This window comes from Peromyscus maniculatus, chromosome 10 (assembly GCF_049852395.1).
Source record: "Peromyscus maniculatus bairdii isolate BWxNUB_F1_BW_parent chromosome 10, HU_Pman_BW_mat_3.1, whole genome shotgun sequence".
In the NCBI taxonomy this organism is placed as follows: domain Eukaryota; kingdom Metazoa; phylum Chordata; class Mammalia; order Rodentia; family Cricetidae; genus Peromyscus; species Peromyscus maniculatus.
This window is the reverse complement of record NC_134861.1, coordinates 10,679,518-10,751,606: the sequence shown is the minus strand read 5'-3', so window position 1 is coordinate 10,751,606 and position 72,089 is coordinate 10,679,518. Positions and strand designations below refer to the sequence as shown.

At 41.9% G+C, this 72,089-nt stretch overlaps 2 long non-coding RNA genes across 2 annotated transcripts; one reads left to right on the top strand and one right to left on the bottom strand.

Moving 5' to 3' along the window:
• Positions 1-24,392: 24,392 nt before the first annotated feature.
• Positions 24,393-28,721, bottom strand: LOC143267564 (uncharacterized). Its single transcript, XR_013042759.1, has 2 exons — positions 28,045-28,721; positions 24,393-27,450 (listed from the first exon to the last, which is right to left on the bottom strand). It is a non-coding gene; the product is annotated as an uncharacterized LOC143267564 (long non-coding RNA).
• Positions 28,722-40,932: 12,211 nt separating this feature from the next.
• LOC143267563 (uncharacterized) lies at positions 40,933-58,635 on the top strand. The gene is made up of 3 exons (XR_013042758.1): positions 40,933-40,976; positions 49,143-57,244; positions 57,369-58,635. It is a non-coding gene; the product is annotated as an uncharacterized LOC143267563 (long non-coding RNA).
• Positions 58,636-72,089: the final 13,454 nt, after the last annotated feature.

Sequence of the window (72,089 nt, the reverse complement as noted above, 5' to 3'; positions counted from 1 at the left end):
TATTTTCCTTTTTTGTCAAAATTTTATGTTTTGTTTTATTTTGCTTTCACTTTATATGTTTCTCAGTTTTATTTTCTTCAAGAAAATTTAGTGCACATTGTTCCTCGTAAGATTTATTTTGTTTTCCTTTATTGTTCCATTAGTTTCATATACTTCCACCTAAGTTTTTCTGTATTAATAACAATTAAATAACACTGACTAGAAGGTTAGAAATGTAAGTAAATAGGGATGTATGTATTATTAAGAATGTACATAAAACATTGCGCATTTTAAGAATGTTTTCTGAGCTAGGTAAAGTAATTAATGCCTTTAATTCCTTAACTTAGGAGGCAGAAACAGGTGGGTCTCTGTGAGTTCCAGGACAGTCTGGTCTACCTAGAGTTACTGCCCAGAGGGAGCTGCACAGTGAGACCCTTTCACAAAAAGAATATAGTCTTCTAGCCATCAGTCACAGTGATAAGCTGAGAAATTATACACACACACACACACACACACACACACACACACACACAAATCCACAACATAGAGACCACCTAGTAAGAAATATTAACTCATTTTGGCTACAATATCTAAATCTGAAGAAAGCAAGTAAAATTCCCTACATTATATGAACATAAAGTGATGAAAACTGGATCCATGTTTATTTATTTATAGAGCCCATGGTTTTACATATTTACAAAGTCCAAGACTTTTAAAAAGTGTGCCCTGTTTTATCTATCTATCCATCTATCCATCTATCTATCTATCTATCTATCTATATCTGTGTGTGTGAGACAGAAAGACCAAGAGATAGATAGATAGATAGATAGATAGATAGATAGATAGATAGATAGATAGATAGATAGATGATAGATAGATAATAGATGAATGGATGGATAGATAGATGATAGATAGATAGATAGATAGATAGATAGATAGATAGATAGATAGATAGATAGATAATAGATGTATGGATGGATAGATAGATAGATAGATAGGCAGGCATTACTAGATGCACTGTAATACTAAGGAAGTCTCAATAAGAGGTGGAAAGTAAGGCTTCAAAGAAAGTAAATGGAATAGCATTGCCCTGTGAGAATTCCTTCCAGCATTTCTTGGGAAATTATGTTGTTCAAAATCCTGAGCACTAAAAATAAAAAGAAACAAAAAAGAAAAAAAAATGGGGAAAATCTGGTCATCCTGAGCAAATTAAAGCACATTCATCAGTGTCAGTGTAGAGGTTTTCAGTGAACAGAAGAGCTTCCCAAGCCCCTAGTCAGAAGCACAGGTAGGAAATGTAGACACAGAGAAACCCTGGGATCCGATCAGCCTACCTTGCAGTCAGCTGTTGCCATGACATCCGCATACCCAACACCCTGTCTGATAATAATAGTGGCTGAAATACACATTGATGATTTTTAGGCAGAGTCTTTGTGTATGAAATCTGTGATAGTCCAAAAAATAATAGGTTTTAAAAAAACAAAATGATTCTTAAGTTGGCCATTTTGCACACACTTTTGCATATGTATCGGACATATTTAGTGGGTGTTAACTTTTTTAGTAGATACAGATGTAAAATGACCAATAATGTTTGTTGGCACTAGCCGGTGCTTGACTAGTCAAGACTGGATGTGTCCCATGAAGTGATATGAGATGAAAGGTATTGTTTATTACATAATTTTGAGTGTTAAGAATGTTAGCTATATAAGACAGAGCAGTAACTCATCTCATCACCAGGTGCTTCATATCTCAGCAAAACCAAGCATCCTTGCACAGTGGTCTCTTCTACCAGAGCCTTGGACAGTGAAGTGTTCTCTACTCGTCCGTTGGACATTGCCACTGCACTAGTGCCATGAAAATGGCCAAGTAAATAACACGACCTTCATGGGCAGACGCCAGCTATTTTTAAGAAATAACATACGGGGCCAGAGATGACTCAATGGTTAAGAGTGCTTGCTGCTCTTGTAGCGGACCCCATTTCCGTTCCCAGCACCCACCGTTGACAACCAATTGACAGCCACCTCTAACTCCAGCTCCACAGGATCCAACACCCTCTCTGGCCTCTCCATAAGTACACACACACACACACACACACACACACACACACACACACACACACACAAATAAATAAATAATAAATAAATACCTTTTTAAAAAGAAACAATATGTGACTTTATAAGTAGATCAATATTTAACAACCAGCTCTCCATGGAGACAAAGGCCTTGACATGTAGCATCTGCCAGACTGCGTGGCGTAAACCTCACTGATGTGGCCAAATTTAGGCAACAAACATGATGTCATCAGATGCAGTGTAGCAGAGAGGAGAGCCACCTGCTCTCAGAAGCCACAGTAAGCCTGCTCAAGCTGGTTCCAGCACACCACTGGAAAGAAAACACTTCAAAAACGAGTGAGTTCATTAGGGCAGGATTATAAAGCAAATGGCTTTAATGATCGAACTGTCTACTATTGATTATGGCATTAACATGCAATTGCTATAGCAAAAAAAAAAAAAAAAAAACACTTGTGCATCCATTGAGTGCTTTCTGGTGTAAAAATGGGGTGCGGGGGGACCCATTCAGGAGATGAGTGGACCAGTTGTCAGAATCAAAAACTTATGAAAAATTTGTGTAGGCTACACCAAGACGCCCTTGATCTTGGTTTAATAAGAATGCGTGGGGAGCAGACAAGGCTGTGTGCTAGGCAATGCAAACACAGCCTCGGTGGGCTGCTCCTGTCAGTAGGGGGAAGCAATCTATGCACAAGTGTCCAACATGATGGGTGCTTGCTGCTACCAGCAAGAAATTACAAAGGGGCCTGAGGCTCCTGACTGGGCAGTCTCTCTTGCTCTTTCTCGATCTCTGACTGTAAGAGGAGCCAAGTCGTCATGGGGGAAGCTTGTGAGAAGGCGATTTAAGGGTGAAGTTAGATGGGTGTTTTCCGAAGCTGCTGGGGGCACAGGAGGAACTACAGGAAGGCCTCCTCTCCCAATCTCACCTGTGCACCACCATGCCCTTTTCTGCCTCCTTTGTTAATTTTTAAAAACATTTTTTTTTTTTTATTTCAGGGCTGAGGACCAAACCCGGGGCCTTGCGCTTGCTAGGCAAGCACTCTACCACTGAGCTAAATCCCCAACCCCTAAAGAATTTTTTTTTTTTTTTTTTGGTTTTTCGAGACAGGGTTTCTCTGTGTAGCTTTGCGCCTTTCCTGGAACTCACTCTGTAGCCCAGGCTGACCTCGAACTCACAGAGATCCGCCTGGCTCTGCCTCCCGAGTGCTGGGATTCAAGGCGTGCGCCACCACCGCCCAGCAATTTTTAAAAACATTTTATTTAATATCCATACATAGAATGTGTTTTGATCAAACCCACCCTCCTTCCCACCCCTATGACTACTCCCCTATCCCTGCCACATTTTCCTCCAAACTTCATAATCTATCCATCTCCATGTATTTCTCTGTCTCTCCCTCTCTCTCTCTCTCTCTCTCTCTCTCTCTCTCTCTCTCTCTCTCTCTCTCTCTCTCTCTCTCTCTGTGTGTGTGTGTGTGTGTGTGTGTGTGTGTGTGTGGCTGGCTGGCTGGCTGGCTGGCTGGCTGGCTCTGGCTCTCTTCCCACTGAGTCACTTTAATACCACCCATATGTGCGTGAGTGTAGGACCATCTGAAGCATGGGTAACCTCTGGACAGACTTGAGGCAGAACCATTCACAGTCATCCAGATTCCTACAGTCAGACACTGTAAGATAATAACGTCCTTTCCTCTACAATACCTGCTTGGGGCTCGTTTGGAACCCAACCATGGATTTCTAACATTGGTCACAGCAAATGTTGGTGCAGCCTATGTGGACAAATGGGGACGACTGTCAGGAGCGACTCAGGAGTCATCCTACCATCAGGCATCTGGTCTTGTAACAAAAGTGCCGCCCATTGCTATGCTGATGGACAAACCATCAAAACCAGCCAGCAACATGAGCACAGGATGAACTTGGAAGACCGGAATGATGACAGCAATATGGAGCCGAATGTAACCAGTCTCATCAGAAAAAAAAAAAAAAAAAGTCATCTTTCTTCTTCCAGAATTTTAGAACAAGCAAAACAGGAAAGATCTCCAGCATGACATTTTTTTTGCATGAGAAAATACTTGGGAAAAAATAAATCCTGTAAGGCATTTTGTACTATAAAGCAGATTAGAGTATATTAAAAGGACAATCAATGAAGCTGTAAATGTTTTCCCCGTGAAGACAATTGTTTCAAGACAGCCAGAGAGTGCCTATTTCCATAAAACCGAGCATGGAGTCAGGAGTGATTGATTCTGCTACTATACACAACGTAGAAAAGGACAGTTCTGCTGACGTCAAAAAAATAAATCTCTATTTCAGCAAAATTATTAACAAATACAGTTTAAGAAACAAATGCGCTTCAGCAAGAGAAGTTTGTGGCAAAATGGAAGCAGTCCTGATATCAGAGGCAAAGGCCCAATCAAGGACCGAGGAAATGGGCAAAGGGGAGAAGCGGAGGAAGTGATCAGAAAGAAGTGCAGGCTGCCCTCCCTCCATGACGCCACACTGTGCTCCTGCACGAAGCAGTCACACTGTCTTCTAAATGTGTGCAGCACATGAAAATAATACCAAACAAGCGGCATGCAGCAAAGACGAGGCTTTGTTTGTCTGTTTGTTTTGTTTTCAAGACAGGGTTTCTCTGCGTAGTTTTGGTGCCTGTCCTGGAGCTCGCTCTGTAGACCAGGCTGGCCTTAAACTCACAGAGATCCGCCTGGCTCTGCCTCCCGAAGGCTGGGATCAAAGGCACACGCCACCGCCACCCAACCTAAGACTAGGCTTTAAAATACTTTATGGGCAATTCACACAGGGTCACTGAAAGCTGAAAGGAGCATTTCCATTTCTGAAAGATTTGGACAGATTTTGGAAAATTTGGACAGACTCTCAAAGGTTTTGGACAGTGCATCTTTCCTTACATTATAAGTCAGGATGGCATGTTCATGGAATGATGCTGTCCACATTTGTGGTGGTTCCTCCCACCTCAATAAACCTAATCCTCAGAGACATTCTCAGAGATTTGCCACAAGCTGATTCTGGATCCTATCAAGTAGACGATCAATATTAACCATCACAGGTAGTAAATGTTATCATTGTTTTTATGGTATGATCATTCAAACTTTGACTGGTTTTGTTTTTGTGTATTTTCTTTTATCAACTGTCTATATTCTTGTAGAGGTTGTTTTCCTAAGCCATGAAATGTATGAGCATATCATGTTAGTTTGCAATATGAATAAACCACGCACGGCAGCTTTTATTGGGGGCTTTATTTTCCAGGCAACCTCCAGAACTCTTCATACAAGTTTACTACAAAAATTAATTTGCTGTTTATTATTTAGCCACTTAATATATAAAAGCATGTAAACAAAGTGCTATGAAAGACAGCTGTGTTGTCTATTTGTGTACTAGCTACTTCTATTATCCATGGCTACTGGGTATGTCTACAGTAGTGTATGCCATCATGTGATACAGAAAAAAAAAACTTTAACTATATTGTCTATATCCTTATTTTAAAAGTTAATGGCCTCCAGAAAAAAAATATATCACATAGTTGTTGTAACAAGGCAATATGGAAAGAAATTGTGTAATGAACTTTCATGTCTGGCAAACAGTAAGTTATAAATGTTAATAATTAGCACAGCTACTTTGTTAAAATAATAGTATTAAATTAACTACATAAAATTCTGCATCTTTTTGAACAACAAAGAAAAAAAGAACCAGTATGTTCCAACATAAAGTAATATATTCCCCTCATTCCCCTTTCTAGTTCTTGTTAAGAACTAATAGAGACAGGTCGGGCACCAGGGAACCAGCAGGTGAGTCACCAGGCAAAGGAACCAGTAGACGACTGTTCCAGCTCCCAGTCCCTCCGGCTGCAAATAACACCTGGGGAGCTTTGATTGGTTGCCTCCAACCCCCATGTCTAGTCCCTGCTCCAGGAAGCCAGAGCATCCTTCCCAAATCCTATAGAATCAGAACACTGTTTGCCCACCAGTACCCAGCGTGCCCCCAGCATGTCAGGACAAAATTGAGAGGTCTCGGCGTGACCACAGGACCCTGAACATGCGGCACCTGTTTGCTTCTCCCACTACCCACTCTCTTTCTCTGTGGCCAGATGCAGGTCAAAATCAGAGAATACAGTATGCACAGTCCAGCTTCGAAGGGGGTTTGGTACATCTCATCCTTCCGCTGAGAGCTTCCTGCCCTTGTTCCCACCAGGTCCTTTCCAACCCATGACTACACATGAGTAGTGTAATAAAATGAGTCTTCTCACCTCAGGGCTGGTGTATCCTTCTCATGAAGCCAGATCTGCAAGAGTTGGGTTATAGGGATGGAAGATGGAGTGACTAACTGCTGTCCTCAGGAAAAAAAAAATGGTCCAGCCATAGGATTAGGCCAGGTTTTGTTGTCATTAATAATGTTGCTTTGCCATAGGTTGATAAATGTCCCCCAAGCCTGTGCTAAAGGTTGGTTCCCTACTGGGAGAGGCTTGGTAGAACACCTTCTAGTTTACTGGGGAAGGTGATGCTGGGACAAGGCCCCAAGCACATCCTCTTTGCATCCCTGACTTAAAATGTAAGTGATTTTGTTTCAGTCATAATGTGCTCAAATCTGTGCTCTCTCAAATCTTTGTAGTAGAACATTCGATATGAATTGTCATCACAAAAGACAGACTGCAGAAACCAAGGTAAAAACCTGTCTCTCGGTAAGCCAAACAGTGAGGTCTCCAAAAAAATATAAAGAGTGTCATGTGCCGATAAATTTTAGATACTATATTTCTATAAATAACCTATGTGTGTATCCTAGAAAAAAATGAACTGTTTCCATCGACTGTATAAACAACATTGGACCCTTGGGGTATTTTGCCCACCCCAAACAATTCCAAGACACTGGCTTTTATAATTTAATTCATTTCTGATACTAATGAGAGATCCAGACTGTACAGGTTAGGAAGACAATCCTACAAGATTGCCTCCTGGTCATGGGCCAATCACAGATCCAGAATGTAAGAATTTCTAGCTAACCCACCAACTCAAACCCTGGGGTCCCATAGCCCCTTGTCAGGCTTGGTTATAAAGATGGTTCATAGAACTCATGGTGACATTTCTATTTTCTGGTTTATTGTAAGGGCATGATAAAGATCAAGGGCAGAAGAGGGGATTCATGGGAAAGAGTCTAAAGGGTCCTAAGCATAGCAACTTCTGGTTTTTTGTTTGTTTGTTTGGTTGGTTGGTTGGTTTTATAGAACTGGATGAAGTTTGGCAAGCTCATGAGTCGATTTTTTTTTTTAAATCATTATGTATGTGATTGTGGGGTGGATGGGTATGAGGTGTATGTGCATGTGGGTGTGTTTGTGTTTACATGTGTGCTCATGGGTGTGTGCCTATCATAGCCATGCATGTCAAGTTCAAACAACAATCTAGGTTTCAATTCTTTCTTTCCACCTTTGCTTGTGACGAGGTCTTTTGTTGATTGTGATTGGGTATTCCAGGCTAGCTGACACATGAGCATCTGGAGTTCTCTTGACCCCACCCCCTATCTTGTCAAAGGAACATGGGCATGTTGGAATTTTAGTTACTATGGCTTAGAGCAGTGGTTCTCAACCTTCCTAGTGCTGTGACCCTTCAATATAGTTCCTCAAGTTATGGTGACCCCGACCATACAATTATTTTTGTTGCTACTTTATAACTCTGATTGTGTTATTGTTATAAAACATAATGTAAACATCTGTGTTTTCTAGGAGACCTCTGTGAAAGGGTCATTCGACACACACCCCCAGAAGGAGTCGGCACCCACAGGTTTAGAAACACTGGCTTAAAGCTTTACGTGAGAGGTAAGGATCCAGATTAAGCCCTCATGCTTACTTGGCAAGTGTTTTACCTTTTAAGCCATCTCCTGAGCCAAGGGCTAGGAATTTTATGGGAGCTTCCTCACAAAGTCATGGTTGGATTTTTAACTCACTCTCTCCCCACTCCGCCCTTCCCAGAGGATGGGGTGGATTGAAAGTTTCAAGTTACAAGTTTGTCAAATAAAGAAACACCATACAGGACAACACCAAACAACACCTTGCTGGAAGAGGCAATGCTCCTAACACCAGGAAATAGCAGAGGTTTCCAAACTCTGTGCCAGGAATGGAGAAGAGTTTGCCAAATCTCTTTCTATTATTTCAGGCCAGTGAGCTCATAGATGAAATCTATGTTCTGTTAAAAAATCTCAGTTTTGATTTCTGTGGTAGCAAATATCAACAGATATAATTCATAGAAACAAAATCCCTTGAGGTCCTCAATGATGCTTAAGATACTGTGAATCTGAAGTCAGAGCTAAGAGTTGCTGTAAGAGCAGATGGCCCTCTCCAGTGGGAGGAGAAAACCCTCCAGCACCTGAGGCACCACCACTGGTCTGGAGCTGCTGAAACTTTGGAGCCCCAAGTTAGATGTGTTCTGTCATTGAGTGTGTTGACTAGTGACCCTTGAGTAACATTAGTACTCTCTAATTGGAAAATTCTCTCCATGACCAAATAAATCTGGCCAAACCAGAGTTAACTGATTCCTTCTTTCTGTGTTTATTTTCAATATATAAAAAGAGACTTACATATAATATTAAGATACAGACTGATAGACACATTTGCATTTGAGTGAAGACTTCAATGAACTGCGTTTTATAAAATAGCCAAATAAATAAATATGAGCTTCAGAATGCTTGAAATTCAGCAAGTTTCAGATCAAAATAAAACCCAAGCAGTCAAGAGCGACTTCACAGACAGTAGGCTCTGTGACATTTTCTCTTGGGATGATGTCCATTCCTCCCTGTTTCTAGAGAAGCTGCACAGACAGAGGATATGTTGAACTCCTTTGAAGCTTCAGGAAAAATACCTCCCTGATCACAGTCTTTGGTTTGAATTTGTATGTTCCTATAGAGTCTGTTTTAGGTACAGCAGCCACCAGATTTGACCTGGAGCTCTATTTCTGACATGCCAAATAGTGAAAGCTAAGCCTGAGGTCTGCAGACTTGCATCAGGGCCCCTCAGCAAAGGGTGGAAGACATATAGAAAGGTATCAAGGAACTCTACCCAGTCCTTGACTGACGAAGCTATTTTTTTTTTAAGGAGATAATTTTTTAAAATATATATAGTTAAGAATTCAGTAGGTCCATTCTACAAAAAAAAAAAAAATACAGGATTCATAGAATCAAGAAAGTCAGTAAGCAATAACAACAGAACAAAGAAAAGAAGTCTAGAAAAAATGCCATGAGTCATCAGGTGTTGAGCTCCTTTATTGTCTAAAATTCTCAACCTTCCAAGAAAATGAGCAGAAAGTGTTCTGCATATATTATAAAGCACCCAACAGAAAATGTCTATGAGGGTGTAACATTTCAGACTTAGTAGTGAAAGGATTTAAATAAGCTTTTTAAATATTCAAAGATTAAAAAAAAAGAAACCATACTTCAAGAATTAAAGGAAGCCAGAAAAGAGTGGAAAACATCTGTAGTTCCAACAACTTGGAAGACTAAGCCAGAGGGACATGAATTTGAGGGTTGTCTAGGCAACATAGCAGGGCTCTGTCCAAATGAATAAATAAATAAAATATACTTTTTGGCAACAATGCCTTACCATATAAAGACTATAACTAAAAATGTAGAAATTATAAAAATGGAAACCAGTATAAATTCTGGTGCTAAAAAATATAATACCAAGCCGGGCTCTGGAGATGCACAGCTTTCTTCCCAGAACTTGGGAACCAGAGGCAGGCAGATCCCTGAGTTTGTGGCCAGCCTGGTCTACAGAGAGAGTTCTAGGACAGTGGAGCTACTCAGAGAAACCCTGTCTTGAAAAACCAAAAAAGAAAAGAAAGAATACAATAACCAAAATCAAGAAGGGTTCAACAGAAAAACAAGTAGGCAGAAGAAGCCATCAGAACACTTGAGGGTATTCGGATGCAGTTGTGAAGAATGGATAACAGAATTGTAAATGAATGAAGAAAAATGAACCAAACCTGAGATTCTATTAAGTGCCCCAATACATGTATAATAGGAATTTCCAGAAAAAGGTAAATATTTGAAAAATGTGAAGTAAAGTTTCCAGATATTTCAAAAAACTATGTGTAGTTTTTGTTTTTACTCTTTACTCTGTTCTTTGCTCTTAGGGGGTCCAACACCCACCTCCCAAATAAATACACAGAGTCTTATTCTTTCTTATGAATGACCAGCCTTGGCTTAGCTTATTTCTAGCCTGGCTTTTATCTTTATCTATTCTATATACCTTTCTTTGTTTCTTACTCCGTGGCTTGCTGTGTAGCTGGATGGCTGGCCCCTGGAGTTCTCCTCTCCTCCTTTTCTTGCTCTTCCATCATCTCTTGCCAGATTTCTCCTCCTATTTATTCTTTCTGCCTGCCAGCCCTGCCTATTTTTCTCTCCTGCCTAGCTATTTGCTGGTCAGCTATTTATTAGACCAATCAGGTGTTTTAGACAGGCAAAGTAACATAGCTTCGCAGAGTTAAACAAATGCAACATAAAAGAATGCAACACATCTTTGCATCATTAAACAAATATTCCACAGCATAAATGAATATAACATGTCTTAAAATAATATTCCACAATAATTACAAGCAGAAAAAGTCAAATAAATCCATGCTTAATTATATCATAGTAATATAGCACATATAATGAAGTTCAAAGCACCAAGATAAGAATAGCCATGAGCAGGGCTCTGCAAAAGGATTGACAGCTAATTTCTTAACAGAAATTATGAAGGCCAAAGACAAGCAAATGAAAACCTCAAATCATTGTGTTTTAAAAATAAGTAAATAACTGTCAACTGAGAATTCCATATTCAGATGAACTGTCTTTTTAAAATTGATGCATTTTGTGCCTAGGGACCCATAAGTCACTCTGGCTAGAGAGACAGGTAGGCTAACTGTAGATCTTCACCTGTCCTTCCTCTCCTCCTAATCCAATTCCCAAGCCACATCCCTAGCTCTGAGCTCTGCAGCAGACTACTTGCTGAGATATTCCCTTCCTCTGGGTCCCCATATCCAGTGGATCACACAAATCTACCCCTCAAAATTCCTTTCCCCCGCCCCAACTCATTGCTTTATCCCAGCTCCCAAATCTTAACAGGCATTCTCACAGGCCACTCTGGCCATTGAAGTAGATAGGTTGATTGCAGATCATCACCTCACCCTTGATTCCTCCAAGCTCAGTCCCTCAGTCCTATTCCCAGTTCTGTAGCAGACAGCCTTTCATGGCCTCTCTACCAGCATCCACATGAGACTAAGCAGATCCTTGTGGAATACCCTGCTTCCTCCATTCCATCAAGGATTGACATAATCTCAGGATAAAAAGATGGAAAAAAATATTCCAAACAAATGGACCTAATCAATAAGCAAGTGTAGCCATTTTAATGTCTGACAAAATAGACTTCATACCAAAACTAATAGGAAAAGATAGGGAAAGACACTACTTACTCATCAAAGAAAACACCAAGAAGATAGTGCAGTTCCTAACATCTATTCACCAAAGACAAGGGCAACCAAGTCTATATACTAGAGCTTAAATCACTTATTGACCCTCACACACTGATAGTGGTAGACTTCAGTATTTGACTCTCACCAATAGACAGGTCATCCAGACAAAAACTAAACAGAGAAGTGCTGGGGCTAACTGACACCAAAATCCAAATCCGACTAACAAATATTTACAGAACTTTTACATAAACACGAATGAATATACCCTCTTCTCAGCACTTCATGCAACTTTCTTCAAAACTGATCACATACTCAGACACAAAGAAAGTCTCAATAGATACAAGAAAATTGAAATAGCACCCTGCCTCTTGCTTGACTACCACAGAATAAAACTGGTTATCAACAAAAACAGAAACAACAGAAAGGTTATAAACTCATGGAAAGTGAACAACTCACTACTGAAAGCTGGGTCAAGAAAGAAAGTAAAGACTTTCTAGAACTGAATGAATGAAGATTAAATATACAACATACTCCAATTTATGGGAGCCAATGAAGGTGATTCTAAGAGGTAAGTTCATAGCACTCAGTGCCCCCAAAATAATTGGAGAAATCTCATATTAGTAACTTAACAGCACACCTAAAAGCTCTAGCAAAAAAAAAAAAAAAGAAAGAAAGAAAGAAATCAAACCCAAAAGGAGTAGACAGTAAGAAATAATCAAACTCAGGGCTAAAATCAATAAAATAGAAACACACATACACACACACACACACACACACACACACACACCAAAGAAGTAATGAAACAAAGAGTTGGTTCTTTGATAAAATCAACAAGATTTACAAACCCTTACCCAAATTATCTAAAAGGTGGAGAGGAGATATCAAAATTAATAAAATTAGAAATAAAAAGGGATACATAACAATAGACACAGAGCAAATCCAGAAAATCATAAGGACATACTTTTAAAAGCCTGTACTCCACAGAATTGGAAAACCTAAAAGAAATGGATACTTTTCTTGATATATACCACCTGCCAAAGTTAAATCAAGAACACATAAGCAATTTAAACAGACCTATAGCCCATATTGAAATAAAAGCAGTCATTGAAACTCTCCCAGCCAGTAAAAATTCAGAGCCAGATGGCTTTAGCATAGAATTCTACCAGATTTTCACAGAAGATTTAACATCAATATTTGTAGCTGGAGTTTTCCTGTCCTGCCAGCAACTCCCAAATTAATAATAAACCCTCGGCCAATAGCTCAGGCTTATTACTAGCTAACTCTTACATTTAAATTAATCCATATTTCTTATCTATGCTTTGCCATGTGGCTTGGTACCTTCTCTCAGTACAGCATGGCCATCTTGCTTCTCTCTGCTCTGCTTGCAACTCCTCTGAGTCTGCCCTTCTTCATCCCAGCATCCTTAGTTTGGTTGTCCCACCTATACTTCCTGCCTGGCTACCAGCCAGTCAGTTCTTTATTAACCAATAAGAGTAATACATATTCACACTGTACAGAAGAATTATTCCATAGCAAATATTCCTTAAACTATTCCACAAAACCCAAACAGAAGAAACACTGCTTGTCAGAACACAGTCCAAGAATGGATTGAATGGATTCATGAGAGAGCAATTCTAAGGGCTTGTGAGAAAACAGGAAACAAGACAAGAATCTTGTGACCTCCGTTTCGTCAAAAAGAGAATTTTTCTTAGAATATGCTTTCTTGCTCCTCCCAGGTGTAGCAAATAGTACTAAGTTTGTATCAGATTGTTCATTACTAATAGCTATTGTTATTTGTTCACATGTCTCTATGGAAAAACATGTTTTTGCCACATGCCACTTGCCTTTGTGATTGTACACTTTACTCATGTGATTCTTCTTAACTCTCAGGGTGTAAATTGTCTAAAGCTCTGAATAAAGTTAGCTGCTGCATGAGACTTTAGTCTGCCTCATTTATAGGCTCCACTTTACCAGTTCCTTCTGACATCCTAGATCGATAAACAATTACCCAATTCATTTTACAAAGTCAAAGTTACCCTGAGACATAAGACTCAACAACAAAAAAAGAGAATTATAGAACAATTTTCATTATGAACATAAGTGCAAACATCTTCAACACTTGCAAACCAAATCTAAAAAAAAAAGTCAGAAGGATCATCCACCATAGTAAAGTGGGGTTCATCTCAGAGATGCAAGGATGGTTCAATATACACAAATCAATAAATGCAATCCAGCATATAAATAGACTGAAAGACAAAAACTGTTGCTAGAGTTTTCCGGCCTTGCCCACAGTCAGGACAAATCTTTGCCACCCGCCAGTCCCACAGCCGCTCAGACCCAACCAAGTAAACACAGAGACTTATATTGCATACAAACTGTATGGCCGTGGCAAGCTTCTTGCTAACTATTCTTATAGCTTAAATTAATCCATTTCCATAAGTCTATACCTTGCCACGTGGATGGTGGCTTACTGGCGTCTTCACATGCTGCTGGTCATGGCGGCGGCGGCTGCAGTGTCTCTCTGCCTCAGCCTTCCGCTTCCCATCATTCTCCTCTCTCCTTCTCCCACCTACTTCCTGCCTGGCCACTGGCCAATCAGTGTTTTATTTATTGACCAATCAGAGCAATTTGACATACAGACCATCCCACAGCAAAAAACTACATGATCATCTCATGTATTATCACCTCCTATACACAAATGACAAATTGGACTGAGAAAGAAATCAGGGAAACAATAACTTTCACAATAGCCTCAAATAATATAAAATATCTTGGGGTAAATATAACCAAGACAGTGAAAGACTTATATGATGAAAACTTCAAGTCTTTGAAGAAATAAATTGAAGAAGATATCAGAAAATGGAAAGATTTCCCAGGTTTATAAATTGTTTGGATTAATATAGTAAAAATAGCCATCTTACCAAAAAACAATCTACAGATTCGATGCAACCCCCACTAAAATGCCAACACAATTCTTCACAAATCTTGAAAGGACAATTTCAGCTTCATATAGAAACACTGAAAAACCCAGGATAGTTAAAACAATTCTGGATAATAAAAAAAAAAAAAAAGAACTACTGAGGTAGCACCATCCCCAACCTCAAATTGTACTACAGAGCTATAGTAATAAAAACAGTATGGAATTTGCCTTGCCAAAATCCTTTGGACCATGTGGTCACATTCTTGAGACCTCAGACCTGTTCCAGCACTGGGATTTTCAATTTGAAGTGTGTTTAAACTTCATGAAGTTTGCTTTAGTAAGTCATCCTGTAGATGACTTACTCGTGGTAAAGTGGAATTCTATGTATTCGGTGACTTTTCTCTGTTGGTTGACTCCATGGTTTGGAGTTCCTTGTATAATAGTAAGTTAGGGGTGCTGGCCCTCTGTCCTCTCTCTTTACCCCTCTTTGACAGGTCTTCTACTATAGGGGATCTATAAACTGTCACCCTCCACCTTCTCACCCTACTAACATGAGGAAGTGTTAGGAAAACTGCTGAGTCATTTCCCTTGTGCCTACATAGAGGCCCAGGTGGCTGATGGGAGGTGGTGTCTGTCTGGTCTCACTCATGTGCTCAGGGCTCTATCCTGCTAACATTAACTAGTTCCCAGCAGCCTGTAGGAGCTTTAGTTTGTGAGTCTTCTGCACCTTCTAACAGCACATAAGGCCTGCACATCTGCTTGATTCATCTTCCTCCATCCTACAAAACTACAGCTGTGCAGCAGACATGGTGACACATGCCTGTAACCCCAGCACTCTGAAGAGGGGAGCAATCATGAATTTAAGGCCAGCCTGATCTACATAGCCAGGTCCTATCTGAAAAATCCCAGGGCTGGAGTGTGGATCATTGGTGGAACATTGGCATTACATTAGAAAGTACCTGCAATCTGCAGGAAGGAGGGAAGGAAGGAAAGACAGAAAAGGAAGAAAACAAGGAGAAAGAGCGAGAGGGAGAGGAGAAAAAGATCAGGAGAAAACTACAATTCCAAAAACAAACACTTCACCCTAGTCCAGGGCCTGCACAGCCTGGCAGACATCTTTGTTTCTCCCTCTAGAGGTACATGGTCACCATGGAGCAGGCAAAACAGCTGCACACCTCATTATTTTTCTCACCTTCCCCTTCTTGCCTATACAAGAGGGTCCCGTTGGACCTGGAATGACATAGAAAAGGGACTCCAATGATTTTCTCTTACTTTTTGGCTCCCTCTGTCTGAACTCACTATAGGCTTGTGAGTAATGTCCTTGAGATCAACTCCCCCCGCCACCGCCCATGGCCTCCCAGGGCACCCACAGCCCCTCGAGGGTCATGGGATTATTTCTGGCCTGCCATAGAACCAAGCTCCATACAAATGACTATTTGGGTCTCACTGCATATTTTCCAGTCTTGAAAGCCCAGAGCTGGCTCATCTGCAGTTGCAGCTCTGATTAAACTTTCCAAAGACTGAATAAGGATCCATATATAATTGCTGTTGAACATTACTCGAAAGAGAATTCCAAGAAAGCTAGCTCATGCAAAGGGAAGCCAAGTTTTATGCTCCATATGTGGGCTCAAATTAAAGGGCACATTTCATTTCCAAATCAATGCAAATAATATTCTGATTTTAGTACAAAAATCAGTGTATCACATACTTGCTCAGTTGGACCACTTCAGACAGTTGTGAGAAAAGAAGGGAATCTGTAATCTGAAACTCAAGTTATAGCTGTGGGTGATGGCTGACCTAGTTAAGGTTACTATAGCTGGGATGAGACACCATGAACCAAGGTAAACTGGGAAAGAAAAGGGTTATTAGGCTTACACTTCCAAATCCCTGTTCATCTTTGAAGGAAGTCAGGACAAGAACTCAAACAGGGCAGGAATCTGGAGACAGGAGCTGATGCAGAGGCCATGGAGGAGTCCCGTTTACTGGCTTGCAATTCATAGCTTGCTCAGCCTGCTTTCTTCTAGAACCCAGGGCCACTAACCCAGGGATGGTGTCACCCACAATGGGCTGGGCCCTCACCTATCAATCACTAATTAAGAAAAATGCCCTACAAGCTTGCCTCACAGCCTGATCTGATGGAGGCATTTTTCTCAATTGAGTTTCCCTCCTTTCAGATGTCTCTAGCCTGTGTCCCATTGACATAAAAGTAGACAGTACAATGGCATTATATTGACATAGGATAAAAAAGATGGAGAGATTATATAGATGGGGAAGGGATAAGAGCCCCCATCATCCCAAAAGCTGAATAAAGCCTCTTACCCACTGAGGAGCCAGAACTCCTGTTTGAAGGCTGCAGATGTAACTGGAAGTTTTCCTGTATCCTGCCCGGTCCCACAGCCGCTCAGACCCAAATAACACACAGAGGCTTATATTAATTACAAACTGTATGGCCATGGCCCATGGCTCAAGCTTCTTGCTAGCTAGCTCTTATATCTTAAATTAATCCACTTCTATAAATCTATACTTTGCCTCGTGGCTTGTGGCTTACCAGTACTTTTACATCTTGCCTCTCCTGGCGGCAGCTGGCAGCACCTGCTCTGCTTCTCCTTTCCTCTTTCTGTCCCCTCTTCAATTTCCCACCTTGCTATAACCTGACTTGCCATAGACCAAATGGCTTTATTTATCAACCAATCAGAGCAACACATATTCACAGCATACAGAAAGACATCCCACAGCATGCAGATATAGAGTCACTATTCCTTTGGGGGTTGTTAGTTTTCATCCACTTCACATGAACCAGAATCCCCTGGGCAGAGGGAACTTCAAGGGAAGGACTGGCCAATGGGCAAGCTTGCAGGGCATTTTCTGGATTAAAATGGTTGATGTGGGAGGGCTCAAACCAGTGCCAATGGTGGCACTCCCAGGGAGGTGGGTCTAGACTGCATAACAAAGGTAGCTCAGAAAGCCATACGCAGCTTTCCTCCATGGTCTCTGTGTCATTTCCTACTTCCAGGTCCCTGCCTTGAGCTTCTGCCTTAGCGTCCCTCGATGCTGGTGTAACCTGCAAGCCAAGTAAATCCTTTCCCTTCCCGAAGTTGTTCTTGGTTAGTGTTTCATGACAGCAGCACGTGCACACACACACACCATACTAGGATATACTTTATGTTAACATAGCAATGACCTAGGCCTAAGAACTGAGTGCAAATGACCTTGAGTGAGGCCTCATTCCTTTCTCTGACATTACCAAAAAATCCCAAGCAACACTGTATAAAGAAGTCCCATTCTCCCTGTCCCCAAGAGCTAGACTTGTCCCTTAGCAATTACAATTCTATCAAGTACTGATGAGAACTGGAGTGTGGTGGTTTGAATAAGTATGGCCCCCATAGACTCACGGGTTTGAATGCTTGGCCCATAGAGAGTGGCACTATTAGGAGGTGTGGCCTTGTTGGAGGAGGTGTGTCACTGTGGAGGGGTGTCTCTTCATAGCAACAGAAACTCTAAGACAGGGAGTTACAAATTAGGTAGGCAGTTTAATGTAAAAGGCCCCCCAAAAGAGTGATGTCTTTTTTTCTCATCTAAAAGCTAGAAATGTCCCTGGGTCTGTGGGTAGACTTTGTCCTTTGTTAGAGGTAAGAAGTGTCTGAGCCACAAATATCTCTTGGTGTGCCATGGCCAGAGGCTGTACATCCAGAAAGGAGGTATGGCTTTTCCTTAACTATTTTCTCCTAAAGGAATATTCCTTTCTGCGAAAACCATATGGCTGATGGGAGGTACCTCAACATTTGGGAAGGAAAAAGGACTGACATATCAGCTCCTTTCTTCCACCCAGGGGAGCCTTATGAACTCCAAGGCTTTGAGGCTCAATGGTACCCCACTCCTTGAGAACCTCTTGCTACACTGGAACTCTGTTTTCCTTCAAGCTCCATAAAATGAAATACTTTTTTTTTTAAACCACCCTCTGTGCACCATAAATTTTATTCTTGGAATTTTCAAGAAAAAGAGCCCTAAAGCCACAAAGGCTCCGGCACTTTGGTGAACATGGAGTTTCCAGGGCCTTAGCTCCCTGAGCCAAGCTCAACAGGACCAGGAAAAGCTTCACTGATGTCAAAGCCTTTCTGATATTCTCATAGTGGTGACCCCAAGGATCACCCAATGATGAGACAGCAACTTCAGAACCCACCAAAATCCAACACATGACTATTGTAAAAATAATGATGTTGTACCTCTCCCTCGAGGAGTCCTTGCCCACACTTAGGTGTGTTTTACTTTCTTTAGGTGTGCTTTACTTTCTTTAGGTGTATCTTACTTTCTTCCTTAAAGGATCCCTTTTCTCCTAATACTCCTACTTAAGCCCATATTAAAATACCCTCAATAATCTCTCTAACCCTGCTTCATAAACTAGCTAGCCTGAAGCTCTTTTCAATATCAAAGCCACAAATGTTAGCATGGCTTGAGCTTAGGTCCTTAAAACTCTAATTGGGCCTGCTGAGCCTCCTTGAAGCCTTATCAATAATCGGTTTGACCCTGAGTCTTTAAAATCAAGGTTCTGATATTTTATATGTATTGAAATCCATATGTTAAACACATCCTAATGAATGCTGGTGTGGATTTGTGGAGAGGAAACACTTATGAGTTGCTGATGGGAGTGGAAACTGGTACAGACCCCATAGTCAGTGTGGAGGTTCCTCAAAAAAATTGTATATCTAGACCATGGTCCAACTGTACAGCTCCTAGGTAAATATGGTACTTTGACATACTGGAATATTATTTGGGTATTAAGAAAAACAAAATTATGAAATTCACAGGTAAATTGACTTAGCCAGAAACAGTCATTCTGAGAGAGTGGGCCAGACTCAGAAAGACAAATATTACATGTCTTCTCCCATCTGTGGATGTTAGCTTTGAATCTTCAGACATGCATGCTTCATAGGAATAATTATAAAGGTTAGGAAAGTGAGTGAGGTAACCCAGACTCAGAAGGACAAACATGGTATGTACTCACTCACGAGTGGATACTAGATGTAAAGCAAAGGATAACCAGACTACAACTTATAGCTTCAGAGAAGCTAGCTAACAAGGAGGACTCTAAGAGGGACACATGGATTGCCCTGGGAAGGGGAAACAGATGAAATCTCCATGAGTAGACGGCAGGGTGTGTGTGCAGAGGTGAGGGGAGGGGATGGGGGATGAGAACATGAGGGAATGGGAAGGTTGAGCTGGGGGAGGGACAGAGTGGGAGAGCAATGAAAGAGATATCTTGAAAGAGGGAGACATCATGGGGATAGGGAGAAACCTAGTGCTAGGGAAATTCCCAGGAATCCACAAGGATGATCCCAGCTTAGACTATGAGCAATAATGGAGAGGGTGCCTGAACTGGCCTTCCCCTGTAATCAGATTGGTGAATACCCTAACTGTCACCATAGAGCCTTCATCCAGTAACTGATGGAAGCAGATGCAGAGATCCACAGCCAAGCACCAGGCTGAGCTCCAGGAGTCCAAAGAGAGAGGGAAGAGGAATTATATGAGCAAGGGGGGTCAAGATCATGATGAGGAAATCTACATAGACAACTGAACTAAGGTCATGGGAATTCACGAACTTTAGACCGACAGCTGTGGAGCCTGCATGGGACCAGACTAGACAGACCCTCTGCATACAGGAGATAGTTGTATAGCTGGGTCTGTTTGAAGATCCCCTGGCAGTGGGATCAGGATCTATCCCTGGTGCATGAGGTGGCTTTCTGGATCCCATTACCTATGGTGGGATGCCTTGTTCAGCCTTGATGCAGAGGGAGGAACTTGGACCTGCCTCAACTGAATGTACCAGGCTTTGCTGACTCCCCATGGGAGGCCTTACCCTTTTAGAGGAGTGGAAGGTGGCCCAGGGCGGGGAACAGGGAAGGCTGGGGAGAGCAAAAGAAGGGATGAGAGGGGATCTGTGGTTGGTATGTAAAATGAATTTAAAAATGTCTTTAAAAAAATGTTTGGAAAGCAGTAAGGGGCCAGAGGAGGCCTTTCAAGGGAAGGGATAGAAAACACAGGGGTATAAAGGAGTAAAGGGCAATAATGAAACAGGAAGGGTTAAATAGAGTAGGATATGAGAGGGCAGGGTAGAAGATGGACTCCAGGGTCATGGTACTGCAGCTGATGCCTCACACTTTAGTGTTAGATTTTAGAAAAGTCATATGGAAACATCTTAAAATATGATATATATATCATATATATTTACTAAAAGAATCAGTGCCAGAAATGGGTTCATCTTATGGAGTTGTTGGCCAGTGAGGTCCTATTGCCCCCCAAATATTTAAGGCTATTGCTGTTGCTCTTGGTTACACTCCAGAACTTGACAGTTAAGACGGTATTTGCTAAAGAACCACATACATGAGTTAATTGCATGGAGAAGTCAAGCTGGTACTGGACTGGAAGATTCATTCCTACTGCACAGATTTCACAGTGCTTGACAGTGCCATGCATGCTACTGGTGGAGAAAAGGAGCCATGTGTCTTACCCAGCTACGAACACTGAGCTATAGTAACAACTGGCAAGACAGGTCCACTGGTGCCACAGTGTCAGGAACGTCAGGGACTAAACAAACACTTTTTCCAATTGGATTTAAGGCTTACTCTACAAGATGGAACCCATATCTGGCACTGTTATCAGAGCCAAGAATCTGTGGCTAGACAGGTCATAGACCCTAGGGAGAACCTATTATTATTATTTTGCTAAATAATAATAGCTTATATAATAATATAATAATATTTTGCCAAATGGACATAGTGCGGCATTAGGACCAACTCCTAACGACTTACCATTATATCCATAGATTAATCTCTCAACCCTCAGCAGAGAAGTTTCTTCCTTAATAGACAGTAATTAACACAGAAGCCCACAGCTGGTTAGGGTTCAGAAAACAGGAAACTGTGGAATCTCCAGCTCTAAATGGACATCTGCATTGCACCTCTTCTTTCCAGTGCTCAGGAATCCTTGCAGAAGAGGGGACAAGAGACTGTAAGAGCCAGAGGTGGCCACAGGGAAACAATCCTTTCTGGATGTGACAGCAAAGTTGCACATGTGAACTCAGCAGCTGTGGCAGCATGCACAAGACCTACACAAGCTCAAGCCAGACCCAATCCCAGCATGGAGAGGGAAGGTGGACACAAAGCCACACCTCCAGCTAAGGAGCAATGGGCAATTGATAGCTACAGGAAAAGGGAGAGTCGGTTCTCTTTAAGGGTTCCATCCCTTGTAGGTCTAACACCCTCTAGTGAAAGGCCACATACTCAAGAGTATATGGGCAAGACAAATTGGACTTGATCGTTTTTGGTTTTCATTTGCTTTGTTTGGTTTTTAAGAAGACACATACATGGATGAGTATAGAATAAGGATGAATCTGGGAGGGGCCATGGAGGGGGGATAAATATGATTAAAATACATTGTATAAATCCTCACTCAAAGAATTAATAAAAAATTAAGTACATATTTGGGTTAAATAATTTCTCAGTGCTATGGTACAAATAATCAGATTGTTAGTCTAACTTTAAAATGACAAATAATGAATATAATTGAGAGCTATAAAAATATTGGTTTCTGAAAATATGTCTTTTTTATAATTATACATGTATGTATGCACTGTCTACATGATTTTTATATCATTTACTTGACATTAAATTGTCTTGGAAGTAAGCACTCATGTAAATCATTAAATTTCTTCAGCTTCTTGTTAGTTCTAGTGACAATGGAGTTGTAATGAGAAAAGTCCCAACTCCAACTAAGTAAGCTTGGGCATCCATCCAGAATGAAATAAAAAGGACAGAATAATGGCCAAGGACAAAGGGGAGATGTTTTAGCTATAAGATCATTTTGGGAAAACAAATGAAGGTGGCCAATCTTGTTAAGAAAAGATGTTTTCTTGAAAATACCAACATGAGCTTTTATATTTAAAATTTAAAATCATCTTAGAAGATGAGATATACATGATCACACAGTTCTGGTAAAGGTTTTCACCTTGATCATTGTCTCAATTCTGATTCTATAAGACAGTCCCTATTGCTTGGGAGCTCCTTCTTCTCTCTCTTAAGCTCTTGCTTGGTAATCTACAGTATACTTCTCTCTAAAACTCACCTCTGTGGTCCATGAATTTCACTCTTCTCATTTGTAAGACAAGAACTGAAAGCCACTGGCTCTGTATAACCTTGGGGGCTATTGTGTTTTTTGGAACCCTTGTTCCTCCCCACAAGGTAAGCTCACCAAGTGCTGAAAAAGCCTTTATCACTCAGAAAGACACTTCAAATTTTCCTATATAACCTGGTTAACAAGGACAAATGTGAGGGGCTCTGGGAAAGCCCTAGAAAGTAAGACACATGTGTCAGTTCTGCCTAATCTGTCAAACAGTCCTGAATAGGGGAGTGAGGATTGAGAAAAACAGCTAGGAAAAACAGAGACATAAAGAAAAGACAGAGACACGGGATAGGTTTGGGAGGGGTCTGAGTTAATACCTCAGCAGCCCCAAGTTTATTTCTCACAACCTTTTTATGCCCAAAGCAGGGGGGGCAAAAGACCTCCCCCTCTCAAAGACACCATGGTCCAAGGAACAAATAATTGTAAACACATCCTTAATTCTCAAAACATCTGGTAAGCACACCCTTGGCCAAACATCCTGTTATCCAGCCATAAGGAGCAAAGATAAGCTTGAATTCTCTGACCTAGAGTCAAGATGGAATCAAGCCACAAACTGGAGTCAATGTGGGCTCCCACAGATATGAAGCTCCAGATTGCACCCTGGGGCACATCCACAGTTAATGACAACACTCAAGGGATGGAAAAAGGATCTACAGACTTATCTGATACCTCCTTGCCCATATATTCCTTGCTGTCTTACATCCACTTTGTATAATAGGCACTTTCGTCAAGGATTCATGAGTGATAGACCTTCTCAACTCTACATCCTCTCATAAGAAGCATACATTTAACATGAGCACGTTCATTCAGCATCACTTGAGAGCCTAAACACTTCTATTCATTTCCAGTCATGCTAGTAACAAGGGAAACACCAAATGTGTCACTGTGTCCTCTATTGGTATCATGATCAAAGATAAAAAATTTCCTGGTGGGTGGAAATAGAGTCCAGAGTCACTACACTATCCATGAAACTATTGCCTTACACAAGCATCATGCCCTGAGTGTGGCAAGACACTCAGAGCTTGTTCACACCCACTTGAGCATAGTTCCCAACTTCCTACAAAAGGACATTTCATGCCTCACCATTTTTTCTTGGCTATATTTTGAAGTAAATTTTAATTTTTAAAATTTTTATTTATATTATTAGTGTATGTTAGAGAGAGAGGGGGTAGGATCAGAGGACAATTTTGTAGGTTCTATTTTCTCCTTTCCCCTGTACATGGTTTGGGGGATGGAATTTAGGTTGCTGGGTAACTGGCTTTACCTACTACATCATCTTGCTCCACTATTGATTTTAATGTATCCACAAACTTATACATTAGTATAACAAAGGACACAATTTAAAGAGATAGAACATAAAACATGTCAATGATTATGATTTAAAAAGAGGTCCAGTCAACTCTAGATTGCCAGGAAAGATAAGCTTCTTTTCCATCGAGAAGAATTCAAAAAGGAAACACATGGTAAAAGGATGTAAAGCTTTGTTCCCCTCATTTCAACTCCATCACAGTTTTGTGGATCATTATTGTTGTTGTTGTCATTGTTGTGGCTGCTGCTCTATTCAGGGTAGATATGTGAATTCAACTTTCTGGGTATTGGAGTAGCAAGAACCATTTGTGTATTCCAAAAGAACTCAGCATCTATTAGTCCTTTGAGGGAATGAGTGTGAAAGTAAGGCTTTCTTTTTCATCCCATTCACCATCAGTGCAATAGGAATTCAATATGAACTCTTCCTAGGGAGTCATAAACAGGTATCTCCATACCACAATCTGGAACTGATAACAAGTAAGGATGCCACCAAAACGCAAGTCAGGGAGCTGCTAACTTTATTGAGGTTACTTCCAAGAGGACTTCCTTTAGATTACAGAAGAGACGATGCTAAGACAGCTGCATCATCAAAAACCCACCCCAGCATGGGTGATGGCTGATGAAAGCTGGATACCTGGGTCTTCATACCTGAAGCTTGATACAGAACTTGCAGGCAGTTGACAGGTTGGGGAGTGTCTCTTTCAAGAAGCTCAGTTGGTCTGAGTATCTTCTGGGCACCTCAGCTGGTATCTTTCTATTCTCATGGCTCAGCAGCTCTGAGAGTATCTCCCAGCAGTCCTTACTGCTTACATAGGCTTGGAGAGGGAGCGGCTTGGTGAATCTTGTCAGTTTCAGGGACTTCTTGAAGCCTTTGATTTGTTTACTTCCTGAGTTTTGAAGAGCTTCCTGGTAAGATGAACATAGGGGTTCTTAAACAATTCTCTCTAAAAGAGTCTTTTTATCTCAGTAGAAATTACTACTCAGCTGGTCAATAAATACATTTGTCACCCTGACCCACTTAGAAAGTGGGGAGAGCAGGTTGTTTTGTTTTGGGGGAGGGATTTTGTAACCTGAAATTTCCTTCCTTTTTTCTGTTTAAAACTGTCAAGCTGTTCTACTGATGTGTTAGTTAATATGAAAACTGTATTGCTATTCACAAAATAAAGTATGTTCTTAATTAAAAACAAGAATCCACACATGGCCTGAGTGTGGTTATATGTGCAGTCCATGACCAACATGCACAATGCATGAGTAGATGTGCAGACAAATAACATCCTAGTTCTTCCAGGAAAGACAGGAATGGGAAACTTAAAAGATGAGAGTCTATTAAGCTAGATATGAAAGTATGAGGAGGAAGTAAGCCTAGAACTTTTGCTTGCTTTCTTTCTTTAATGAAAAACATAGTTGATCTTACAAGGATCATGGTACTTAGCTTCAATGATAGTAACACAGGAAGATGTCAGGAGATGGACTGTCAAGCAGTGGGGTCTGAGGAGCCAAATGCAGAAGCTGAATCTACTTCTGGGGCCCTCAAGCCCTCTTCAGTCTCAATCACCATTGCCCTTTGGACCTTCCTTTATGAAAGCTGAAGGCTCTAATGTGGGAATTCTCCTCATGCCAGGTGTTCTCCCCATTGATGATACAACAAACTCTTTCCTCAAGCTTCCAGCTGCAAAGAGCCCTCCAAACACCCACCAGAGTGTCTCTAGTGTATACAGTGCCTACTGCCACCACACTGTACTCCTCCCCCATTTCCATGCTCCAAATTCACCTCCTCTCCCAACACTAGTAACACCCTCACACTTCACCAAGTCCTCATCCCTGTTCTCCCCTTTCTAGCCATCAACCAGGATGGGCTTCACTTGGTCAGTTAGCCCATGGCATCAGCAAACTGTTCTAGCTCCAATCTTGTTTAGAAGTAAGATAAAGTTGTAGTCACTTTCTGGTTCCAAAGTGACAGAATGTATTTTTCCCATATACATATGGGGTTTGTGAGTGTGCACATTGGTTGGTAGAGGATTTCAGAGCTCCCGGGGGCTACCCAAATCCACAAATGCTCGTGTCTTACAGAAATATAAAAATGGCACAGTATTCATTCATCCTCCTGTGTACTTTAAATTCTTCAGATGGCTTATAAACACCTAATTCAAGGTGAAAGCTGTTGAAACCGCTGTTGCTCTGCATTAGATAAGACACAGTGACAAGAAAGTCTGTGTACCCAGTACACACAGAACTGTTATTTTACCACAGAAATACTATCAACCTGCAGCTGGTTGAGTCTGCAAATGTGAAATCCAAGTGCATAGGTGCAGAGATACCTATGTTGCACTCATACCTGTCTAACAAATAGCAATGACATTGATGCTATTAATTGGGCAATGACTATATAATTATCATATGTGGCCTTCTAGGCTCCCAGGAGTATGCCCTTACATGAGACCACATACCCAGAATATCCTTTGTTGCTGCCAGAACCCCTATTCTGCATCCCTCTATGGCTCTGCTGCTTCTCAGGGTAGCTGGGCCTCTATATACTTGACACTGCCCTATGCCCTGCCCTTAAGGGGAAAGAACGCCTAAGAGAAGGCGCCAATGTCTGCCTGGTCCTGCTTGGGTAAGACAGAGAAGAGAGTCGGCGCAGAAGGAACCTGTAGATCATGCAGTGGGAGAGTGGCTACCTTGAGCAGGCTGCTACAGGCTGAGACTTGGCAGCGAGCTCCTGCCCCTTTACAGGGCTGCCCTCTGCCTGTCAGCATGGCCTGAATGCATTTCCTCAACAAGATCCATGTCATCAGCTCATCCAAGGGGCTTCCTGGCACTTGCTCCAGGGGCAATGCTGCAGTGTGATTTAGAGAAGGAAAGCTGGAGAGGTTGTCTTCAGAGAAACCTTTAGTGTGGCCTCCACTCTCCATGTCATTCCCAGTTAAGGGTCTGAACGGGCTTGAGACATTTACGACTCAGACCTGTGGTCCTCTACAGAGATGATGGCCCCTAGACTCCTGTGTCGTCTCAGATCCATTGTTATTTAAAGTCAGTGCGAGTTCATGAATATTTTCCCAAATCTATTTCGGTTACCGTGGTGATTTCCTTTGCTGTGCTGTGCATTGGGATATGGAAATGTCATTGCTAATGAAGCTGGAAACAGAAACAGTGACTATGTGCCAAGCTCACATGGAAGATCCTGCCCAGGCATTTGTAGATGCAGATGGAACACACTCAGACGGAGGAGCTGTGATGGTAACTCACATTGCTGCCTGAGAGGACGCAGGCCTGGCCCCTGCGTGAGCAGCCCTAGAGAGGAGTCCAGGTGCCATGGACACAGGGTGCAGAACATGGCTTGCAGGCACGATCCTGACTCCTAGGGATGATGGGCATGCTGCAGTGAGAGGTGCGGTCTCAGAGCAATGACAGTTTTCTTGGCATGTCCTTTCAGCAGCTTGAAACCAACTTCATTACCGAAGAAATATATATTTTTTTAAATTTATAACCCAAGCAGTTGGTTTGAAGTCTTTCCAGTGGAAACTGGTGAGATGTTGCTATTCTTCATGGCAGTAAAACTCTACCAAAGCAAAAGCAAGGGTTTTTACTTAATTTCTATTTATTTATTTATTATTTATTTATTTATTTATTTATTTATTTATTTATTTATTTATTTATGTGTGTACTGTTACATGCTCCCATATGAGTACACAGAGGCCAGAAGACGGCATTAGGGAGTCCTCCTCTATCACTCTCTGCCTATTTCTTTGAGGCAGTATCTCTCCCTGAACCTGGGGAGGTTCTTCTGAACACATGCGTGTACACACTCACACGCAAGGTTTGAGATCTCTGTAGAGCCATGGCATTTGGATCAGAACTCCTGTACATGACTGTTCAGCAAGTGCTCTTAATCACTGAGTTATCTGTCATAAGAACTAACTTTTCTCATGCTTTTGACTTAGCGAAAGCAACGGAACACTCATTATTAATGAAAAGTCATTTTGGTGCGGCACTTCAGTCTGTGATATAAGTCAGACCAAAGGGATCCATGGAGATCCCAAGCCTTGTATGTATGTGCATATATATGTTTATATGTGTGCATGTACATGTCTAATCAACTAAACCAATAAGAAAAAGGAATAAAGCTATCTGCCAAGATAACCCAGGAACAGACCTTTCCAACATGTGGCAGAATACACAGGTGGTGACATGTGTGGGCGTCTTTGGTCACTGAGATGATTGGACACTGATAGGAAGCAGTAACTCAGTAGTAAGAACATCACATTGCAGGCCAGGCCACCATGGCCAGATCTTCCTCACCCTCTCCTTTGCTCTCAGAAGAAGAGCCTCGTTGAGCTGTATTCAGACTCCATAAGCTCTTAGGATCTGATATATACTTCATGACCAGGTGAAATCGTCCTTGCACAGGTTCCGTTCATTCATTCTATTATCATTTGTGGAAAATTCCCCAGGGGCCAAGTGTTCACCTAGATGTTGAAAGGAGTCTAAAAACCATTAGTCCTCATTGTTTGGGTAATTTTTTTTTAGAAATAAAGTCATAATAGTGTATCTCTACATATGTTTTCAGATACGTGTGATTATGTGTCATATCTATATAGCTATATATGTCCACACACACATATGCACAAAATCCTATACACCCCAACCTCAGAATGCAAATTCCACTTTTTTAAAATGTATTCTTCTCTCATACAATACATTCTGACCATGGTTTCCCTCCACTCCTCCCAGTTTGCGCTGCAACCTTCCCTCTCCCAGATCCACTCCTCAATTTCCCTTCAGAAAAAAAGTAGGGCTCCTTACTCCACCCTTTTGAGCGATCCCCTCCACTGCCTGAAACTCCCGATTGGGCCCTCTGTTGAGAACTGGCCTGCACAATTTCTTCAGTGGGATCAATATTCTGTCCCTCACAGCACATTTTGAAGACCTCTGCTTCACTGTGTTTGAACAAGCACAATCTGGTCCATCATGACAACAGGCCAGATGTTACCCCGGGTTTACATTTTCCCATTTCACAGACCCTGGCCTGGCTGATGGGCCTGGGGTCTTCCAGCTAATGGAGTGGTATCAAGTGACCCATTCTTGGTATAGAGGCTCTATTTGGCAAACAGTTACACAGCTCACATTCATGAAAATGTTAGGACATTTCTCACATATTACTATTCAACATATGATGACAATAAAGAAATAAAATGATTTTTTAAATAAATAACAAAAACCAAAAACTTTCAAATGATCTATTCTATGAGTAAGGTAAAATCAACTACATATTACCAAAGTAGTAAAATTTTTAAATATAAAAAAAATTATATGTGATATATATTTGTAAAATACATTTTTAACTTTTAGGGTACAATGTAATATCTTAATTCATATACATATATAAAAAAGACAGCCATTCCCACATAACCTGAAGTGACTATAAAAGCCAGCATGTGAGACCCTTATAAATGTTCATCAGAGGACATTTAGATAAAGAAAGATGGCATTTATATACACTGAAATACTTCTTAGCCATAAAACACATAGGTCCTGTCACTGAGACAGCTGTCGTAGATGACATAGATTAATAATCGCCCTTGTGAGTAGAATCTGAAAATGTTTAGCTCACAGAAATTGAGAGCACAATGATGACATATTTTTGACATCTACAGACAAACAGAAGAAAGTAAGAAAGGGAAGATGAGTGCCCCAGAAGAGTCATAGTCAAGTGAGAAGTAACAGACTGTGGCCAGCACAATTCAGGTTCACTTGTATTCAAGAAATGCACAATGCCGGGCGTTGGTGGCACACGCCTTTAATCCCAGCACTCGGGAGGCAGAGGCAGGCGGATCTCTGTGAGTTCGAGGCCAGCCTGGACTACCAAGTGAGCTCCAGGAAAGGCGCAAAGCTACACAGAGAAACCCTGTCTCGAAAAACCAAAAAAAAAAAAAAAAAAGAAAAAGAAAAAGAAATGCACAATGGCATGGGCAGGCTTTTGGGAGCCTGTGGTGTGACGCCTTGCGCAGTCTTGGTGCAGTGGGGCAGGACTTGGACCTGCCTAGGCTCAGTGTGCCAGGCTCTGCTGACTCTGCATGGGAGGAGACCTTGATTTGGGGGATCTGGGGATGTGGGGTGGCTTGGGAGGGAAAGCTGAGAGATGGGAGGAGGGAGGAGGTGGGATCTGTGTATGGATGTAGAGTGAGTAGAAAATTTCTTAATAAAGAAAAATGAAAAAATGTTAAATAAAAAAAGAAACGCACAACAAGATCCTTCATTGGCTGAGCAAAAGGACACAGACTGAAAAAGAATAAAGACTCACATTATGCAAATCAAGGACACTATATGTAGCATCATTTCAAGGACCACAGAGTGGTCCAGGCCTTGGACTAAGATCTGCTGATGCTGCATCCATTCTCCAGGCTTTTTATGGCATAACTACATTTTTAGGAATATTCCCAAATGGCATATTCAGAGATGTCCACAAAATGTATTATTTTGTGTACTTTTGGGAGAAAATGTATTTGTACTTTCTATAGAAAAATAATAATTTATTCTTAAATTACTTTTATAGGTAACATATTATGGTGTAGTTAACAACATTTGAGAAGAATCATTCTTAAATTCTGGTATAAAAGAAACAAATACATATATCGTGTATGTGTGTGTGTGTGTGTGTGTGTGTGTGTGTGTATTGATATATAACTAGAAGACCTAGATATATGTAACTAGATTGTATACATTTGTGAATATATGTGCATATATACATACATATATAACTAGACACACAAATTCAAAGAATACTTGCCCCTACCCTGACTCCTCTACTCAGTCCCTTAATTTCACAAATATTTATCCAGTTAGAAAGATGAATATAATATATTACCAAATACAAAAGAAATCCAGGCCATGAAACATACAAATGGGTTCAGAAAACACATGTGTTTGCCCAGTGTTACTGAGCGTGGGTAATTTCAGCAGCCAGCCTGAAGCCAGTGCCAGCTGCTGTGCAGAACAAGGACCCTGTTGGCAAGGCTCAGCAAGCCCAGAACACCCAGGAACCTGTAGGTCCAACAGTCAGATGTTGTGGTCCCTAGCTCTGATCCTCTGCCTTGGACTCAAAAATGGATGCAGCATGCTGTGGAAACACCAAACTATTATCATTTCTCCTTCTCTAAGTCACTTAGCCAGCCACCAACCACAGACTTTGGGACAACCACACTAAGCTAAGCATCCTTCCTGTCTCTGACTCTTCCAGTGGTGTAGGATGGTACTATGGGTTAAACTGTTTCCCCTCAAGTGTGGGAATCTGCTGGAGTCCATCTCCAACCTGCTCCCACCTATTGAAGGGTTCTTGGGAGCAACAGAGAGGTATGAAAAAAATGATAGATAGAAATATAGAAAGAGATAATAAGAAAGACAGAAATAGAGAATAGCTTTGGGAGGACCCTGGGTCAATACCTAGTTGCCTCGAGATTTATTCCTAAGGGCTTTTTATACAATACCAAGTGGTGAGGCAAAAGACTGCCCCCTTTCAAGATCAAAGCACAACATACAGCCAAGCGTAGACCCTTCAAAACACCCGGTAAACACACCGGTGGCTAAATCATCCCATTATGCAGCCATGCTGGACAAAGCAAGCTCAGATTCTCTGACCTTAAGTAATTTGGGCTCCCACACTCAAGTTTTAGTTGTTAAAGTCTTCATGTCACAATACCTCAGGATATGATTTTAGTCAGGGTGGTTGGGAAGGTAATTGGTCATTATAAAACTATCAGACTGTGTTCTCCTAAAAAGGGTCATGCATGGAGGGAAGAGGATCTAGAGACATGGAACAATATTAGATCAATAAAAAGAAGCTTGGAACAAACCCTCCCTCACCACCCTTTGCCATTTTGATACTGGGTGTCTAACTGCCTCATGGAGAAAGAATGCTGGCTGTTGCAGAAGCCACCCTGAGCAGGGGTAGATAGTAAGACAGTTCTGACACAGATACATGCAGAATTGCCATGGTTGCTTTCTAAGGGTCAGATGCATGTGCTGAAAGAGTCTGCCAATCTATGGATATCTATGGATATGTGCTTAGTCTGGGTTCTCTAAAGGAATAGGAGGGAGAGAGAGAGAGAGAGAGAGAGAGAGAGAGAGAGAGAGAGAGAGAGAGAGAGAGAGAGAGAGAGAGAGAGAGAGAGACTGACTAGGTTGATTTACAGGTCCAGGTAGTCCTACAACGGCCATATGATAACAGAATAAGACTGGGTGTCTCAGCTGTCCCAATCTAGGGCTAGAGTCCTAGGGAAATCCTAGAGAGCTGCCGATCCTCAGTATATGTTGGGTTCTAACACCAGCCAGGGAATACCTGAGCAACAGAGCAGATGAAATTGCCAGAGACAGTGAGGATAAGCAGGTGAACAGCAGAAGCTTCCTTCTTCAATGTCCTTTTCAGCGGGCTGCCATCAGAAGGTGTGGCCCAGGCTTAGAATGAATCTTTCGTCTTCCCAACTCAGATGATCTGATCAGGAAAATTCCTCATAGGTGGGCCCAGGTGTTTGGGTTTTAGCTTATTTCAGATGTACTCAAGTTGACAACCATCACAGTATGCCTATAATATAACTACGTCATGTGAGCTTCGTGGAGTGGACAGCAGATTCAGGAAAGTCTGGTCTTGATGTCATTCAACAGAGGGGAGAGGGTGACTGGCTTGGGAGATTTCCCTACTTTGTGCATGTGAGCCACTATACATTATTACATACATTTTTATATACAATGTTTATATACATTATTATATACAATGTTTAACTTAAATGTTAAAAAAGGAGTACATAATTTAAAATAAATTAATTACTCTACCTAAAACAGTGAGAAAATGGAGATTTGTGGTTGGTCTTTCCTTTTCTGCATTCTTCTTTGGGGAAAAAATATAGGGATAATCTTGCCTTACTCTCCAATTGCTCCCACTTGCCAGAGAACTCACAGTAACAGACTGTGGCCATCCATCTCTGAGTCTCGGGGCTGGACCTCTCTGCCTGAAGCCCAGAGGTGTCACCCAGCACAGACTTACCTTCAACGATCCATGAACTGGCCTTTGGCCACTATGGGACGTGCCTCTTCCAAGCAGTTAAGCCAAAACCCCTTCTTGTCAAACAGTCCAACGTGACCCAGACCAAAATGGCATGTGGAATGTTATCATCATGAAAATTTCCTTAAAACTTGCTCAGTGTTGACTATCAATTTCTGTAAATGCTAAAAAACCAACTGCTTGCAGCTAGAACCAGGCCCAGGGCCGATCTGAGAAACCTGCTTCTCCTTGCTGAGGCAGAGGATTGACACTTACCTTCATGATCAAAGGGAACTGATTAAAGGACATAGCAATGCGTGTTACTTTAGCCATATTGTACATATATAAGATGAAAACAATCACAGATGCTTTGAACTTAACTTCCCAGAAGAGCTACACACAGGCCACACATGGACCACTCCCTTAAACTGAGGCCTGAAAGAAAAGTTAAGGATGTCAGCTGTTGGATGAGACTCGATAAAAGTGACCTCTTCCCTATCCCTGCATGCATTTCTCTTTTCTTTTTCACTAATTTATATCTACAAATTCACATATGTATAATTTTATTTTAAATCATTAAAATGCTATTTTAAACTGAGCAGTGGTGGTGCATGCCTTTAACTCCAGCACTTGGGAGGCAAAAGCAATCGGATCTATGAGTTCGAGGCCAACCTGGTCCACAGAGTGTGTTCTGGGACAGCCAGGGCTATCACAGAGAAACTCTGTCTCAAACAACAGCAATAACAACAAATCCTATTTTAACTGAAGGAAGCCAGATTTGGGTAGTAGAGGAAATGCTGTGCTTCATAACTGCACATAGCACCTTCATTGTTATTAAACGGTGGGCAGGCATTTTATTGAATCTGATACAATCAAAACAGTGACCTCTCAGGGTCACATGCTCCCCATTACTGTCAACCTCCAGAGAGGTTTCCAGGATCGCCAGACAGCATGGTTTTGGATCAGTTCTTCTAATGGAGCAAAACAGAGAAGATGGACAAGAGATACTTATTCCCTTCCTCTTCTCATCCCTTGGAAGAGTCTGAAAACCAGAAGCAAAGCCTGCTGCCTGTGTGTCTTGCTGGCCATGGACCTTGAGCAAGTGTTTCAACCTCTTTGAGTTGTTTCCTCGGTTATGATGGAGAGCTGGTTCCTGATGTGCTGAGCTGAGGCAAGGATGACAAATGGCACGGAAGGAACTGGATATAGCTGTCTCCAGGAGCACAGCATAAGTCCTAGGGGTGATTAATCATGAGAATGGAGCACAGGCATCCACAATGCCCCACAGTGGGTGAGTTAGCCAGAGGAGCGGAGCATCACAGGAAGGCACTTTAGGGCAGGTTGACATCCTAGGATGTCGCTGGAGCAGTATACTTCTCTGAGGGTCCTCCTGCATTTACCACCCAGGCATGAGCCCTCTGGAATACACAGGGAACACAGAGCTTTTACGATCTCTTCATTTCCCAAATCCAATGAGGCTTCCTATGCTACTCTATTTTCCTTATAAATCAAGTCCTACAATCATTTGCAGATTTGAATAAATTACATCCAGAATTTTTGCAGTTGAACCAGAAGAATTGTGCACACCCTCCACGACAGCTCTTGTGTTAATTTAGTGGATTTCTCCCTGGAATGCCACAACCACGTGAATACCAGACTTCCTTTGCACTTAGAACCACCTCCTTCCACAGCCCTCAGGAAACATCTTGGCTGAAGCAAAGGAATGTGAAACCCAAGACAGTCTTGGTCCACCCTCCAAAAAAAAGAATTCATTACCTGTGGCAGAAATGCAATTTGACCAGACAATTTGTCTGACAAGCCATGGGTGAGCTGTGAGACACAAAACAGGCAAGTCGGGAGCCCTGCACTGTACTGGAAAACTTACCAGCTCCTAGCCACACCATCCAGTTAGAGTAATTTGCAATTCACCAAGTGCTTTTACAATATCTGAATGGAGACTAATAAAAATGGAATGACCCTTTCCTCACAGACATTTAGATAAACACATCTTCCCAATGCTGTGACTCATTTCATCTTTTAAAGGATGCACATTGGTACTAACTCTATCTTCAGATTCAAACAAACAAATAAACAAAGATAGGGCAGAATTAAGTAATATACCTCAAAAGAGGAACCAAAGACAGAAGGCTGGATTTTACAGGAGGACTATGCTTTTTATTTTCCCTTTGTTATACCATCCTATTTAAACTTGACTCCAGTAACCACCAAGGGTGACTGTTAGAGGCTCCACCTAAACAGTGATTCTCAGGCCAGACATGCAATTCTAGTGCTCAGGAAGCTGGGACTGGAGGATTATAAGTTCAATACCAGCCTGGGCTATGAAAAAAAATCAAGGCTAACCTAGGAAGCTGGGACTGGAGGATTATAAGTTCAATACCAGCCTGGGCTACGAAAAAAAATCAAGGCTAACCTAGCTTAAGAAGGAAGACTGTCTCACAAGCAAAAACAAACAAGGTAATAGTGATTTCTAGATAGTGTGTGCTGCTATGTGGAGGGGATGTCTCAGCCAAAAGCTTGTTGAGCAAGGTCCTCAACTTTGAATCATGTGGGGAGGACTACCAAGTCAGCCAGAGCTGTCTAGAAGGTCCTATATCTGTAGGCTGGGGTGTCAGAGAGGGCCCAGCCCAGGCATGCAGCACTGAGTTATCGTGTATCAGATGTCTAACTATCCATCTATAGATAAGATAGCTAGGAAAACAATACAGATTATTCTCTCTAGTCCCTTCCACACAGTTCTTCATGTCCGCTCTGCGATGTTCATAAGTACCACATAGTCCTTGGCCACACAATCAACTGCATGTTGTTCGGACTCCACAGAGCAGTGGTTCTCAACCTTCCTAATGCTGCGACCCTTTAAAACAGTTCCTCCTGTTGTGGTGACCCCCAACCATAACATTATTCCGTTCCTGCTTCATAATTATAGTTTTGCTACTGTTATGAAGAATAATGTAAACATCTGATAAGCAGGATATCTGATATGTGACACCCCCACAGAGGGCTTGAGACTCACAGGTTGATCACCACTGCCATGAAGGGTCTTCATCCACAGCTCTACTCTCCTGCACATGCTGGATCCCACAGGCAAGCGAGCCCTGAAACTACTATTGCTGAAAGGTAACACCAATCCCCCGTCTCTGCGGTTACTGCTGAGTCCACCGTAGCCATGGGCCACTGACCCACTGCAACAGCCTCCTCGTTAGCATCTGCTTCTGTGTTGTGGGCCATTCACCACAAAGCACCAGGGCAATCTAACAGTTTTGAACTTCATTCAACGACATCTAACTCTGAATTCACAGTGCATGCTCTCTTGTGTCTGTTTTTTCTGACTCCACCCACTTGAACTTGTTTTTCCTCAGAACTGGGGTTTCTCAGAACATGGAGTCTGGAACAACAACATCACCAACACCAGGGCATCCAGTTACAAACACAGACTCCCTGACCCTACCCCCAACCCCTGGAATCAGATCTTCCATGGTCAGGGCCCCAGTGAATGCAGAATGAGCTGATTTGTGTGAACCACTGATCTGACCCACATTTATTCTGTGTGTATCCCTTACTGGGGACCTTTGGCATTACTGTTGACTGCACTTAAAAATGCAGGTGCCCAGCTCTCCTGAGTCACCCCTGATGTGGTAAGGACTTGCCTGCTTTCTGTTTCTCTTCTGCCCTCTCTCACTCAATGAATGTGCAAACTAAGTAGAACTATGGTTTCAGGCATGCTTGTTAGTTTCCTGAAACAGGTTCCCTTCCACACACCATCGAACTTATGCACGAGTACGGAAAATACCTGCTTCCACCAACCACACATTGACAGTTCACTCTACATCATAGATAAGGAAAGTGATAGGCTAGATTTGGTTGCCAAAGTCGATGCATTAGGGAAAAAAAAAAAAGACCTGCTAATCCATAGCTGTCTTAGGGTTTCTATGGCTATGAAGACCATGACCACAGCAACTCTTATAAAACTGTGGCTGGTTTACACTTCAGAGGTTTAGTCCATTGTCATCATATATCATGGCGGCAGACAAGCAGACACGGTGCTGGAGAAGAAGTTGAGAGGTCTACATCCAGATCGACAGGCAGCAGGAAGAGAGTGACACTGGGCATGGGCTTGGCTTGAGCATCTGAAACCTCAAAGCCCATCCGCAGTGACACACTTCCTTCAACAAGGCCACACCTCATAATAGTGCCAGTCCTGTGAGCCTATGGCTGTCATTTTCATTCAAACCAGCACAATTGCCAAGTATTGGCCATCACACCTTCTGGAAAAGCCACTTTGACCAGCACCTTACCAAGTCTAGCCAGACCCAAGGCGGTATCATAAAATGAGACTTACAAAGACAGTTCTCCTTCATCATTGGCTGGGGCCCAGACCTGGAGATGTTCATGTGACAGACATCTGCAGATGACTGGCCACCTGTGCCTGTCTACTAGTATATCTGACTTGAGTGGCTGGCCTTAGCATCCTTATTTGGTAAAAACCATAATTTGGGTTTAAAGTTTTGCAAATACAGAAGGAAATAGGAGGGACATCTTATGAAACGGTCTTGAAAAATTGCTTGGACTTGGACTTGGCAATCAGATGACCTAGGAGTACAGCATAAAAGGTTTTGAACAGTTTTCTGCTTTGATCACGCTGTGCTGTTTAACTTTGGCTGATTTTTCCATTTTTAACATTCCTCTTCATCCTGCCCTTTTTCAACTACAATTTTTCTTTCTTAACTTTAAAAGCTCTGACTCTTTTCAGAAAAAAAAAAATCGCCTGAACTCAAGTCTTTCTGAGAATTACTTAAGAAGCAACAATTGTGCCCTGGGAACTTGCCACAGCCAGTGCTGTAGACTTGGGGGCGTAATCCTAATTCCCTGTATAGACTCCTCTTTGGTTGTTTGAAGTCCACACTTGCATTCTGCTCTAATGGCTTGAAATCTGAGACTTCAGTAACTGCAAAGCTTTTGTTCCCACACTCAAGGATTTCAAATTCAGAACAGCTGGACCCAAATTGCCTCTGCATAGTCTTCTTTTTGCATTATCTTCGTTTCTTTCTGGAACCAACTGACTAGATGCCTTTCTTTTCTACAATTGAATACAAGTCAACAAAAACTAATAATAATTAGTAGTGCCAACAGGGACTACAATTCAACAGGACACTTTTATCTAATTGTGGATCATTGCATCTCACAAAAGGAAAGCCATGCATTCAAAGCCGTGATGCATTGATTTTATGGCCTACTTCTCCTGAGTTATTTCAGAGACCCCATTACATCCTACAAAGCATATGTAGAAAAATTATATACACAATTAGCTAATAAAATTAACTTTCTGTGATGTTATGTGGCTTGACCAAGAAAAGACACAAATTGCCCATGTTGGGACTTCACTTAGAGATCTGAGGTGCCATGTTGAGGGGCACGGTGAACACTGGGACTACTTCAGTCTACAATTCCTCTTACATCTCATTCAGTTTGTAAGCTCAGAAGAGTTATCTCCTTGTGATAATCATATCTCAGGCTCCAGTAGTGAGTGTGGCCTTCAGCCAGTGTGTCAAACTGAGATGAACTCAAGTATCTTGAGATATGGCTTTTGCAACTGTAAGGATCCTGGTGTTTGATCAATGTCCCTTGCCACTGGATGAATCCTTAGAGAATTCAAAATTCAAGCTAAAACATGTAGCAGTTCTTTCACAATGTTTCTGAGCTTCTAACTGCTACTATTGACAATGTCTACAGATACTACATCCCTGGGTTCCTTAACCTGTGCTGGGTCCTTGGTCATCTCACCTGCATGAGACATGACGCTCTTTGGTCTCAGCCTCAAGCTTCCTTCAGCTGTATTTAATTATCTCAGAGGATTTAGAGCTAGCTTTATCTCCTTGGCAACCCCTAAAGCAACTTACACCATTTGACATCTGGTGGTATTTCCCTCTCTAATGGCAGCTGTGCCAGCTGTCCTGGCTCTTCTCATCCCCTTTGAATAGCAGCCTGCTTTAGTTTTCCCAACCTATAAGGCTCATGTTACCTTCTCTCATTAATCTCAGTCCCTGTGATTCCCCCTGGTGAATCTGAATCATATCTGGGGTCTCAGTTGACAGGTTGCCTCTTCTCATGATGCCTTTACAATTACATACACCACCCAAAGAACTTGATGCAATAAAAATAACCCAATGAAAGGTCTATTTGAACAGCAGCCCCCGACCCATGGCAGTGAAAAGATGATGCCTCCCTTGTCTCTGTCTCAATGGAACTCAGTAACTTCTTCCTCAACAGAAAAGAGTAGAACATAGGATACTGTCTTAGTTAGGGTTAATATTGCTGTGAAGAGATACCATGACCATGGTAACTCTCATAAGGGAAAACATTTAATAGGGGTGGCTTACATTTTCAGAGGTTTAGTCCATTATCATCATGGTTCATGGTGGCATGCAGGCAGACATGGTGCTAGAGAAGGAGTTAAGAGTCCTACATTTTTACCCTTAGGCAACAGGAAGTGATCTGTGACACCGGATGTAGCTTGAGCATTGGAGACCTCAAAGCCCATCTCCACAGTGACACACTTCCTCCACCAAGGCCTTACCTACTCCAAGAAAGCCATACCTTTTAATAGAGTGCTACTGCCTATGAGATTATGGGGGCCAATTACATTTGAACTACCACAGATATACAACAAAACTAGTGTGTGTCAGGGAGTTGATACAGAAGTGAGCCTGTCATATGGAAAGTTGCTTCTGTGTGTGAAGTTAAGCCACAGTTCCAACTAAAGTGTCTGAACTTGAGTCTGAAGTCCCTGACTTGCACCAGAAAATAAAAGTGCTTTGGACAAAAACATGTTCCAAAGTAGATATGGCTTTCCAGGATCGGGAATAATGAAGAAAGGTCAAAGGTCCTACATCAACCTGTCAGAAATATTTGATGGGTTGAATGTTCCAGCCATTCAATAGGAACAAAGGAAAGAAATTTCTATGTCACAAAAGAGTAGCGAAAATACTTAGCATTGAGAGGTCACCAACTGCTGTGGAAACGTGCATTCTTTTGACTTAGAAACTCTTCCAGCATCAGCAGGGAAAAGAATACAAAATGAGCGGAGTGCCCCTCGCGGTCAGACAGATGTACTTCACACTTCAGAAAAGTACATGAAATGAGATCATGACATATAGTTAGATAAATAACTTTCAAACAAATATGGACATATTTTTATTTCTGTAAAAGTCGTGGAGGATGAAGCCAAAGTAATGCTTTGGGGGAAATTGGTCGCAACCAAAACACACTAGGAAAAACCGAACATCTCATAGCTGCCACTTCCTAAAAGTAGCAGCCAAGCGACATAAGCCCAAGGCAAGCAGCAGAAATGATGTGAGGAAGATCAGACCAGAAGTCATTGAAGCTAAAAACATGAAGAGAAGATATTTAACTGAATTGGAAGTTGACTGTCAAGCCGAGTATGGTGGCACATGCCTTTAATCCCAGCAGAGGCAGACAAATCTCTATGAGTTTGAGGCTAGCCTGGTCTACATAGTGAGTTCCAGGATAGCCAGGGATATGAAGAAAGAACCTGTCTCAACCCCCTCACCAAAAAACAAACAAAAAAAAACCCAAGTTGATTGTCAAGAAAAATATCTACCTTTCCTGAGATCCCATACTGACCTTGAAACTGGTAAGGACCTCTCCCTTCACCCCAGTGGGCTACCTAAGACCCCACCAGCCTCTATCATGACCCCACACTGACAATGCTGCTATGTAGTGCTCTATCCTTCCCTCACTCTATGCCACTCAAGACCCTACCACATATTTCAGGACAGTGCCCAGGATTCTTCAAATGCCCAGCTCATGCAGCCAGTCCTTGGTAAGAGAACTGATCCAACTTCACCTTGCTCTCTGTACTTTCTGACCTACAATCCCCCAGGTTGTAACACCTGCCTGACCTCACGATGATGATGATGATGATGATGATGATGATGATGATGATAACTTGCCCATGCCACTCAACCTGCTGCCCAACTTAGAGAGTCACTCTAGCTGCCACATCATACAACCAGGTAAGAGGCCTACTATCCTTGGCTCCATAACCCCAGAACTCTCTCAAGCTTCCTTGCCCACTCTCCTGCCTTGAGACTCAGATCTTGTGAAATACATGCTTTTATCAAAAGGTACAACCAAAAATCATACTCCAGATGCCCAGGTCCCATAGCAAAAACACAAGTCATATGAAAAGCCAATGTGCTTCCCAAGACAATATGCCCTCCCCAGTGATCACCAGTCTCTTGTAATTGTTCTAAGGTTAGGGTATCTCCTTATGAGGTTTTGGCCAGAAAAACCTCAGAGACCCCTCAAAGCAATGATACTCCTGCCATTGCTCTTGGTTGCCCACTATAACTAGGTGATTAAGACCATGTTTCTGAAGATAGTTACACAAATTGGTTCTGCAATAGAGAGAAATCAAGTGGAACTGAACTTCTTCCCTGTTTTTCATCATTCCAGAAGGTGGTGCATAGGCTGCTGGGTGAGAAAAAATGCAGCAATAATCACACACAGCTGTGAACTTTATGTGCTAATAGACCAACCTGCCAGGGGAAGATACATTCACTTATTCAGTAATGGCATTACTGTTATAGGGGTAGCCAATCATCTTCTGTTTGGATTTGAGGCCTGTTCCACAGAAGGGAATGCATGAATGATCCCATAAACCTAGTCAAAAATCCATGGCAAGGGAAGCCATGGGGCTTAGGAGAACTGAATACTAATTTTTCAGCTCAATTGACATAGTATCTGCTTTCTAAATATTTATGTTTGTGCCTATAGACAAATTGTACTATTGACTTAATCAGAGAAGCCCCTCTTTCCAGTGAAGAGTGATAAATGTAGAGACTCTTGGCTACACAAGACATTGAGTATGAGTAATGAGCACTTACTTAGCAGGACATTTATATCATCATCTCCAAGTATCAGGTAACATCAAAGAAGAAGAAAAGATTGTAAGAAAAGAGATGCAAAATGCCATCTTCTGAGCAAGACACAGCCACAGCCACCACAAACTCACAGCAGCTGCGGATGCCTGCAGTGTTGGCACGTGAACAGGCCTGTCAATAGTCAGGCATGATCGAAGGCCTTATCTCTCGCTGCTGAGGTACTGGCTACTGGTACATTCAGGAATATAGAGAGACCATTGCCTTCAGCTGTGTATTCACAGGTGATGCCACCAGTTCCAATCCAAGGGTCACACAGATGGCCCTTGTTAAATGAAATGGGTCAAAAAAAATGTTATGAATTTAGAGTGGGACTAGTGAAGAGGAGGAGGGGTTGTCCAGGCCAACCTATAAGTTTTCTCAGGGGTTCATTTCCCAACTCTTTTGGGAAGACAAAACACATTCCGAGAGAACTACAGAGAAATAGGAATGCAAGAACCTTCAGTGGACACACAGATGCAGCATTGTATAGAAATAATCTTACTAGGATGGAACAAATCACTAAATGGAACAAGTAGAGACTCCGAGCCAGGTTTCTCATTGTCAGAGAAAGGAGAAGGCTAGACAAAATGCTGTGGTTTGGATTGGATTGAAAGAAATTGGTATGAACTCCTGCCTGTTTTAATACAAAGCAGACTAACTCCAAAGTGAACATAGCTGTGTGTGTGTGTGTGTGTGTGTGTGTGTGTGTGTGTGTGTGTGTGTGTACGTGTTAGTATGCATACAGATATTTTCTAGCCCTGTGCACTGAGAGGACCTGTAATTAGAAACACTGTGTGACATTGAGGGCCAAGACTCCTGATTTAAAACTGTTCTCCAACCAGAGGAACCAGAGCCTGGAATTTGGGGAGCCTTGCTGTACCAAGATTAAATAAGTACAAAGGGGGCAGGAGTATGCTGGGGACAGAGTGGGTCAAAAGAGTGTAGGAGCCAATCTGAAAGTCCTGTCAATAGCCAGCCCCTTCACAATTTGAGCAATGAATTAAGCACCATTGCATTGTATTAGACCCCACATCAAGTCTCCCTCTTTCCTCACATAAAGAAGCGGAACTGAAAAGACACATCTTCCTAGCAGAGGGACCATGGTTAAGAAATGCAGAAGGGCTGGAGACAGACATGGCCATCCTTAGACCCTCACTGTCGTGATCTTTCCAGCAAGGGTCTATTGACACTGGTCATGGTCAATTGGAGAGGCTTTAAGCAAAGGAAGGCAATTTTCCCAACTTCCAGTTTCTGCCTTCAAAGACTTACCAGGCATGGAATAACTTTAATTATGCCCACAAATTCTTTGAAGTTCCCTATCCTGAGAGCAAGTAAGATGGATTCCCTGTCCCCTGGCATGCTGGCATGGAGCCTGCACACAGTGGCTCCAATGAACAGAGAACAGAAGGAAACAGAAATCACGTGATCGCACAGAAATCAGCCAGGTGATCCATGTTAACCAACCTCACAAGTAGTGATCCATGCTGCTGTGAGGGGATAAGAAAGGCAGGTCCCCTCTGGGAAGTTCCAGCATCCATAGCCATACATGAGAAGGCACCAGACATAGGCAACATGGGGATGTTGCCAAGGTCATGAAAGATGAAGACAGACTGGAAAGCTATGGGCAGAAGATTAGGGGGAAGGTGACTAGATCTCCCAGTTTTCTCAGGACCAGCAGAGTTTCCAGGATATGGGACTTTAAAAATATATATCTACATGAGTCTTTTGTCTGCATGTATGTCTGGGTACCAGGTGCATGCCTGGAGTCTTTGGGGGCCAGAAAACATTGTCAGATCCCCTGGAACTGGAGTTACAGGTGGTTATGAGTCACCCTGTGAATGCCAGGAGCCGAATCCAGTTCCTCTGCAAGAACAGCAAGTGCTCTTAACCACTGAGCCCTCTCTCACAGAACACTCATTTTAAAAATAGAGGCAAGCAGAACTAACAGGGATAAGTTTGCCACTCTGCTAAAGAGGCTGGCAGTGTGGAATCCTGAGTGGGAGTCAGTGGAGAAACAGGTTATATAAATAAGGCCTGTGGTGTCTCTAACACTGTTGAACCATTATTAACTTAGGTCTTTCCCTTAACAAGGAAATGTGAGACAGGGTACTGCTATGTGGTCCAGGCTGACTTTGAACTTAGGACCTTTTTGCCTCAGTCTTTCACGTGTTGGGATATGAGGGGTGTGCCACCAACATGGCTTGGTATGAACTTCTTAATTTAAAATGGCTATGAGGTAGGGGAGGTACAAGTGAGTAGTGGTGTGACAGCAGGGGCCAATGTCTATGTCCCCTCTCTGTGTCTGTCCTGGCTGCCTGTCTCCCAGTCTGTCCGAAGGTATGTCATAAAGTCTGGGAAACTTCAAGGTCTTGTATCAGTGACTATTAGATGAGTGGCAGAGAATGAGTTGCTCTTTTTTTCTTTTTTGTTCCTTATTAATCTTTCATGTCTTGAAATGCATTGACTTTAATGAACAAAACACATGTATTTATTTTATTCAACACTGATGTTAAAAATTACATATAGCAATAAAACATAAATATGTGGCTTGGTAAAGAATTATAAACAAATGACTGAGAAACTGCCAAGCAGTTAAAATAATAAAAAGTATTGCCAGGACCGAGAAGTCCCCATGGGCCCTCTTACATTTTGAGAGAAACAAAGACCAACTGTGATCAAGCACCACCAAGCACTCACAGTATCTATGATTTCATTTACATTCTCAATAAAGAACATTCAGCCAGAGTTACAAAACTGCGCCTACCAATTATCAGTAGGATTAAAGGGTGCTCATGCTATCTGAGAAGGAACACAGAACATGAAACTGGGGAAGCTTTATCGGTCGGTCTTCAAACGCAGACCCAGCTTAGCTCTGACAAAGCATTTAACTGCATACCTGGACATGCATGGCATTATCACACAGACCTCCACACCCAGGATGCTCAGGGCCTCAGTTTCACAACTGGAAACATCAGATCATTGATCTCTGCCATTCCATTTGGTTGATATAGAATAAATATGCTTGACAGATTACTCAGGAGGAGTAAACCATAGGGAGGAAATGGGTTGCTAGTCATGGGTTGCTACTATGGGGCGCTGGAGAGATGGCTCAGGTGTTAAGAGCACTGCTGTGCTTCCAGAGGACCCAGCTTTGACTCCCAGCACACCTATGGCAGCTGACACCCCTCTGTAACTCCAGTCCCAGATGACCCAACACTCTCTTCTGGCCTCTGTGGGCACTTCACACACATGATTCACAGACATACTTGTAGGTAAAACACCCATACACATTTAAAAAATAATAATCATAGCACATATACCTTAAGAAAATGCAATGTTCTGTGTGACTTGTTCCTGGAAACCTGAATGGGGGCAATGAGGAAGTGAAAAACACTGAAGAAACCATGGGCATACATATAGAAAAGAGGGATCAGGAGAGCTGGGCTCACTCTGATGGAGGGCACCTACTGTGAAACTGGGTGTGGTTATTATGTACAGCAGGAGGGGGAGGAATTAGCTAGTCTCCCTATGAGCTAGGGAGACAGTCTCAGGTTGCAGTCATTCAGGAGAAGAAAGCTGGGGTTGATAGTTTTTGCACACACTGGCCAATCATTCATAAACACTACTACTTGGACCGGAAGAAGGCTTTGCCATGTCTCTGAGCTTCACCCAGGGAAGGCTTCACCGTTTCCATGGGTCTGTGGCATTGAGGTCCTTGACATGGCTGTCCCCAGGGTCAGCAACACACATTCCATCAGGACTTCACCCAGTCCCTACTGGAAAGAACTCCAGAACATTTCTAAAACTGAATATTTGCTTGATCAAGACAAGCTCTAGTTAGTGAAGAGAGCACATTTTAAAGTTAGAAAAGTGATATTCAGGTCCCTGGTGGGGGACACACACACATGCTACCAAAACAAAATTTTAGACAGCAGATCTGCATGCTGCATGAAGGAGAAGCTTGCCGGGGTCCTGCCCTCTACCAATTATACTAGAGTAAAGAGGGGAGCTGATCTTGAGAAAACCTCTACATACTTCTGTAAGAGAGAGTAGAAAAATTACATCTTCAAGCCCCAAAAATCCTCTCCCTGCACTGAAAGGGGAATATCCCACAAACCATGATATTACCCCAAGAGAGCTGACTGGACAAAAATACAAATAGACTTAGGCAAAGACTGCAGGACGCTGGCAGGAGAGCAGCCTGAGTCCCACAAGATTAAGAACCCTCAGCTGGAAAGATGGCTCAGTGGTTAAGTACACTGGCTGCTCTTCAAGAGGACTCAGGTTCAGTATGGCAGCTCACAACTGTCTGGAACGACAGTTCCAGGGGATCCAACACCTTCATGCAGACATGAATGCAGACAAAACACCAAAGCACATAAAATAAAATTAAATCTTGAATTAAAAAAAAAAACCACTCAATTGTAAAGGTAAATACAGGCACAGGGGCAGCACCTCAGAGTCTCGTACAGTGAAATCCAGGGGAGAAACACCTCCCAGGGCGCAGCACGCAAGGCAGGCAGTGGCTGGCAAACTCCTAAGGGCGAGCTGATTCCAACACAAGCTCAGCAGCCGGGAAGACAGGCAGAAAGTGCCCCCACGTACAAACCACCCTAATCTGACTTGCTTGACAACGAGAGAGACACTTCATAGAGCCCATCCTGAGCTAAGCAGTTTGAACTTCAAGGACACAAACAGCTGTCCACTGGCATCAATAGTTTCAAAAGACAATTCAGAGAGTGAAATGGCACATGCATACCCCAGCGAGGAAGAGAGATGGACTACTGTTAAGATCTTCCATTTTGATTTCACTTGATAATTTTCATCTTTTAATCTTCATTTTTTTATATATTTTTTTAGTTTTGTCTTTCTTGATTACATTTTATGAATGTTCTATTTTTTTCTACACCCATTATATTTAATTATTTATCTCATTCAACCTATATACTTTCCCAGTCATTACCACTTTATTTCCTATCTCCATTACATGGTAGAGGGTGGGATGCCTGCGTGTACATCTGTGCACTACCTGTAGAGGCCAAAAGAGGGTGTCCGAGACCCTGGAACTGGAGTTACAGAACATTGTGAGCCAACTTGTGAGTGCTTGGAATCGAACCCGGTCCTCTACAAGAGCAGCCAGAGCTCTTAACTGCTGAGCCATCATCTCTCCAGCCCTCCCAATCCTCTTTGAATTTCTCCATTACAACTGACTTCCACTTTAATAAGAATTCCTAAACTTGGAGGGGAACAAACGATGGCAGAATGGAGCAGCATGTATGGCGGAGAGAAGCGGAACTAGAGACAAGGCGGCAGCGGTGACACGCGTGGGGAGGAGCAGGTCATTGCTGAATAGAGCTGGTCCTCGGGTCTCCAGGAGGCTCGGGTCACCACTGGCCTGCATCCTAGAATAGTGCTGCCCATGCTGCTGCTGCTGCTGCTGCTGCTGCTGCTGCTGCTGCTGCTGCTGCTCACACTGCTCCACCCATTGTGTGTGTGTGTGTGTGTGTGTGAGTGTGTGTGTGTGTGTGTGTGTGTGTGTTGGGGGTGGGGCAGGACTGCAAACATGATGGTAGCGCCCGGGTACCAGCAGGGCAGATGCCTGTACAGCAGCCTGGAGCTTGTGCAGGTCTTGTCTCCGGGGATGCTGCCCAACCACACAATCACCCTGACTTTGAGCAACAAGATATCTGAGATGAAGAATGTTTCATTTTCTGGGTTAAGTCTCCTCAAAAGACTTCCGTGATCCATGCTGCCGCTGGAAACCAGGTCGATGTCTATGATCTGTGGGGCCACCGGCTGTTATGGGCAAGGAGGCATCTATTGCAGTGGTATCGATGACTGCAGGCTCATAGGTGAGGAGCGATATTGAAGGCTTCTGTGCCAACCTCTCCCCCACAAAAGAAAGAAAAAGAGAGAGAGGAGAAGAGAGAGAGAGAGAGAGAGAGAGAGAGAGAGAGAGAGAGAGAGAGAGAGAGAGAGAGAGAGAGAGAGAGGGAGGGAGGGAGGGAGGGAGGGAGGGAGGGAGGGAGGGAGGGAGGGAGGGAGGGAGGGAGGGAGGGAGGAAGGAAAGAGAGAGAGAAAGGAAGGAAGGAAGGAAGGGAGGGAGGGAGGGAGGGAGGGAGGGAAAGGAAGGAAGGAAGGAAGGAAGGAAGGAAGGAAGGAAGGAAGGAAGGAAGGAAGGAAGGAAGGAAGGAAGGAAGGAAGGAAGGAAAAGAGTCCAGACATGAAGCTATTAAAGAGTCCTTAAAAATCGTGATAAGATGCTGAAGTAGAGGTCTTCCCAGTTGATGAAGGCTTCTGGCGGGGTGGGTGCTCAGTTTTCTTTAAGGAGCTGGCCACTGGGAGTTTGACCAGACTCCAACGAGTATATGGGCAATATAAATTGGACTTTGGGGTTGTTGTTTGTTTTTTTTTATGGGGGTGGGGGTGCAAGAGTGGGAGGGTGGACCTGGGAGGAATGGGAAGCAAGTGTGATTGGGATGTGTTGTATGAAATTTCCAAATAATTAATAAAAACATTATGTTGAGGGAAAAAAAGGAACTCCTAAACTCCATTTATCCTAATAGTATTCTCTTTTGTTTCTTAACCTTATTAAGGGTACAATAGACCTCATGTATCTTTACTGCATTTTAGGACTATGTTACCCTTGTTACTGCTGCCTGCTTCTCCCCGCTAAACACTATTCATTATTTGAATGGATATTCCTTAGGCTATAGTGCTTTGTGAGAGCCACTAAACTTAGTGTGTTTTAGTTTTCTGACAATAATCTTAGCTATCTAAATGATAGAAAGTGAAGATTGTGGGACATGTGTTTAAAATAATAACAATTTTTAAAATTTCTGATAATTCCTGGGATTATTGATGTATTGTCCCTGAATCTCAAAGACAAACATAATAGGAACTTGAGAACACTGAGAGACTTGCTTGTTTTCACTGTGTTTTATAATCCTCGAATGTATCATTCCTGATGAATAAATATATTTTTAAAAATTAAAAAATTAGGGCTGGAGAGATGTATCAGTGGTTAAGAGCACTGGCTGCTCTTCGAAAGTACCCAGGTTCAATTCCCAGCACCCACATGGAAGCTCACAACAGTCTATAACTCCTTTTCCAGGAGATCAAACACTCTCACACATACATACATGCAGGCAAAACATCAATGTACATAAAATACAAATAAATAAATTAATTGAAAATTAAGTAAATCAGTAAATATTACTCAATATTAACTACATTTTAATGATCTCCAATCTCCAGTAAAAAGATGCAGACTAATTGGATCAAATTACAAGATCCAATCATCCGTTTTTACAAGAGCCATTCCTTACTGGCAAAGATTCACACAGATAGAAAGCCAAATGAAGAAGTGCAGTACCCCAAAGAAATGAAGCAGTGGCAGCCATTCTTACTTCCAACACAGCAGAGTTCAAGACAAAAGCATCAAAGGGTATGAAGATGGTCAGTATATATTAATAAAAGGAACACTCCACCAAGAAGAGATAAAATATAACTATATGTATGAACTATTTGCTCACCAAATTTCATGAAACAAACACTACTGAATATAAAGGAAGGTCCAGATACAATAATTGTGGGAGACTTCAGTACTCCATTCTTAGCAATAGATTGTACAGACCCTCCAGTGAAAAAATCAAAGAAGAGAGACTTAACTAAGTCATAGGACAAATGGGCTTGACAGATGTCTACAGGATATTCTACCCAACTTCTCCAGAATACTCACTCTCCTCAGCAACCCATAGAACTTTCTCTAAAGTAGGCTACTTTCAGAACAAGTCAATTCCTAACAAATAAATAAATAAATTTTTGTAACTTATCAGATCATAATGGAATAAAACTGGATGCCAAAAACAACAGTAATTATAGAAACTATACAAATGCATGTAGCTTGAACAATACTCTGAAAGATGAGTAGATCATTGAAGAAACCAGGAAATTAATGTAAAAATTCTCAGAAGCAGATGAGAATGAAAACACAACTTACTGAAACCTTTGAGATACTGAAAAGACAGGTCTAAAATGAAGGTTCACAGCAAGAGTGCCCACAACAAACGTATCAGAGAAACCTCAAATACGCAGCTCAAGATCTTAGAAATGTCAGAAAAGGGAAAGTCAAAAATAGTAGGTGAAAAGAAATAATAAAAAATCAATGAAGAAATTAATAAAAAAGAGACTAAAGAAATAATACAATGAACTAGTATGATAGAGTTGATTCCTTGAGAGGGTAAACAAAATTAACAACCCCTTAGCCAAGCCAGTGAAAAGGACAGAGAAAACTCAAATTAATTGAGAAAGCTAGATATGAAAAGAAAAGAATACAACATATCATTATGGATACTTTGAGAAACCAGTATTTTAATATAGTAGAAAATTCAGAATAAATGTATAAATTTCTAGACATATATGATCTTAAAATTTTAAACCAAGAAGATATAAACAGACTTATCATATGTGGTGAGATTGAAGAAGTAATAAAGAGCCTTTCCAATTAGAAAATGGCTAAGGACCAGATGGACTTACTGTTGAATTGAATTTTAAATAAAATAATTGCAAAAAGAATTCAAAAGGATATTCAAGAAGTAAAACAATATGGCCAAATTGTTTTAACTTGAGGATGGCTTAGCAAATTCTAATCAGTAAATGCAATGCAGCTCATGAATAGGCGCAAGAACATAAACATGGTCATCAATAGACACAAATAAGATATTTGACAATATTCAATACCCCTTTATGACAGAAGAAATGAGGAATATAAAACACATAGCTCAACATAATAAAGCCTCTATATGGCAAACCTATAACCAATGTTACAATAAATTGGGGCAATGAAAATATTTCCTCTAAAATTAGGAATAAGATATTCTCTCCACTCTTATTCAACATAGTTCTTGACACCTTAACCAGAGAAATAAGACAATGGGAAAAAGGGGGAGAAACAAGAGTTGCATATGATATTATTCAACAATTTAATAAAAAAACTGATGTCTCAATCAGAATTTCTTAGATCTGATGCTATCGGCAAAGTAGCAAGGTACAAAATCAATACTCAAAAATTAATGGCCTTTCTATATACCAATAACAAGCATGCTGAGAGAGAAATCAGGAAAATAATCCCATTCAGAGACAGCATCAAAAACCACACAGGCATAACTCCAAAAAAGGCTTGTGATTAAAACACTGGAGAAAGAAATACAAGATAGAAGCATGCAAACCCGACCCTGATTTGGTGGCATGAATACAGTAGAAATGGCTGTGCTTCCAAAATCAAGCTGTACATTCAGTGTGGCTCTGTCCCTATCAAAAAATTCTCATGACCTTCTTCACCAAAATAGAAAAAATATCCTACATTTTGTTAGTAAGCACAAAGCCTGACAGCCAAAGCAACCCTGAGCAAAAAGACTGATATTATTGGTATCACAATACTTAGTCCTGTTATAGAGCCATAATAACAAAAATGGCACAGTGCCAATGGACTATAACAGAGGAATCAAAAATGAACTCTCACAGCTAATTTTGGCAAATGTTAAAAAAACAGGCACTAGAAAAAAGACAACCTTTTCACAACTGGCACATAAAAACTGTATCCACATGTAGATGAAGAAACTAGATCCATACCTCTCACCCTGTACAATAATTAATTCAAACGGAATCAAAGACATTAATGTAAGACATGAAACTTTGAGATTTTAAAAAACATGGGCAAAATACTTCATCATATGAACATAGGGAAGGACCATCTGTAAAGGATTCTAATAGCGCAGGACATAACACATGGAAGTAACAAATGAGATTGCATAAAATTAAAATGATTCTATACAACAAAGGAAGCAATCAACTGAATGAAGAAATAGACTACAGATAGGAGAAAATACTTTATAACTACATATCTGGCAAAGGATTTACATTCAGACTATTTAAATAATTCAAAAAGATTAAACATCAACCTCACCAAATAATCTAATCATTAAATGTACAAACAAAATGATTTAGCACCTCTCAAAAATGAAGTAAAATAGCCAATAATTATATAAAAACTGTTCAACATCCTTAGCCATCAGGGACTTGGAAACCAAAACTACATTAGGATTCCATGTTACCCCTATTAGAATAGCCATCATTAAAAAAATTAACAAACAAAAATAAATAATGTAGGAAATGAAGTCTTTGTGTACTGTTGGTAGAAAGGTAAACTGTACAAACACACTTTACAAGTCATTAGTAATGTTTCTCAAAAAACTAAAAATAGAACTACCCTATGATTTAGCTGGATAATTACACATATACTCAAAAGAATTTGTCACCATACTACAGAGATACCTGCTCATCCATATTTATTGTGGTTCTTCTATACACAACATGTGTCCATCAGTAGATAAATCAAATAATATGTAGTATTTATAGACAATGAAGTTTTATGCAGCCATGAACAAAAGTAAAATTATGTCATTTATAGAAAATAATTTGTAGTCTGTTATATTAATTGAAATAAACCAGACCTAAAACATCATATTTTCTCTCAGATGGATAATGTAGAATGTGAGGGGAAGGGGGAGTTAGAAGACCCCCATAAACTCATATGTTTAATGTATGGTTCTCAGTTAGCACAACTGTTTGGGAAGGATTAGGAGGTGTGGTCTTGTTAGAGGAAGTATATTACTGGGGGTGAGTTCTGAGGTTTCAAAAGCCTACATCAGGCCCAGGCTTACTCTCTCTCTCTGCTTCCATCCTACAAATCATACATAAGCTCTCATCTACTGCTCCAGCACCATGCCTACCTGCCTGCCTGCTGCCAGCTTCTCACCATGATGATCTTGGACTTATCCTTTGAAACTGTAAACAAGCCCCCAATGAAACACTTTCTTTTATAATATATAGATAGATAGAGACATATAGTATTATAGATATATATATATATAGTCATATGTATGTAGGTTATATATACATATATATACAAAAAACTTTTATATATAGTCTTATTCACTTGGGCAGGTTCAAAGCCTGTAGAAGAACACTGTCTCACTCCTGAGAGTAAAGAAGAACCATACAGAGGCACATGTAGGTGGAACTGTAGTCAGAACACTATTGTAGCAGTCAACATACCCAGCCCTAAAATCCCAGTAGCATAATAGAAAGGATTTACTTCTCACCAAAGTGGATTCAGATATGGGGCAGGCAATCTTCCAGCACAGCCATCCTTCCTATGGCAGTTTTGTAGTGCAGATGTTTTTGTCTTGTGTCGCCCTATCCAGCATGTACCTGCAGTTCTCCTTGGAAGGGGAAGGGAAGCATAAGGTCAAGCCCTAGCTCTGAAGTGTTTCAGGACTGAAAAGAAATACCCTGCTTCTGCTAGAGCCCACTGTCCACAGTGACGTGAGAATCCTGCTTAACTTAGAGGGGACTGAGACTCCCAGAAGAGAACTGGTGATCCAGTGATCAAGAAACGTCTTGACCAGGAGCTGACGTGAAGATTCGCTCACACAAATTACAGTAGCCTGGTCAGAGCACTCCAGGTTAATCACGGCTGAATCATGAGGATCAAATAGGAATGAAAAGCAAGCTTGCAGAAAGGACATGAGGACGAGGACATGAGCTACATGTGAACAATCTAGACTTCGTTCCATAGATAGTTAGTGCATGGGGCAGTTTTCCACAGGGTATAAACTGACAATACAAACCAGACTTGGTGAGACTCTGGGTCAAAGATCTCCTTACATGTTGAATAGTCGGTGGGTGTTTCACAACAGGCAACAGGCAGATGGCAAAAGGAATTTGCTCTTCTGCTCTCACCCCTTCCTTTCTAGGATAAACCCACATAGCTATGATGAATTCTGGATATTCCTGGCTTCAGTTTGCTAATGTTTATTTTTGGTTGAGACTCTCACATCTAGATTCATAAACACTTCTGTAGTCAAAGTCAAAGACTCTATACAACCAATCCCAAGATCAAGTTTCTTTCTTCATCACAACTATGAAGCAAAGTTGGCAAGCAAAATATGTCTATGAGTACAACAATGGCATGACTATTATGGGTAGACACCAAACACTTTCTGATTGGATTTGAAGCTTACTCTACAGCAAAGAAATTGTGTTTAGTAATGCAAACCTGGTCAAAAGATCAGAGAAGCTTCCCTTTGCAGTGGAAAGTGGTGTATGTGGAGACTTAAGTTGCTCCAAGTGCTTAGAATACGTGATGGCTGAATGGTCATACCTGAAGAGGACATTGATACCACCCTCTTGTAAGGCTCTAGGCATGTAACAAAAGAGGGGATGCAAAGAATGTAAGGACCAGAGATAAAGAGAAGGGCTGAAATGCTATCTTCAGGGCACACAACACAGCAATTATAAACATGATCTTACAGCAGCTGTGCTGGAAGAAAGTGGTTGCAATGCAAAATGCATAGCACGAAAACGTACTCACTACTAGCCGAGGAATGGCAGTGTGTCATCCCCCTGTACACCTGTACCATCTGAGAATGCCTTGTAACCAGATCCTCAGTCACCATCACCTCAGATGGATGAGATGTGACCTGCAATCATCTCTCCAGAACGAAATGTATGACTAGAACGTGGGTCCTTTTCCCAAGACGTAAAAGACCAGATGAGCTCCATTTGTCTGAGCTTCATACGATTAGAGGAAAATCGGCACATGTTATTTTAGAACCTTCAGGCTGACCCTCCTTATGAAACAAGAAACAGGAGATGGGAGAGAACCATGACCAGCCGTGCCATACAGCTAGCAAGAAGTCGATCTGCAGAGTCTAGGAACTGGCAAAGGGCAGCTGCAGGCCCACCTACAGCCTTCTGTTTGTAAGGTCTGGCTGGTGTGTACCACACACTGGCTACAGCTGCTTTCTCACTCACATGGCAGAGACAAGAGACGCCAGCTGGTCCTTGTCAGAAGTGTGCTGACTCTTAGCCTAGGACATTTTTTCACTGCTCACAGTTTTAAAGCCCCAAAATAATAATTCCACTTGCTTTCTGCTCACTGGTATTTTAATGCTGGGATTGTCAAGATAAATTTCTTACCTTATTAAAAGACAGTAGAATAATAAAGGGATGAAAAATAAAATTTGTCCATTCAACCTGTGAATTCATTTCCAGGAAAAAAAAAAAAAAAAACTTCCAGAAAAAAATAGATGCAAAACGTCCACCAGCACTGAGCATATGGTGACTCTGAAAATCAAAAATATAAAATGAGAATGCTTTTCAGACAGCCTCATTTTAAAGCCTACTTAGAGAATGTCTTGTCTTTTTATCTCTGTGTATATATCATATAAAATAATAGTGTCATGGAATGGGCGCACATGATGAGGCAGGAGCAGCAATTTTCCATGTACTTTGGCATTTTTCAGAGGAAGAAATTGAGTCTGATGAAGGTGGGTAATGTTATAGTTCTGCACCCCCAACTAGAGCTCAGTCCCCATTGTGAAGGATTAAATGGTGGGAACAACCTATACTGTCAAGTGTTGGGACTTCGGTGAATTGATTAGGATTTAGCACAGTTATTAGAGTTTAACTCTGTCAACAAGAAGGTAATTACCAGATGAAGTCCTTTAACTGAGACCTGCAGAATTAAATAACATGATTTTCTTAACAATGTGCCCAGTCTGTGGAGCCATGTGATTAGGGAAAAAAAAAAAAAAAACAGACTAGTGCGGACTATTTGTCCACAAAGAGTTAGGACAATGAAGACCCCACACACACACTTTAACTTTAGGGCTGTAGTACTTCAGAGTAGATACACAGTCACCCACCATGGTGTAGAATGAGGACTTGATAGGGGATGGTGGAGAATCATGAAGGGTGAGGGAGGCTGATCCTTGACTGGGCATCAACTCTCTGCAGGCACTAGAGATGAGGTCTCATGCAAACCACCCCAGAACACTAATACTTTCCCCCAAGACTCCTCTCATTCATGGAAGAGTTCTCCTTGCCCTGGTGTTTTTGATCCAGACAATCCATGTTAACGTCACATGATTGCTGACTCACAAGGGTCCTGGATAATTAGATGCAAGAAACCTATCCTTACATCTCCTACAATAACACTGAAAATTCTTGAGTTGCTTTGTTTTGAACATGTCTAACAAACTCATTACTATCAGAGATGAACCGTGTCCACTTGGACAAGGATTAAAATTGATATACAGGGAGAGAGTGATATGCCCCGAGGTCATCTGATAACACAGCCAAGATGCTGAACAGGACCCCTTTGACCTCTATTTTCACACTTTGACCTTGAGATGCCATGGCCAAATATATTGGAACGTACAGAGCATGTCAAGGGCTTTTTCACCCCATTTACTTGTCAGTATCCTGGGAAACAGACAGTAAACATGAAGTCAACAGACAAGAAAATAAACCCTAAGCAATTAATTATTATAAGAAGCTCTGTGTAGGTCCAAAGAATGAGGAAAAACAAGGGCAGGGCAGGGTGGATAAACATGACTTTATGTGGATTGTATTCTTCCAGACTTCCCCTCCATGCAAAGTCCAAGTGCTAACTAATACTTAAAAAGCAGAGCTGTTTCACAAAGTCATAATATTGGAGGTATGTCACTGGACTGCCAGGGAATTCTGCTGACCAAACTGGTACCTGGAAACTTCCTTCCTGACCTAGAGTGAGTATGAGTGTGATGTGTGTTGGCACAAAGGCTTCACCCATGAAGCATGGGGATGATAGTAAGAGCACCACTTCATACTCTTCCTCGGCATTGCAGCACCTCACATTTGGAATATTTTGTTGCCTTTCTCCTTTACAATGGCATGCAAACAAGGGAACTTTATTTTTTCTCCCCCAATTTATAGTCTGGTGAAAAAGCTGTGTTTCTAGTAGAAAAAAAAATATCCCAAAAGTCATTGGTAATTGTGAATAAATTCTAAGAGGCAGTAGTGTTATCATAACTTTCTGAAAACAAAAAGTCAGTATGGTATTTTGATGGGCATCAAAAGCATGGGAACATGTGTCTCCTCGCCTCAGTTCACACAAGGCTTCCTTGGTGGATCTGTTTATCTTTGAGTGACATTATAGTCATATCAAACATGAGAAGTGAAGCAGACCATCAAAGGGTTTATAAGTTGATTCAAACAGAAAGGCTAGAGCACCACCAGTCCCATGCCTGCATTTTGCAAAAACAGACCATTGCACTTTGGTATTATTGACCATTCAGGTTCTCTCTTTGGTTTACCACTGAAATTCATTGGTTTCTTTCTCTTTAACATGTCTATTGAGCATATCCCAGATCTTGGATGTTGCTCTGGATACTGAGAACAGAAGATTAGACGAGGAGAAGCAGATATGCAGGAATCTTTGAGTCAAGTGCATCCTGAGATAGGCCCTGCAGGTACGGGTCACCCCACGGCTAGCTTCACTCTAAGGTGAAAGTCCACCCTGGGCACAGAGAGGACTTCTCAGAACTTCTCACAATTCCAAAGTGAAATCCTGAGTAGTATTGTGGTACCCCATAGGACAACGAGAGAAATGAAGGCCACTACATCCAGAGGCTCAACAGCACATGTGTATTGTTTATGGCTGTGGAAGGTGGAAGTTCAGGATCAAGGTGCTGGCTGACTGCGTGCCTGGTGAGGGCTCTTGTTCTGTCTTGCCCATGGCCACCTCTCTGTCAGCAATCTGATACTTGCTTCTCTTCCTAGAGAGACACTGATTCCTCCTGAGGACCTTTACCCTCATGACCTCTCATAACCCACCACATTAAGTGCTAGAGATTGAAAGCAGGACTTTCAGGGGCAGGACATGCTACAGTGAACAAGGCTAGGATGGGCAGCTGACATTCAGGTGACTGAAGCTCCTGACTCGAGGAGATGAAGGGAGCAGATCCTGATCCTTACAGTAAAGCCACATCTGCTTCCAACACCACCAGGCAACACGGAACTCCTATCTCCTCTCCCAGTGCACCCTGGGAAGTCCCAGGACCAAGTAAGACATTCTTCCTGCATAGTGCACAATGTAAGTTCTGACTCTCCCAGGTTTCACTTCTTCAGGCTGGGATTCACTCGGTATGAATGTCAACACCTCGATCCCACATCTGCTTTTGATACCAAAGCCTGACCCTCATCATTAAATTCTGTGCTATGGAGAGAGCATGAGAGAAGAGGAAGGAAGACAAAGTGTGCTCTCAGAAACAGTTGGCTCCTCTCATTTCTCCCCCGCCCCTCTTGAAGATGGGAACAGCTGGACACATTTGCTCATGCAACTCCTGAGAAAGTGCTTTGAAATTTGGCATGTCCTGGTCTTGGAGGGGAAGGAGGTATCTAAAATGGAAGGATTTGAAGTTCAGACAAGTAAATGGCCTCATTTTCTAAAAGCAGAAAAACTGGTCATCTCAGGCCCAACCGTAAAAGATACTGCTCAAATGGCATCTAGATGTGGAGTCCGAGAATTGTCAGACCTTAAATAATCCAACAAACCAAGTCCCAGCTGAAATAGGGAGCCCTAGCCCGAATCTCCCCAGCAACTAGATGAAATAATCTGAAGTTTGTGTTGAAAGATCATGTGTGAGTATGCATAACTGGCTTGCCTTTGTCAGACATAGAAAATAAAGGAAACACTGCATACACCTTGTGTGATGCTGCAGCTGTCCCGAGAAGACCCAGAACATAGACTTCAGGGCTCAAAGGAACTGTCTATGCACCATGCCTACACCTTGTTCTATGGCCAATTTTGATTTCAAGTCCATTGTCTGATACTAGTAGAATTGATGCAGCATGGAATACCTTAGCCATCCTTATACTTCAACATTTTGTGTCTTATATTTAAAATAGGTCTTTTGTAGTTAGCATATCGTTATATTAGTTTTAATACATGCTGTGCATCTCTGCTTTTTAATGAATAGCTTAGTTTGTCGACATTTAAAGTGGTTCCTGTCAGAAGGTATACGCGTTACTTTTGGTTGCTGTGATAAAACACCATAACCAAAAGCAACTTGGAGAGAAAGGGGTTTATTTCATCTTACACTTCACAGTCCATCATGGAGGGAAGCTCACAGTAGGAACATGGAGGCAGGGACTGGAACAGACATCAGCCCAAGACTACCTACCTCCCCAGAGGTGGTACCTCCTAGACTGGGCCTCCCACATCAATCATCGACCAAGACAAGTGGACCCACAGATATGCCTACAGGGCCAATCTGATGGAGACAATTTTTCAACTGAGGTTCCCTCATCTAATAAAATGTCCATCTGATAAAAATAAGCAAAAATTAGACAAAGAAGCAGCACAGAGGGCTTTCCTGCTTCGATATTTATCATCTAGTGTTTTGTACTTGTGTTTCTCTGCTCCTCCAATATCACCTTAGATTGCGTTCCTAATTCAACTTACCTAAATATTTCCAGTTGTTTTGTTTATTGTTTCATACTCTAGACTTCCAGAGGCTGTAATTACTTCTCAAATTTATGGCAATGTAGCTTGAATTAGATCCAAGCCATATTTAATCTCATCTGAAAGTCTGCTTTCTACTAAACAGCCCTGTCCATCACTTTATGTGATTTCTATCCCAAATCATATGTTTATGCATTAATTTTTGTTTATACATTGACATCAGCATATTGTTATGCACATTTAAATTTTAAAAGGCACAGAAAAAGGAAAACAAGAAGTCAATATCTAGAAAATAGTAATATTAGCTTTTATAATTACCATGGCAATTACCCTGGATGATGTTTTTTATTGTTTCAAATGCCTTTTATTTCAACTTGAATGAATCTCTCTGTAGCATTTCCTGGAGTATTTATCTGAAAATCTAGTTCTCCTCTGTTGCTGAAGAATGTTATATTAAGAGAAATCTTGGCTAGCAGCTTCTTTTCCTACCAGAAATTTGAATATTTCACTTTACTTGCTGATGAGAGCGTGACTGTCCTGGTGACTAAGAGTTTACCCAGACTATGATTCTGTGATGGGTAGTTGCTCCTGGTCTATGTTAGGAAGACACTTTCTTTAGTTTTGTATGCCCCCCCCCCTTTTATTGAAAATAGATTCTTTTCCTATACAATATATCCTGATTATTTTCCCCTCCCTCTACTCCTCCCAATTCCTCCCCACCTCCCCTCCCATCAGGATCCACTCCATTTCTGCCTCTCATAATAGGCTTCTAAGAAATAACAACCAAAGATGGCAGAAATAAAATGTAATGATATAAAGCAAAAACCATCACCTCAACATTAGACAAAACAAACCCACAGAAGGAAAAGGTCCCAGGAGAAGGCACTGGAATCAGAAGCCCACTTGTTCACACACTCGGGAGTCTCATAAAAACACTGCACTGAAAGCTATAATCTAATCTCTACGCAGATGGCCTGGGCACACGCGTGCAGGCCCTGGGTGCTTGCTGCTACACTGCTGGGCATCTACACAGAGGATGTTTCATCTACTACAGAGACACTTGCTCAGCCATGTTCATTGCTGCTCTGTTCATAATAGCCAGAAATTGAAAACCAAAGAATGGGTAAAGAAAAGGTGGTACATTTACACAATGGAGTACTTTATATTACTCCACTATTTTAAAAATGGCATCAAAGCAAAATGAGGGGTTTGGGGGAGGGCTGGGGGGTGGGAGGAGGGCGGGGAAATCCGTGGCTGATATGTGAAATTAAGTTAATTATAAAATAAAAATATTTAATAAAAAATGGCAACAAAACATTTGCAGACAAATAGATGGAACTAGAAAAAATTCTTCCTGAGAGAGGTAACCCAGATACAGAAAGATAAATATGTTATGTACTCACTTATAAATGGATATTAGCTGTTAAGTAAATGAAAACCAAGCTACAAACCATAGACCCAGTGAGGTAAGCTACAGAGGAAGGGACTGGGGCAGTGCATAGATCTCCCTGGAAGGAAAGAATAAAATAGACTTAATAGACGGACTGGAGTCAGAGGGGACTGGAACAGGAGGATTGGGGGTGGGGGGTAGATGGGGTTGAAGTAGGGAAATGAGAAGAGCTAACTAGAACTGAGGGGCATTTGAGGGATGGTATGGAAACCTAGTGCAATGGGAAATTCCTGAAATATATGAAGGTGATCCTAATGAAGTCTCCAAATAGTTTTGTGCTTTAAAGTCTGGTTGTAATATCATGGATGGTTTTCTTTTATTTATTGGCACATAGTCATTGCACACAGTGATGGTAAAGACATTTTCATTCAAGTATATCTATACTTGACCATGGTGACTGCTGTATCCTTTCCTTCCCTGCCCCTGTTAGGACCCTACTTTGCCCAAATAATACTACTTTTATTGTCATGCCATAAGATAAATTATAAATATGAATGAATTCTGGAAATCTGGGATCTACATATAAGAAGAAACATGCAGTATTTTGGAGTCTGGCTTATTTCACTTAAGTCAATTTCTAGCTTCATCTATTTACCTGTAAACAACAGAATTTCTTTCTTCTTTATGTCTGAGTAAAACTCATTGTCCTGTACTCTTTATGTTTATGCTTTTGTCGTTTTCCAAGACATAGTGACTTGGGTTATGAGGAGAGTTTGGGGTACCATCTCTTAAGGTTTGGTTGTACCCCTTCCTCCTTCTGAAGCTCACCACAGAAACCACAGATCTCAAGTGTTATTTTGTTCTTTTGCTCCGTTTTCCTTTCTGCTTCACAGATGGGATTATGTAAATTGAGCTACTCCTGGAGACCCTTTGTCCCTCCAGCTCAGGTCTGCTGCTCACCCTTTGCTGAATTTCCCAGGTCAGCTAAGGTACTGTTTAGCTTAAGAATTTCTGTCTCATTCTTCCATTTCCTGCATTTCCATTAATGCTCTAGCCATCATTTCCCCGGCTGCCTTCTGTTCTTTGTCAATGGTCTTCAGTTAGCTCTTGGTATATTTAAGATGGTTGATTATGTAACCAGTGTCTATGCCATCTTAGCTGAAAAATAAGAGTTCTAAGTTCAGGAAAGAACCTTGCTTCAAAGTAACATGGGGAAGAATGATAGAGGAGGATACCCAATGCCCTTCTCTGGCCTCCATAGGCATGCACGCATGGAAGCATGCACCAGCACATACATGTGAGTACATACCATATGCATAACAACATATGTTCCTCTCTCTCTCTCTCTGTCTCTCTCTGTCTCTCTCTCTCTCTCTCTCTCTCTCTCTCTCTCTCTCTCTCTCTCTCTCTCTCGCGCGCGCGCGCGCGCGCGCGCTGTCTCTCTGTGTCTCTCTCTGTCTCTCTCTCTCTCTACACACACACACACACACACACACACACAAACACACACACACACACAGTGGTATGAGATGATATGACCCCTCTGCACCAATGTTCTCATTCCAAATCCTCACAATGGCCCACAGACTCTAAATGATACATAAATCTGCAAACTTCCTGTCCACATCTCCTAACTCACATTTCAGTAACTCACAATATGGGCTTCTGTCTTGGGGCTTTTGCCCTTGTATACCAGTGTGCACACGTCCTCCTTGCTGCCTTATCTGCTTTGCATGCTATTTTATCAGGAACACCTTCCCTGACCATCCTGTATAAACAATCACATTCACCTACTCCAATTGGTCCGGCACTTTCTATTCTCTTCCTCTGCTGTATTTTCTCCATACTATGTGCCTACTGCTGTTACTTTATTGTCCCTTTGTTCACTCCTGACCTATAGAATATCCTCTCTATGGTCATGAAACAACTGCTTTACTCATATCTGTACCACCAGCACCTTAAACAAGACCTGGTAGGTCAGATGCCAGTTCGTGCTTCCTGAGCTGGAACATTGAGATGTGTAGTTTTGTGCACGACAAGATGGAGCCACTCAACACAGTTGCAGAGGAGGTAGAAGCAGGCAAGCCAGGGTAATATTCAGAGGCTGAGTGCTGTGTTCCATGAGAGCACAGCCTCAGGATTCACCAAACCCAGCATCAGGGAAGCAGGCAGGTCCACTGTCCATCAGAACCGTTATTGGTCCATGTAAATGCATCACTAAACCAAAAGGTTCGAGCCTTCTAATTAATGCTGCGAGAGCCCTACTGGGTCCCTGAAGGCCGAATCAGTATTTCCTCCTTGTTTGAATTAACACAGCATGCTGCCTGCTATTGGCTGCCTCCACCTCTGCCCACTGGACAGTCCCAAGGTTGATTCTATCTCCTGTACTCTGCAACAAAGGTGTTGGAGAGGCCTACTCTGATCCAGCCGATGACCCCTCCACCAGTATGTGCTGTGAATCCAGAAACACACAGAAAATGAGATAATATGCATACTACCGAGGTATGATGGTTAAACCAAAAATTTATCAATAATCCTGTTTCCCCCAGGATTCTCCAACTTCTCCATGCTCTGATGTTGTTCATTGGAATTAAGTTTAATGAGCAGATGTGACTTGTGTTGTGAGTTTATAATACTCTGACCTTTGATACTACATTTTTTCATCATTGGCTTCCTTGCATTGGAGATATCTACCCTGGATGGGAAAGATGCTTTTCTGTTTTGTTTACAACAGATGCTAGAGAAATGTAGCCAAGAAACAGAAAGTAATGACCATCTATCTCCATAGACTCCTGTTGGTTTTTCAAGTAGGTCTGAAAAATAACTAAAGACAGCCACACAGAGGAATGCAAAGAGGTCATTCTGTCTTAAAGATACACAGTCCTGTGTTTGCAATTGTAAGCACTTTTATTTCAAACTATTGCTTATTTACTTAAGAACTATTTTTGATAAATATTATAAGCTAGTAATACAAAAACAAATAGCATGAGGCCTCTATCTTTAAGAGCCTTGCAGACAGGCTTAAAATAGCAGTAACTGATATTTCAAATAACCATTATAGCAAATGGAGGGTGTTTTCTAATAAGTATGAAGTATCTTTTAGTGGGTGACAAGAATGTTCAAAACTAAGCTAAGGAATGGCTGCACAACTCTGTGGACACACTAGAGCCCACATAACCATCCAGCTTCCACGAATGAACTCCATGGTAGATGAATGGCGCTTCTGCAAAGCCATTTCCAATGACTGTGCCAGGGCATAGCCTCCGGTAAAAACACAAAAGATAAAGCAGGAAGCAATGGGCAGGAGAGAGGTGAGAGAGGCAGGGTGAGAAAGACTCCACACAGAGGCCAGATGCATGTATTAAACAGCAGTTCCCTGTGCGTGTGTCTAATGACATCTCAGACTCAACATTCCCAGGCCCTAGCACAAGCCTCTCCCTAACACAGGCTCCCCTTCCAGCTAAGGACGATCCTCTCATTTCAGATGCTCAATGACATTAGCATCATCGTTGATGCTTCTTTTGACCTTCTTCTCAGGGACTTTATCTAACCTGTATGGCTATTATATGCCTCTGGTTTTCTAACATACACCACTGTGTTCCCCGTCAGCCCACACCTGCATGCCTGTCACATCCTTCTCATGGGCCTCACAACATGCAAGTTGATTCTCAGCACAGAAGCCTAAATGTTCGCTTCCAAACCGCTCAGGATCCTTAGTGCTACTCTCGAGGGTCTAAGGTGTAAACACTGCACAGATGAGTGCTAAGGCTAATCCCAGCTCCAAGCTCTGCCCCTGTCTTTCCCATCCTACCCTCCACAGTAGGCAGAAATGGACAAGGGTACAGATGTCCTCTCTCCCTAAGAAGTCTCTAGACACTAGACAATTCTGGAGCCTCCCTGCCCTTCAGGGTCCTCCAAGGCTGAAATAAACACTGTAAAGAATGTGTGCTAGCTTGCCTTTCTATTGCTATGACAAAACACCGTGAACAAAAGCAACTTGGGGAGAAAATGGTTTGTTTCATCTTATAGACTGTAGTTCATCATCCAGAAACTTCAGGACAGGAACCTGGAAGCAGGTGCTGATGCAGAGGCCATGAAGGAGTGCTGCTTACTGGCTTGCTCAACATGACTTACTCAGCCTGCTTTCTTATAGCACCCAGGACCATCTGCCCAGGGATGGCCCCACCCACAGAGCTGGGCCCTCTTCCTTAATCACTCAACATCTCAGGCTCAGACTGAGCCTCCCTACATAGCCCATCCCAACAACATTCTTGGTCCCCTTTTAACTCAGCCCTTCTAACGAGGCTACCCATCCTGAGAGTCTCATGCCCTGGCCTCACCTGAATGAGTAGTCTCAACCCAGGTCTCCTATGACTGCAATGCTATTCCTCTGTCTGGAATGTGTTCTCAAGATCAGCTAGCAGAACTAGTCAGAAGCTCTGCTGACTTGTTTTCTTGTGTGATAATCTTGTCTACCTCCTGGGTTAAGGGGAAATGTAAGGAGATGATAGAGAAAGAACTATAAAAGCTTATGCCAAGTGCTGACCATGACAGCATCATGGTTCATACCAACCACTGTGGGAAGCCCTGAGTGAGTGGATTCCTGAGTGAATGCATGCTATTGACTTATCAGATCCATGGGAAATGGCAAAAACTCCCCTGCCCAGGGTGAGACACAGAGTGATGTCAAAGCCTTCCTCTCATCTGTGTGTGATGTTGATAGTGTATACAGAAAATGTCCACCATATCTTTCTCTCCCTGGGTATGTGCAGCCTGAAGACTGCTCCCCTACAGAGACTGTTCCTACCAAGATTAGCTAAACCTCTCACCTCTCTGCTTGTCAGCTGTAGGCAACAACCCCACCTCCTTGTTTATGCATGTGTAATAACTCCGCATCTCGGTTCAGCTGTATCTCATAAACACACTGAGCTTCTGGAGCGGTGTGGTTTCTCCACTAGAGAACCCCGTTCATCTGATCCCAGCTTTTCTGTGTGTCTCTGTGTTTATCTTTTCTTCATTCCCTCACCACCCAGTCAGGTCTGTCCCTGGATCCATGGTTGGCGTGGCAAACCACAATACAGCAAAGGATCTGGAAACCACAGATACAGGGCCACTCTCCCAGGAACTTTGATCAGCCACCTTCCTCATAACCACAGTCTTCCCACATTAACAATGGCCACCATCTTAGTGAGACAGATCAAAGCCAGGTTATTAAACCCGGCTGATCAAGCATGAAGTTAGAATGAGACCCCAAATCCTGATATACAATGCAGTGTTCCTGGAGAACTTGTGGATGGAGTGACCAAGGGTCCTAGATCCTTTCCTAGGACTCCCTCAGCAGGTAGAAGAGAAACGCCACAATTGTATTTTGTAATTGAGGTAACTATAGAGTAGGTTGTGATGGAGTACCACACAGAGAAGCAGCATTCTCTGCCTCTTTGGCACAAAATCAAAGGAGGTTCCTCTCCACGTGTGCCCTGCCTTTGACCCCTGTTCTGAATCTCCCCTGGAAAGATCTTATTCATTCAGACCCAGAAGACCAGACTGCTGTTCTACCTCAGCTTATGCTTCTTGTGGCTTCTGGAGTTGGGGTGGGCACCCCATTTTCACAGATGACTCAGTATATTTGTGCATCGTGTCAAATGCATCTCTGGGATCCCAGGCTAAAGAGCAAAGCGGGGACATTATAGAAAGGCAAGGCTGCAGAATTCATCATTGTAATGGTGCTGGTGAGATCTGAAGTAGGTGCCCTGGAGCAAGCAAAGACTTGAGTCTTGGGATGGGAGCCAGGGATTTGTGATATACAACAAGGAAGAGCTTGATGGGATAGATTCAGCAGCCACCAAACAGTCCTCCTCCCGGTGAATCAGTTCACTGGTACACAGTAGAATACCCAAAGGGATCAATTCCCAGATCCTGTGCAGTAGCACAAGGACACAGAGGCAACAGCGGGGGGGGGGGGGGGGGGGGGGGGGGCGTGGTACCCTTCCACACAGCATCCCCAGATGGATCCAAAGAAAGAAGGTGGAAGTCGCACCCCATCAAGACAGAACTCAGCATCCTGGCTACCAGGAAGACAACTGAGAAACTGCACCAACCATAAGCAGCTATGACCACAAGAAATTCTGCACAAATTTCAGTCTGGTCCTCACCACACCTCCTATACAGATTTATACAAGGTTGCCAACATCCCATGGAGGAACCAATCCCTTACCTACCTTAGGGATAGAAACACAGTGAGTGGATGGACATAAGTAGGTGGTGATAAATACCAAGACTAAAAGGTGAGAAGCCTGCTTCAAAAGCTAGGATTCCCAAAGAAGAAGAATTAGAGCCATCCATGAATTTTTTAGAGATTTATTTGTTTACTTATAGATAATAAATCATAAAGAATTTAATTTAAAATAATTATTTGCTATGCATGCATTTTACTATATTAAAAATTAAAACAAATTTGCAGATGAATGGGTTATATATGTGTGTTCACTGAAGGACATAGAGTATCTTCAATGAATTTTATTTTTTATGTGTATGGGGATTTTGCTTGCACATATGTCTATCACGGGTGGTACCCACAGAGTCCAGGAGAGGACATCAGATGCCCTGAAGAAAGCAATAGTTACAGATGGTTGTAAGCCACCTTGTGGGTGCTGGGAACCAAACCCAGGTCCTCTGCCTCTGCAAGAATGTGAGGTGCTCTTAACTTCTGAGCCATCTCTCCAGTCCCACCCCCCCATGGATATTAAAAATATCATAATAAAGTTCATGCTGGCTAGATTTGACTAATTTTCTGAAAAATGAAAGGATATCTAAGGAAAATGAATATTTGAGCCACCTTTTAAAATGGAGAGCTTAATTAATTTATTTTTTTTTTGGTAGTTGTTAGTTGTTAACTAAGATTAATCAAGAACAGATTTCACATTTGGCTCTGTCTAATACCCTGAATAATTTCCATTATTCAAGAAGCTAATAAAAACATTTTTTGAGGATTTTTCTTACTGAGTTATGATTTTCTCAGACACCATTGGACTTGCTGGTTCTTGGGAGTTTAATGTAGTTCATTTATGACATATGAGTTTTCAACAAGTGTTCTGAAAAGAGAGAGCGTGTCTTACTGAAGAAAAGATTGGGAAGCTATTAAACATTAACATTGGAAAGAGAGGCTACAATCTTTGGCAAGAGAGAAGTGGACAATGTCAGTATTTGTTTGCTCTTGCGAAGAAGTTGGTTCAGACACTGATGTGAGTCTCAGAAAGAACTCCTCTATTCATAGAGCCTCCTGTGAGATTTCTGCTCCTCAGCCAAGAGCAAGAGCCATGATACAGCAGGCCTGTCAGAGGCATGTGGCCACAGTGAGTGTGCTTGGCCCATCAGAGGCCCACAAAGACAATAGCCTGGCTGCTGGGGCCACAGAACTAACCAAGCACCCACTGTGAGGATTCCCAGAGGTGAGAAGGACCAAGGTTGCTTCTAAGTGAGATTCTCAGACAACTCGGCCGGAGCATCAGGCAAGTGCTGCTGAAATTCAATTAGATGGAAGTCCTGTAGTTGGTCCCTTTCCAGAGAAGGAAACTGAGGCTTAAAGCAGTAGATTACCCCAGAAGGTCCCAAAGGCTGTGGGCGGCCTGAATATCTTCTGTGTACATGGCATTTTAGCTGTGGCCACTCTGAGCCAGGGCCCCGCCCGGTCCTTGTCCTTTGTGCCGCCTATACCAGGTTTCACTGCACCCAGAGTTATGGTAGTAAGCCACAGGCATGTAAAAGCTCTACAGCCATGTTTTGTGTTGTTTTTTTTAGAGATGCCATGAAATCACTTTGGGCTGGTGGTATCTAAACTGCTAGAGTCTCATTTAGGTTCGTTTTCAAATACATCCTGATCCGCTGGTGGACAGCGCAGCAAAATCCGATTCTTATCATGGATATGAGGTCTGAAGGAATCATATAGGACTGCACGTCCTTCACCCATGGACCATCTAATTCAAGATCTTTTAACTAGTCAAGAAGTACCAATGTAGGCCACACAAACATCTTGGAAAATAGTAGCAGAGTCAGGGACAGACACCCACTGGACACCAGGGAAGAGGCTACATCTGCGAGGTTTAGAACCAATATCTTCCTCATCTGCCATACATCCACCTGCCATACAGGTCACTACTAGTGATTTTCAATAAAATAAATTTCACAAAATCATATAACTGATACAGTGATTGGCAAGAAGACAGTAAGATTTTTTAAAACTGCTAATGGCTCACCGTGATATTTCAACCAACTTAACTTAATTTTCCAGAAAATTCTGTTTGATGAACCCAAAATCATAGGGTCATGGAACATAATCAGAAAGATACATTTTAAAGCTATAAACTTTTTCATAGAAAATGAACCCCTGGGGTTCCCAGTGGCTTCACTCATGATCCACTACAATAACTCACCCATTATCTACAGTTTAGGTTTTATTTACAGTCAATCATACTGTAAGAACATGACACAGGACATTCCAGAAATGATCTGATTATAACTTTGAACTGCGTAGTGTTCTGAGTAGCGTGATGTAATCTCAGACCTTCTTACTTCTACCCACCCAGAACGGTAATCATTCCACTGTTCAGCATATCCACGCTATATACTTAGTAACAATGTTAGCTATCAGACTGATGGTCGAGGTTCACAGTACTTGTGTTCAAATGACCCTTATTTCATTCAATAATGACCCACAGTGGGAGATGACTGATGCTAGCCATCCAGGTATGACAGCAAAGCCGAAGAATGAAAACATAATATATTAGTCAAGGTTCTTTAGAGGAACAGAACTTATAGAATGAATATATATTTTATTATATATACATACATATATATGTATTATGTAAAGGGGATTTATCAGAATGGTTTTCAGGCTGTGGTTCAGCTAATCCAACAATGGCTGTCTACCCACGGAAGTTTCAAGGATCTGGTAGTTGTTTGGTCCACAAAGCTGGACATCTTAGCTGGTCTTCAGCATACGCTGGAATTCCAAAGAAGTAGGCTCTAATGCCAGTGAAAGAATGGACTTTTTTATATAATTTATTTAACTTTATTTAATGTGCATTGGTGTGAAGATGTCAGATCCCAGAGAACTGGAGTTACAGACAGTTGTGAGCTGCCATGTGGGTGCTGGGAATTGAACCTGGGTCCTCTGGAAGAGCGACCAGTGCTCTTAACCGCTGAGCCATCTCTCCAGCCCCCAAGGATGGACTTACTACCAAGGACAAAAGCAAGCAGGCAAAGAGCAATATTCCCTCTTCCATGTCCTTTATATAGGCTTCCAGCCAAAGGTGTGGCCCAGTTAAAGGTAGATCTTCTCACCTCAAAAGATCTGGACTAAAAGTGGGTCTCCACACTTCAAATGATTTAATTAAGAAAAAAACCTCACAGGTGAACCCAGCCACTTGGGTTTTAGTTAATTCCAGATATAGTCAAGTTGACAACCAAGGATAGCCATCACACATTACATAGTTTGACAGAAAGAGACCAAGTTCACATACTTTTATCATAGCTTATTGTCACTGATTTTTATGAATTTTTACTGCACCTGATTTATGAGTTAAACTTTATGTAGGTATGCATGAGGGGGTGCCATCCTGATTTTTAGTCATCCATTGAGACTCTGAAACATACTTCCTGTGGACCAGATGGGAGAAAGGTACAACTACACATAAATCCATCCCATGCCTTCACGAGCTCCACCCCTCTATTAGGTATGTGTGTCCTTGCTTCTTGCAACGTTATCTGTAGAGCCCAACCATGACCATGAGTGGAACTGAGTCTGAAGATGCTTACCAGCTGATTCTAAATGGCACCTCAGCTCCAGCAGCCCACCCAGCCCTCCCCTCTTTCCTGGATAAGCTTAAGCACGTCTTGTTTCTGTAGAATCAGCTAAGTTCACCACCTGCCTCAGGGCCTTGGCACCTGCCCCCTTTTCTACTATCATGCCCCGCTTTGCCTTTTTTGTGGTCAGTGCCACATTATTCAAGTCTTAAGTCATCTGTTTCCCTGTCATTGTCTACATTTACCCCCCACAGCAGAGGTCAAGGACCAGAATCATCTCTGTTATGCCAGTTTGTTTCTGTTTCATTCAAATACCTTTTTAACTCCATCAAGACTTTCAAGAGACAATGCGCAGTGAGGAGGGTCCTTTGGAATGGCAAACTGCTCCACAATTAGTCAATAATGCTTTCCCTAACATCCACCCAGCTATACTTCCCACAGTGGCCCAAATGGTTGCTTTGATTTTGTATGACTTTTAAGTCAATTACAAAATACTTCTTTCATTTCTCCTACCCAAGTACATTTCAAATTCTTTTGGATAAACCTTTTAAAGTTGGTTGTTGTTGTTGCTTTGTTTTGTTTTGTTTTGTTTGTCTTCCTTAAATTCAATACTGAATTTATTTCTCAAAAAAAAAAAAAACCTTTAATGTTATTGTATTGCTACCTTATGAATTAGATTGGGAGACTCCCTAAGAGAAAAAAATAGAGATTGAAAAGCTCTTGCCCAGCTTCTCCTAAAGCTTCTGTTGCCTGGTTTTCTTAATCACAAACAAAAACACCAACAGTTTAAAAATAAGATGGGGCATTAATAATATACTTGTTTGCACAAAATTTTATGCACTGGATTAGCGGATAAAGCTCTGTTTGAAAAAGAGTATTTCCCTGCTGAGAACATTTAAAGATCTTCAGAGAGAATACCTTTGAAAGTTGTCCTCTCTGAAAACTTGGCAAATACCTGTCCAATCTATGATCCTCCCACACGGCAGCCCTGTGGACTCTGGGAGGAAGCACAGAGTTGGCCACCATGGTATCAGATGCTTAGTTTCCTTCACACCTGAGGAGTGATTTGCCTTGATTCAAACACTGAGTCAGAGTTAAGAACTTCCACTGGGAGAGATAGCATGGGCAGGAATCCCTTTGTTTACAATATAGCTACAGTAGACGCAATAGAAATGCTAGGACACTGCCAGGCTGGCCAAGGGACGTGCTGGAGACCTTGCATGTTTGCTGGAGGCAAGGGAGATTAGGGGTGGGTGTGTTCAGATGTGGGTGTAAGCAGGAAGAGATGTCTACCAGTGGACAGACCCAGGCACCCAAACCCAGGAAAAGACACACACACACACACACACACACACACACACACACACACACACACACCAAAAAAAAAAAAAAAAAAACATGAAGGGGTCAAAAAGCAACCACCAGGGTTACCTGCAGACTTCCTCAGTGTCCAGCCAAAAAGGAACTTTAGAGGTCATGTCACCAGCTTCTGACTTACATATGGACAGAACAGACTCAGGGAAGGGAAGTGTTCATTCCGAGTCTCACAGTCCCTTCGGTGTATGGTTATGTGTGAAAATGCAGAGTCCTTCTCAGCTACCAGGATGTGATGAACAAAGGCAGACAGGCTGAGCAGACAATGGCTTCAGTCAGTATCCGT